Genomic DNA, 72,089 nt, shown 5'->3' with positions numbered 1-72,089 from the left:
AACAGTTAAGGGAACAAGCTGAAGCCTTGCAAGCCAAGAACGAACACCTGACAAAAATGCAGGAAGAAATGAGCCGAAAGGAAATGGCGGGAGCTCAAGAGCAGACAGCTGTAGAACAACTAATGGCTTCTATGCGAACAATTACCAATTATATTGAAAGGATTAATTCAAGGCTCATGAATTTAGAGACCTCGCAAAGAGAAGAAAGACATATTCCACGTGAAGAACGAACATTTTCTCAACCGACATCCCAACATTTTGACCTCGTGGATCAACCTTCTCCGATACGCCTTAAAGATGCTATCGACACAATACCTAAATTCGATGGTGTTACGTCCCCCCCCAGTTCCTCAGGACTGGTCTGGAATTCTTACTTTTCCAGTTGGACGCAATTAATCTCTCAATTTGTTTTTAGGGCAACCTGCTTGGCCGGCTATACCCTGGGACGTCGAGAGATTGAAGGTCTATTGTGCCTAGTAGAGAGGATTCAGGGCGGAAAGAGAATAAACATTTATATATATATATTTTGTACGAGTTTATTTATTTTATCCAGATAAATATATATATATATTCCTTTCTTTTTATAATAGAATACAGAAATGATTATAAATCGTCATTCACTCTTCTCGGGGATAGTCATACATATCAGGGAGGAAGTAAGAATACTCTATGTCTATCGTAGTGAAAGGTGCCTCTATAGGAACTTGGGGAATATTCAAGGTTTCGAAAGGATTTGAGTCTTCGTATACTACGGGAGAATAATTGGGTGGAGGGTAGACGTCGTCTTCCTCTGGGTAATAAATATATTGGGCGATGGTATCTGGATTTTGTGTTGTTCCCGAGTTTTGTTCCCAATTTGTTGAAGACCCTGGGATTGGTGAGTTGTTAGAAGTCAATGAAATAGTGGAGCAGTTACTCCAATCGTCTATGAGTCCTTCTACAAGTTCGGAAGTTGTATAATGGTTACTGGTGGAAGGTTGAGTTAAAGGGATGATGTTTTCGGTATCTTCCTGGAGGTCTATGATTTCCTGTTCAAGAATGATAAGGGGAATCTGGGGTTCTGGTGATTGGGATTCTAGATCAACTATTTCGGGGGTTGGTGAAATGATATCATTGTCTATGGTGATGATTGGATAGAAGGTGCGTCGTGATCGTCTATTCCGTCGTACTTGATGAAGAGTGGCTCGACGGGTATTTGAATTAGTGCGTCGCGCTCGGACCATCTATTGTTTAAATAATTAGGTGAGAATTTATTTAGTTTATTATTAAGATCCTGATGATTTGATGTTACTCACGTTGACGAATCCGAATAAAAACCCAACACCTGTTAAGTAGAAAGAAAAAAGGGGGTTCCGCGTGAATATTTGATCAGTAAGTGTTATCCCAAGAGTAGTAAGAGATAGTCAGATAGACATTCCCAAAGTTTAATAAAGTTATAGGCTGAGAAAAGTGAATAGTGTTAGTACTATAAATTATCGATCTATGGTAAACTTCGACTCCCGAAAATTACCGACCGTCGGTAATGTAGATTTGTGTTTTACCGACCGATGGTTAGTGTCACTTTCTGTTTTACCGACCGATGGTAAGTTATTTATTGATGGTAAGTTATCGACCGATGGTAAGTTTTGACTGAGAGTGCTCGGTAAGTCATCGACGGATGGTAAGTTAGCAATCTATGGTAAGTTAGTATTTGTAGAGATTGCAGGGTTTGTTAAATTGTTAGGTTTCAATTTTGAGTTTAGTTTTATTTATTTGGTTCTCTGAAAATCGAAAAGGGGTTCGAGGAGGAATAAGAAGATCGGATACGTTGACAAAGTATCCACCTATCGTACGTCTGGCTTGGCATTAACCTTGTAATGTTAGGTTATAATTAATTAATTGTATATACTAATAATAATTCAAGTTGTTATAAACTAAGCCAGTGTATCGTTTCTAAATTCTGGGATATATCTCGTATCTTGAAATCGAGGCTTGATTCAACCTGACGTTAACGTCAACCAGCTCCAAGATCAAAAGGTCAACTTCTATCATTGGAATAAATTCCTCAAGATAATTGCCTATTAACCGGGTCGAAATTGTATCTTCGCCTACTCAAACGTCGATTGACAGAAGGCCGCTAATTTTTTGTTTGCCTTACCAGCTCTAAGTTAAGAAACAACCTCTATCATTGGAATAAATTCCTCAAGATAATTGTTTTTTCACCGAGCCAGACTTGGGTTCGACCTGCCGCTGCAGTTTCGCACTCGCTCACTGTCTATCGCGTCGTCTTATCAAGGAGATAAGTCCCAAACAAATCTTCCAATTGGAAATAATATTTAATTAACTTAAGTACATGGATGAGGGAAAATGGATAGTCGAAGGTATAGTTTCCCGAATTAAAACTATTATGCGGTTTTAATTTAATTAGCATTAGTTGAAATAAAGTTGAATTGAAAGGTTAGAGGAATGACAAATTGGCCGTGTATTTACCAGTATCTGCTGTATCCTGATGTGTGAAGGTGGCTTCCCTTCACTAGGTTGATGAGTGGACGCTGCTTCCTTCCGCTGGATACCGTCTACCTCAGTGACAGTTCGGGATGGAGGTTGCAGTCCAGGAGTTCGATTGAGAAACTTAATGTTCAATAGTCACTGAATTTATTAACTGGATACGCGTACAAAATCTCGGAAATAAGTATTAACTTGAAGATCGGTGGGCCAGTTATTAACTGTTGAAAACGTTGTGCCAAATGCCAGTTGTTAACTGTAGTAGATCGTTGGGCAAAGTGCGAGGAGGACCGCTCTGCACGGGTTTATATAGTTGTCAGTCCCGATTTTGCACACGGGCCCAATGGTGGAGGATGCGCTTCGATGTGGAGGGAGTTGAGTTGTGATTGGTTCCCTCCTTTGCTTCTGGATGCGCGCGCCTCGAAAGATGCGCGCGCCTCGAGAGACGTGCCGCGTTGTCAATAGGTGATCGGTTCCCTCTGACGTGCCGGATGCGTGTCGAATTGTGATTGGCTCTCTCTGACGTGCCGGATGCGCGCGCCTCAGCGTGGGCGGTGCGGTTGCTTATTGGTTCCCTTCTCCGGGCTGGTTGCGCGCGCCGCTGGCACAAGCGTGGGGAAGATGCGCGCGCTGCTGGGCGTTGCCGCAGAAATTGGGCGTAGTTTAATTTGTAGATGGTGAGACTCTTCAGAATTGAAGTGGGGGTGACGGAGCGGTCAGTATAGAATCGGCTATACTGGTTACATTGTATTTTCACATATAAGTTTTATAATAATTATAAGACCATCAGAATTTCTTTGCAGTTTACATGCATATATTTTCTAATGTAGAATTTTAAGCTCTAGCTGTAGAAATGTCAACGGAGTTTCTAGCATACTCCGTTCAAAAGTTCATTTCTGTCTTTATGTATTATTATAGAAAATGCTTTTAAATATTGTTAATAAATTCTGACATCATAATTATTATAATTACAATTATTTTAACATATAAGTATTTATGATTACGTGGTGGAATATAGATATATAAAGACTATAAATTATTTCAATAAGTTGTGCAACAATCCTTATTCTTTGGATTTTAATACTGTTAGGTTTTTCATTAATAAATTAATAAAAATTATTGCATATGCTTAATACGAATATTTAACAATAAATTCGTTTGTCTCTTATTAGTAGTTAATTATTTCATCATGTTGCGCAATAATATTCGAGCGGAATATTCCATAGCTTTTGGAATGCGACGAGCTCGTTTCTAAGAATTGCAATCGACCGGCGTTTCTGAGAAATGCATTGGTTTAACCTTGAGTGCCTTATAGCGACTTATAATATTGCATACGTAAAATCATATTTAAAACTTTACTTATAAAATTAGTAATATTCAAGTTTTCATAATTATGCATATATGTATCAACTCAGCTTTTTATGCTCTTTAAGTAAAAATTATTAAGAGATTTATATCTATATTATTTTTTGAGTTAATAAGTAATCAAAGATTTTTGATATAGTCTATGCCTTAAAATAATGAGGTGTATGTATAGTCGGTGCTGAGACGTGTACAAATATATATATATATGTATATAAAAAGTCCTTTGGATTTTGGTTTGTAAAATTTTTTAATATCAGGATAATATATTAATAGAGGAGGTATACTCTTATGTGTCGGTAAGGTTAGCAACATCATTACCTCGGGTCGGTATTAACATCCGTCGGTAATGTGGGTACCAACATTATTCATCGTCGGTAAGGTAGGAAACATTGTTATCCTACATCGGTAATTACCATGTGTCGGTAATATAGGAAGTAACTTTATCGTCAGTCGGTAAAGTAGGAAGTGATTTATCTTCAATCGGTAATGTCGGTAACTGTGTTATCATGTGTCGGTAACTTTGCTCTGTCGGTAAGGTAGGAAACTATTTTACCATTTGTTGGTAACTTTTGTGCGGGTGACATTACCTACTGTCGGTAAAGTAGGAAATTACGTTACCATCCGTCGGTAACTTTTCTGTCGGTAACTTTTACTCTGTCGGTAAAGTAGGAATTTATTTTATCGATTGTCGGTAACTTTTGTGTGGGTGATTTTGCCCATTGTCGGTAAAGTAGGTAATTTTTATGCGGATGATACTATATGCGGGTAAATACTTAAAATTATTTCTATCATTCCTAAGTGAGGTTATGTTATGTATAGCTAGCTTCTTAACAAAGAAAGATTATTTTCGGAGATATTGACAATAGCATATCGCGCGGCGGAATGATATTGATGTACTATAAGTATTGGTGATAATAGATTGCGCGGTGAGATTTTATAATAAGAAATATTGGTGATAATAGATGGCGTGGTGGAATTTTAATTAACAATATTAATTATATTAACAATAATATTTTACGCGGTGGGATTAAGATTAATATGTTCGTCGGTGGAATTACAGTTTAAAGATTATAGAGACAATTTTTGCGTGTTTGAATAAGAATAAAAATTTTGTTGCGGGACGTAACAACTTAGAGTAGGATCACGGTGTCCTTTGATTTCTACACAACATGCAGTGCCAGTGTAAGGCATACCTTAAGGTATGGAAAGTCGATTGTATACGTTAAGTACTAAGGGGTACTTGAGTTCGTTGACTTCTGTCGAAGTACTTTCGAGGAGGCGCAATAACTCGGTGGCGGTTATAACGCACGAAATACAATTGTCTATGGGCTGTGTTTTTATCACTCCCGCACTGCAGTTGGCACAGGATTCGTCTCTGGCGACGTGACTGTTGATGAAAGGATGTCTTTTCATCAGTCGGTATTGTTCATGGACGATGTGCGTGCGGATTTTTGTGTAGCAGGTGTTGCACAAATTAGTATCGTCTGCTAGGCAGATGGCTCCTACTACATGCACGCAATGTGCAAATAAAAATGACTGCTTTATTTGCTGTATTAGTGATGAAGCAGGCCTAGGTCGAGTTGGCTCTTTGTGCCAAAGCATCTGTAACAGAAAATTCAAAGTTAGTATTAAATCCTGGCTGACAATGGGATAACTTTATTTTATCTATATGGACAATCCGGTTCAGATTTCCTATTTTAAGTTTAATATTACTGGGGGGTAATAATTCCACGACTTCGTGTGGTCCAGTGTATTGATCGGCGAGCTTTCCTTTTCGTGGCTCTTTTAATAAAAACACGTGCATTCCTATTTGAAGTTGCTGCGGATTTAAGTGGCGATCATAGTAGGTCTTGCTCCTTTCCTTAGCGCGTATGAGATTTTGCTGGGCTTGGGTTTGCAAGTCTCTTATTTTATTAAAGAGATTTGTGATATATTCGTGGTAGGTAGGTTCGATATTTGCTCCATATATACAAATGAATTCTTTGGTGAAAGCAATTGTTAAAGAAGTGGCTTCTTGTAAAGGTAAGGCAACAGAGTATTTCGTTAATAAGTCTTGCATGGTTAATATGTATTGAGGATTGTTCTCTGTGATGGGAAGAGGTCCCATAATATCCAACGAGACTTTGTCAAAAGCCATTCCTGGCGTATCGGTAATGACCATGGGTTGTTTGGTCTTTACTCTTGTTAATTTTTTTAATTGACATTCTCGACAAGTTCTAATGAAATCCTGAATGTCTTTCTTCATCGTTTTCCAGCAATAGCGTGTTCTGATCCGATTATAGGTCTTTGTTACGCCTTTATGTCCACCGTGGGCTGAGGCGTGATTTTCTAGGATTAGAGATTGACGCTTTTCGACTTCAGGTGTCTGAATCAAATTTAGGCATATGGTTATGTTATCCGGTAATTCTTGCAGGTGTCTTTTAATTTGGTTGGATATGTATGACCATGGTAAGTCGTCGAAGCGTTCGGTCTTGCTAAGACTTATCGAAGAAAGGTCGAGTTCGTTAATTACATCCACGAGCGAACGCAAACAATTTTTTAGAGTTTGCGCTTCAATGAGAGTACGATTGTTTTGTTTAATGGAAAGAGCGATCAGCGTGTTGGTTTTCACGGTGTATACTCTAGCTCTTTCGTAGGTTAATCCGTCGTATTTGGGAAGTAATTCAGCTTCCTGATATAGTTTTGCTCCGCTGTCATAAGGTGTTCCGTTTAGATAGACGAATATTACATGGTTGTCTTTTTGTTTCAGCAGGTTATCTCTGACTTCACGTATTTGAGCGCGACTCCATGGTGGAGGTTCAGGGGGTTGTTGTTGATAAGGTACTATATTAGAATCTAATATTTCTGTATAATCAGAATCTTCTTCGGAGTTCGAGACTTCCTCAATAGTAACTCCATTATCATTATTGTCTTCACGTTCGGTGGAATAATTTTCTAACTCCTGGTGTTCCACGGCAATTGAGGTTTCCGCACGTTCTTGATTATTTCTAATATTTTCCTGATTAGATCTTTTATTTTTGCTTTCAGGGTTTTCCCGAGGACCCTGAGGATATGAGAATATGGACTCGTCAGATGAGTAGTCTTCTTCGTCGATGACGAACAACGGAATTGTTACGTTGACGGGTGGATTTCTGGATAAAGCGTCAGCATTATGATTCAAGATTCCTTTTTTATGATGTATTTCATATTGATACTCTGATATTTTAGTTCTCCATTTCCATAGTCTTGATGAAGGGTCTTTGATAGAGTGCAACCATACTAATGGCTTATGATCAGTTACAATAATGAATGTTCTTCCGTATAAATATGGCCTGAAGTGATTTACGCAATAGACGATAGCTAAGCATTCTTTTTCTATTGTAGAATAATTTTGTTCCGCTGAGTTTAGAATGCGAGATGTGTAAGCTACAGGCAAATCTTTTCCTACTATTCCTTGACTAAGCACTCCTCCGACTGCATATCCAGACGCGTCGGTGGTTAATATAAAAGATTTAGTGAAATCGGGGTACTGTAAAATGGGCTCTGAGCACAGTGAATTTTTCAAAACATTAAAGGCTTACGTTTGTTTGTCTTGCCAATCGAATTTCTTATCTTTCTTTAAAAGATCAGTCAATGGTTTCGCGACTTTTGAGAAATTTGGAATAAATCTTCGGTAATATCCGGCTAATCCCAGAAATTATTTGATATTTTTCAGATTCTTGGGAGTAGGAAAATTCATTATAGCTTTTACTTTAGCGGGGTCGGGTTTGACTCCGTCGGATCCGATTATATGTCCCAGGTACATAACTTCGCGTCGCAAAAATTCGCATTTATCGGGTTGCAGTTTTAAATTTGCGGCTCTCAGTCTGCATTAATTTTTCAAATTTGATTTCGTGTTCTTTCAAAGATCGAGCATATATGACAATATCATCCATGTAGACAAATAATTCGTTTCCTTATAGTCCGGAAAGAACGTTATCCATTAGTCTTTGAAATGTTGCGGGAGCATTTTTTAATCCAAATGGCATTCTTTTGAATTGATAATGTCCATAAGGCGTAGAGAAAGCAGTTTTATGAGCATCTTTTGACGCCATTGGTATCTGATGGAAACCGGAGGCTAAGTCCAGTATGGAGAAGTATTTAGCGGATCCGAGTTGATCCAATATATCAGTTATATTCGGTAAGGGATAAGCATCTCCTATTGTTTTTTCGTTAAGGTTTCTGTAGTCGATAACCATTCGCCATCTCTTATTCCCTCGGGAATCAGGCTTTTTGGGAACTATCCATAATGGAAAGTTATAAGGGGAAGTAGAAGATTCGATTAAATCTGAAGACAGTAATTCATTTACTTGTCTATTAATTTCTTCCTTATGTACAGGAGGAAATCTGTATTGCTTCGTATGGACAGGCACTTCGTTAACTGTAGGAATAAAATGTTGAGCGGCGTTAGTTGCTTGAAGGTGTTCATCAGGAAGATGAAATCTATCGGAGTGTTTATACACTAGCAACCGAATGTTGTCTGACTCCTCGGAGTTCAGATGCTCGAGACGGAGAAGATTTATGACATCGACAGTTCTATCTGTTGGTGTCGACAATGCCTTAAAGTAAATAGGATTATCTATGGTTTTAACGAGTTCCCCTCGGGGTTCGTCTAATCCCACGAGATTATTTGAATTAATAGTTCGAATTAATCCTCTGGGAAGCCCTCGGGTACCGCTGGGATCATTACTTGTCTCGCAAGTATCGTATTCTTGTAATTCAACAGTCGGAATATTAAAGATTAATTCTTCCTCGGAAGTATTAAATACGGGCATATAAGCTTTTCCGTTACTGTTAACAACGATGGCTTCTCCGAAGTATATGCCTTCGGCAGGAGTGTGGCGATGTACGTATCCGATCTGCCTTTCCGGATTAGCGATGTAAAAAGAACAGGGAGTTACGGTCCTTCCTTTAAGACGTATCGCATTCGAATTCGTAAAAGGAATCTTCGTATTCTCGTACTGTATAAAATTGTCCTTGTAATTTACTATGACGGCCTGTTCCCTCAGGAACTTATTGCCTAAAATTCCATCTTGTGAGAATCCTATTGAATCGGATATGACATAGAACTCAGACAATTTTCCAAGTACAGATAAGGAAACAGATCCCAATGTGACGATTGTTTCGGAAGCTATTCCTTGTAGATGTAGTGGGTTAGTCTTATCGAGAGTGACGTGTGAATTCAAGCATTTCTGTTTAATAAGATTTAACCCAGATCCAGAATCAATTATAAATTTGCATTTCGTCGTTAAATCAGGAGAAGAGAGAGTTACTGTAGGTAACTCCATGGATTGTCGGTTATTATTTAGTTGGCAGATCCGGAGGCTTGTGCGGGTGCCTCCTGAGGAATTGTCAAGTTGGCTTGCTTCTGGATGTGGAAGGTCGGACGTCCTGGTTGCAGGTCGTTCCGACGGACGTCGTTTCTTATCGGAACGCCTTGTGCGTTTGCCGAATTTCCAGGTTGCTGGGTCCCTTCTTGAGCTCTTCTATAAGCTAATGTTACGTCCCGCAAAAAAATTTTTATTTCTTATTTAAACACGCAAAAATTGCCTCTATAATCTTTAAAATGTAATTCCACCGACGAACATATAAATCTTAATCCCACCGCGTAGCATATTATTGTTAATATAATTAATATTGTTAATTAAAATTCCACCGCGCCATCTATTATCACCAATATTTCTTATTATAAAATCCCACCGCGCAATGTATTATCACCAATACTTGTAGTACATCAATTTCATTCCGCCGCGCGATATACTATTGTCAATGTCTCCGAAAATAATCTTTCTTTATTAAGAAGCTAGCTATACATAACATAACCTCACTTAAGAATGATAGAAATAATTTTAAGTATTTACCCATGTATAATATCGTCCGTATAAAAATTACCGGTAATAATTTCCTACTTTACCGACAGTAGGTAAAGTCACCCGCACAAAAGTTACCGACGAAAGATAAAGTAATTTCCTACTTTACCGACAGTAGGTAAAGTCGCCCGCACAAAAGTTACCAACAGATGGTAAAGTAGTTTCCTACCTTACCGACAGAGTAAAAGTTACCGACACAAGGTAACACAGTTACCGACGTTACCGACTGAAGATAAAGTCATTTCCTACTTTACCGACTGAAGATAAAGTTACTTCCTACTTTACCGACTGAGGATAATAATGTTGCTAACCTTATCGACATATAAGAGTATACCTCTTTTATTGGTATATTATCCTGATACTAAAAAAGTTAAAAACTAAAATTCAAAGGATTTTTAATAAGTTATATATACATATATATATATATTTGTACACGTCTCAGCACCGACTATACATATATCTCATTATTTTAAGGCGTAGACTATATCAAAAATCTTTGATTCCTTATTAACTCAAAAAAATATAGATATAAATCTCGTTATAATTTTTACTTAAAGAGCACAAAAAGCTGAGTCGATACATATATGCATAATTATAAAAACTTCAATATTACTTATTTTATAAGTAAAGTTTTAAATATGATTTTACGTACGCAATATAAGTCGCTAAAAAGTGCTCAAGGCTAAATGCAACGCATTTCTCAGAAGCGCCGATCGATCGCAATTCTCAGAAATGCCTAGCTCTCCGCATTCCAAGCTCCGGAATATTCTAGAATATTCCGTTCGAATATTATTGCGCAACATGATGAAATAATTAATTATTATTAAGAGACAAACGAAATTATTGTTAAATGTTAATATTAAGCATATGCAATAATTTTTATTAATTTATTAATTCAAAAACCTAACGGTTATAATTATTAAAAGTAAAATCCAAAGAATATTCCGTTCGAATATTATTGCGCAACATAATGCAACATGATGAAATAGCTAATTGTTATTAAGAGACAAACGAATTTATTGTTAAATGTTAATATTAAGCATATGCAATAATTTTTATTAATTTATTAATTCAAAAACCTGACGGTTATAATTATTAAAAGTAAAATCCAAAGAATATTCCGTTCGAATATTATTGCGCAACATAATGCAACATGATGAAATAGCTAATTGTTATTAAGAGACAAACGAATTTATTGTTAAATATTAGTATTAAGCATATACAATAATTTTTATTAATTTATTAATTCAAAAACCTAACGGTTATAAATATTAAAAGTAAAATCAGAGAATAATAATTGTTGCATAACATGTTGAAATAGTTAATTAATAGTCTTTATTCCGCCGTAAATTAAAATTATGTTCACTTATATCCCACCGCGTGAAATAGCTGCAATAATTTATTAAAAACAATTAATTTACATTATTTTATTCCACCGTGAATTAATTATATGCATATATAAAATAGCCGCAATACTTTATTGCGCCATGAAATGAAATTAATTTATATTACTCTTTTAATTATATCCCACCGCGATATAAAATAAATTATTGCATGCTAAAACAAGAATTTGTTAGCAATAATTATATTCATATAGATATATTATATATATATACATATATCTATATCCCACTGCGTAATCATAAATATATATATATTTTCAATGTTAAAAGAATTGTAATTATAATAATTATGATATCAGAATTTATTAATAATATTTAAAAGCATTTTTATATAATAATACATAAAGGAAAAGAATGAACTTTTGAACGGAGCATGCTAGAAACTCCGTTGACATTTCTACAGTTAGAGCTTAAAATTCTACATTAGAAAATATATGCATGTGAACTGCAAAGAAATTCTGATAGTCAAATAACTATTATAAAAATTATATGTCAAAAGACAATGTAACCAGTATAGCCGATTCTATACTGACCGCTCCGTCGCCCCCACTCTAAATCAGAAGAGTCGCGCCATCTACAACTCAAGTTATGCCCACTCCCTGCGGCAACGCCCAGCAGCGCGCGCATCTTCCCCACGCTTGCACCAGCGGCGCGCGCAACCAGCCCGGAGAAGGGAACCAATGAGCGATCGCGCCGCCCACGCCTGAGGCGCACATCCTCCACCATCAGACCCCGGACGAAAAGTAGGGACCGACGCCTATATAAACCCGTGCAGAGCGGTCCTCCTCGCATTTGGCCTAACGATCTTCACAGTGTTAACTTGGCATTTGACTCGGCGCTCTCAAGAAGACATCTCCATACATCAGAGCCGTCAAATATTATTCTATTATATTCAAATATACTTTAAAATAAAGTGTCTTCGAGCTTATAATCTGGGTCTCCTGCCACTTATTCTCCAACGGCTCCAGACCTCTCTTCAGGGACCTCGCCGAGGCAGTCGGTCTCCAGCAGAGAGGAATCATCCTTACACACCGAGAGACTTCATTGCTTGACTGCAACCCTCTTCCTGAGCCATCAACGAGGTAGACGGCATCCAGTGGAAGGAAGCAGCATCCACACATTAGAATACAGCAGCTCTTGGTAAATACTTAGATGAATGTTATTCATCTAAATTCTTAATTCAATTTCATTTCAACTTACTACTAACATTAATTAAATTAAACTGCATGATAGTTTAATTCGGGAATCTATATCTTCGACTATCCATATTCCCTCATCCATACACTCAATTTATTTAAATATTACTTCAAATTGGAAGACTTTTACTGGGACTTATCTCCTTGATAAGACGACTCGATTGACAGTGAATAAAGCGAGGCTGCTTCGGCAGAACATTGCTCAAGGCGCGGCGCAGTGAAAAAGGCAATTATCTTCAGGGAAGTTTCCTTTTTTTCTTGGAGCTGTTGACCATTCCTGGAAAACGGAACTAGAGTGCCAATCGACGTTTGATTAGGCGAAGATACAATTTCGGCCCGGTTAATTGACAATTTTCGTGAGATTGTCTTTTAATTTTGGAGCTGGTTGACGCAACCGTCAGATTGAATCTTGCCTTGATTTCAAGACACGAGATACATCCCAGAAATTAGTGATGATACACTGGCTTAGCTTTCGATAATTTCAATTATTATTTTAGTACATTTCATTTATTATAACCTGACATTATAAGGTTAATACTAAGCCAGACGTTTGACAGGTGGATACATGGTTAAAGTATCTAATCTCCTTATTCCTCCTCAAGCCTCTTCGATTTTCAGTAAACCGACTTTAGATATTCAAATCGCAATTTTAAAAACGAAACTAACCTAATAATTTAACAAAATTATATAAATTACCGTAGGTCGATAAAGTTACCATCGGTCGGTAAAACCGAAATCTACATTACCGACGGTCGGTAAATTAAAAGTTACCATCGGTCGGCAAAACCGAAATCTACATTACCGACGGTCGGCAAAACTGAAGTTACCATCGGTCGGTAAACACGAAATTTACATTACCGACGGTCGGTAAACTAAAGTTACCATCAGTCGGTAAAACAGAAATCTACATTACCGACGGTCGATGAAACAGAAAATCTACATTACCGACGGTTGGCAAAACCGATGTTACTATCGGTCGGTAAAACAGAAATCTACATTACCGTCGGTCGGTAATTTTCGTGAGTCGATAATTACCCCGGGTCGGTAATTCATTATTATTATTATAATTTATTCTTCTCCGATTATATTCTAGCCGCGATCTAAACTCTTATGAAGCTTCAATAACTAGATCTTACTATTACTTTCTGTATTCTTGGGATAATAATTATTTATTACGGAACGAATAGTCACGTGAGACCCTTTCTTTTATTTAACAGGTGTTGGTCAACGTAAGTAACACCGAACCACTATACAATATTATTCCATTTTTACTTAATTAAATGAATTGTTACCAAACCATATAATTAATAGATGGTTCGCGTACGACGTGCAAGCCAAGGTACTCGACAAACGCCTTCCATTCGCGAAACCTCTCGTCGTATACGCCGAAATAGAAATACACGACGCTTACCCCATATTATTGTATCGCTGGATAACGAAATCATAGAGCCTACCCCATCTACGATAAGTCAGTCTTCCTCTTCTATCCCAAAGACCACAGCAATAAAAGCTTCAACGTCAAACGGTCTGTTTCCCCCTTCGATTCCTGAAACCGAAGAAAGTATAGAAATCCAGGAACCCCTCGACAATCAGATAAATACCTTCGCTTCAACGACACCACCTGCGGGAAATAATTACACCTCCTTAGAAACAACAGAGGAACTACCTGAAGAACTGAGCGACCTTATTTTGGAAGCAGAAGAGCGAAACGCTGAGATAGCGCCCAACGCAGTAATACCAGACCAACATAATTATTCGCCGGAAGAAGACGATTTCTATCCTCCTCCAAGCTATTCACCAGTAACCTACGAGGATCTAGACCCTTTCGCACCCTTGGAGATTCCCCAAATAGAAACCGCGATACCTATTGCAAATATCGATAGCGAATATTCATATATTCTCCCAGAAATATACGGTTACTCTTCGGAGGAATAAATCTACAGTTATTGAAGTTATAAAAGAAAAGAAACAAAAGGTGAAATAAATAAAGAAATCTAAAATCTATATAAACCATTTATTTATTCGCATTCCCTCCTGAATCCTCTCTCTACGAGCACAATAGACCTTCAATCTCTCGGCGTCCCAGGGTATAGCCGGCCTAGCAGATTGCCCTAAAACAAATTGAGAGATTAATTGCGTCCAACTGGGAAAGTAAGACTTCCAGACCAGTCCTGAGGAACTGGGGACGTAACACTAACTTCCGACATTCGTGTATGAGATGTCCTGGGGTTTTCCAATATCTACAGATTTTCGTCTGATAATTCAGTTGAGGCTGTCCAGGAGGTATTGGTTTAGTTGGTGTCGAAGGGAACGGCGGTTGCGAAGTTGTATTGCTGTTGCTGGGACGATAGCGATTACCAGCGTTGCTATTCACAGGGTTTTGACGTGATGGTTGAGTATGATTATTCGGAAGGTCGGCACGAGGTTGGAAGTTCGGGCGGAAAATATTTCGTTTACGTATATTTTCCGTTTCAATTGTTTTTGATAATTGAATAGCAGTGCTTATGCTCTCCTTGAAGGTATGCGGGTGTTCGAGTTTTACTCTAACTAGTAACTCTGAAGGAAGTCCATTGATAAAGCTGTTCAATGTAGTTGCTTCGATCGCATCTTTGGTCATGTCGTCTATATTTCCTGCGATATCAGATTCCCCATCGATGATTGCTGTATGTAAATCTTGCACTCTGCCTATGTAGTCGAAAATATTCTCGTTATGCTTCATAAATATGTTTGCCAATTCTCCTCTATATTGATCCACTGATTTGTTTGAGCCAAAAATTAATTTCAATCGCTTGGTTAATTCCAACACAGTGTGATATTCTGCTCCTTCTACGGCTGAATAGGCGTGTCCTTGTAATTTATTAATGATGAGTTGTACCAGGTAGTATTCATGATACTGTGGTATTAGCTCAAGGGCACGTTCGCAAATTTTACTAAAATGAAATACGGACATTTTATGACCGTCGAACTTCGGGATTGTATCGATAGCATTCTTAAGTCGTATAGAGGAAGGCTGATCCACCACATCATATTGTTGAGGAGGTTGATGTGAGAACTGTTGATCTTCGCACGGAATATATCTTTCCTCTCTCTGCGAGATCTCTAAATTCATGAGCCTTGAATTAATCCTCTCAATACAGTTGGTAATCGTTTGCATAGAAGCCATTAGTTGTTCTACAGCTGGTTGTTCTTGGGCTCCGGCCATTTCCTTTCGGCTCATCTCTTCCTGCAATTTTGTCAGGTGTTCGTTCTTGGCTTGCAAGGTCTCAGCTTGTTCCTTCAACTGTTTTTCCTTCTCGTTTATCTTTTGCATAAGAATTTCAGTTTCTTCTGCAGTATATTGTTTCCTAGTAGCTCCTGTGGCTACAGAGCTCGTCGAACTCGATCGAGTCTGCATAACGAATTTAGATATGTTATAAAAAATTTTATTCGTCGAACACTTAATTTCTCTCAGAAGCTTAAATCCCTTTTGGCAGATCCCACCGCTGCCACCAAAGATTTTTTTATCTATATGTTACGTCCTAACGCTTCTCACTCTCTGTTTTCTAGGAACAGATCTGCTGGACTTACCCTTGCAGGCGAGTGAGGTTAATCTCTCAATTTATCTTTTGAGGCAACCTGCTAGGCCGGCTATACCTCGGGACGCCGAGAGATTTTGGATCTGTGGATGCTTCTTTGAGAGGTTTTCGGATCGATGAATAAATATGAGTAAATTTTTGTAATTTATTCTTCTTTATTGTTGTTATTCAACCCTTTATTATACAGAGTTTTTTCGATTTATTATTATTATTTTATGTATGATACACGTCAACAATTTCGTCAAGGAACTCGTCGCTATCTAGATAGTCTAAAATGTCGTTAACGACTGCGTCTTCGAATCCCTCAGGACTGGGGGATGTCGGCAAGGGAGACAAGTCGAATGGTATCTCTCCCGGTTGTACGGGGGAATAGTTAGGGGTCGAGTATCTAGAAAATGCGTCTAACGTGGGAGATGGGACTTGTATTTCCCTATCGGTGGTCCTGCGGATTTCGGTGTTTCCTTCCCACGCAGCGAGTAGTCCAGGCGGAACGGTAACTGTCGGATTATTTAGGTCCACTTCTATCGTCGGACAGTTACTTATCCCAGACGTAGTACTTGATGATTCGTCGTTAAATTCTTCCCCGGCCTGTATGGCATCTATAGGGGCGTCGGTGCTCTCGTCGGTTGGTAAGGGTGCGAATGCTAGATTATAAGAGGTTTCCGGGCGCTCGTCGAGGGCCTGAGCAATATTCAAAGGTATCTCGTCGCGACCAATGAAGGACGTACGCGTGTTAATTAATCCGTCACGAAATAATCGTCGCCGTGACAGGGGGTTTCTATTAAAAGCGTCGCGTCTTCTAATGGGAAACTCGCGCCGGGTGATAATGTTCTGACGTCGGGCGCTAACCATCTATTAGTGAAATAATTTTATTTTATTATTCTCGTCTGAAATATTAAGATTTTATTCGCAATGTTTAACACTTACGGTGAAAATCTGTGACGGGTCACCTGTCAAAAAGAACGTATCGCGTAAGTCTAAAGTTCCACGAATGATTTTAAAGAAAGTGACAGGATAGATCCTCAAGTCTCTGTCTAATTCATTTATTTAATGAAGAGGTTATTAAATAATTATTCTCCATGCAATGGTGATAAAACGAGGATAAGGATGAGGAAAAGTAGAAGGATTAATACCGTATCTGCTGGTTTAGGTTTTATTAATTAATAATTTCATTCGATATATCACACTAAACCAGAGTTATTAATTTATGTTTCAGTCGGTCTTTAAAGAGCGCGTCCCGTGCTCTAACGACAAGTGTCGATGTGCAAGACGTCACGTCACAGCGGCACAGAGTCCGTAAAGGAGTTTTCTTGGAGAAAATTCTTCGCGAAAACGGCAGAGGAGTAGAATAGGCTACCCAATGCACATCGATTGACGAGTCGCAGGCGACTTTTCGCTCTTGTGGTCAAAGCCAAAGACAGATTGAACACTCGATGGTCAAATAAAATCAACGTATATGTATATTTAAGAGGAAGAAGTGTTGGGTTTTATTTCAGTTTGATTTAAGGAACATCCACACATTTAATCATTTCTAGTTGTAATAAAACATCTATTTGTTTAGCGTAAAATCACTTTCGAAACGATGAACGATAACAGGAGGCCGCTAATTTTTTATTTGCCTCACCAGTTCCAAGTCAAGAGGAAACCTCTATCATATGAATAAGTTCCTCAAGATAATTGCCTTTTCACTGGGCCGGGGTTCGGTTCGTCCTGCCGCTGCAGTTTCGCACTATTCACTGTTAATCGAGTCGTATCGAAAATAAAGAGATAAGTCCCATACAAGACTTTCAATTCGAAGTAAGATTTAAATAAATTAAGTGGATGCGAGAATATGGATGGTTGATGGTGTAATTAGAAGAGATAGAAAATGACAGTCAAGTAGCATGCGACTGTGTAGATTATTAATTATTAGAAAGTATTAGGAAGCAAAGAAAATTATTATTGAATTGTTTTAGTAAGTACTTACCTGTTGATGCTGTTCTTTTCTGATGTTTAATAGCGATGCCTGATCTCCGTAGAGGACTGTCAGCCTCGGCGATGTCCCTGCTGGAGAGTCAAGGGAGCCGGTGATGAATAACTGGCAGAAGACCCCGAGTTGTAAACTCAAATGCACTTTAATTAAAAGTAGACTCTTAATACAATATTTGACGGCTCTGAGACACTCGGTAAGTCGGTTGCTTCCTTCTTTCTAAAGAGTTGGTGATCTGGTGCCGGGTGATGTCCACTCGAGAGCGCTGGGTCAAATGCTGGCGATCGAGGGCTGGTGATGTTGTCTCAAGTGCGCTGGGTCAAATGCACAGAAGACTGATCTGCGCTCTTTGAGGTACTCTCTGGTCCCTACTCCGTTCCGGGCGTCCGTAATGGTAGGAGACTGCGCGCGCTCCCGGGCGTAGGCGGCTCGGCCGCTATTAGTTGCTATAGCTGCCCTTCTTCTCGAGCGCGTCGTGACGTTGTGGGCGTGCCCTCGTGTGGAGATAGTGGGGGCGACAGAGCTGTCAGTCGTGTTCATGCTTCAAGCTTATTAATTTATTTCACAAAGGTAAAATTTTATAATAGTTTTTAGCTACCAGAGTTCTTGCACGCATATGTTTTCCAATGCAGAATCTTAAGCTCTCTTAATAGAAATGTGAACGGTCTTTCTAGCATGCTCTGTTCGAAAGTAACATTTAATGGTTGTAATCTTTTATACTATCTAATATTATAACATTTGAAATTGTTTAAATAGACTCTGGTATCATTAACTATTATAATTACAATGATTTTATATTATAATATATTCGCTTCATGTATATATATATGTATGTGTGGATATATAGATGTATATGTGTAATACATATGTTCGTGTAATGTTAATTAAAATTGAAAATTTAATTGTGAAGATTAATGTAATTGCTTAACTAATAATTTTAATTCATTATAGTTCTTGGGATGAAGAATGTGGCTGTCGTGCCAGGCAGTCGCGCCAGGTTTTTATCTTATCGCCGCATGAGCTCATGGCTCGGAGTTTCGCTTGTCTCTTGGTGAGTGAATTTATTCTTATAAAGCTTTATAAGATGGCTTAATAGTTTCGCTTGTAACAATTTTTATTCATATAACTTTTGCTATTAACTCTATTATGTAGGATATATATATGTAGATATTACTTGATTTTAAATCTTTAAAGATTGCATAAATGTAGCTTGTTAATTTTTAATGCTGTTAAATTTATTTAATAATTATTTAATAGTTTGATATGCGTTAATAATTTCCTTCTGAAGAAATAAGAGGTTGATTGAAAATTATTACTGTTAACTTCTTAAATATTCATGCTTATTTGGCATACGTATATATCCTTTTAACAATTTATAATTTTACAATTATTACGCTCGCAATAAGAAGTGTTCCTTATAATATTCGTATGGAATAATATTCAAGCAGAATATTCTTCAGCCTTGAAGATTGAAATGCGTTAGGCTCGAGCGCTTCTGAGAAATGCAACTGCTCGGGCGCTTCTCGGAAACGATAAGGAAAATAGCGCGTCGCATTTAGCCTTGAGCGCTTATAAGAAGACTTAATATGTCGCGTGTATAAAATCATATGCTTATTAGCGTTATTAAATTTTATAATTTAGACTCGTTTCTATTATTGAATTTTTATTTATTGCTAGTCATTCTTATTTTTGCAATTGGCATTTCACTTTGAATTTTAGTTTTGGGTTTTGCTTTTAATTTTAATATGTATATATATATGTTCGTACTTATAATATACATATGGATATTCCTTGAGATTCGCGACTTATAATTTTAACAGAGCGTGATGCAAAATGTATTTTATTAATGACCATATATTCTAATGGTTAAAGCAAAAAGTCGGTCTGAATTTATGTCATGCCTTAGTCTTATAAGAATATTATTTTAGAGTCTCTTTTGTCTGAAGGCTAACGCATGATCGTCGCATGCATTAGGGGATAAGTTGGCCGCGTTCCAACAGATAACACAGCGCGCTGGCTTAACCTTGAGCGCTTAGACTGACTTATTAATTCACGCGTATAAAATCATGTACTTATTTTATTTGCATTATTAATTTTTATGCATACGTATATCGTTCTGAATTTGGCATTAATTATTATGGACTTTTATACTGTGATTTTGTTAGTAATTAATTTATTAAAATTTCTCTTTACTTTATTTAGGTTACTACAGTACATATATACAGGGCGATCCTGAAAAACGTTATGTTTTTAAAATGACGTATTCCTGACACCATTCTAAGACAATTTTTCCTTTACCAAAATTTGATTTGAAGCGTAGTTTTTGAATTATGAGCAAAAATAGTTAGTAAATCACGCGTCGGGTACAGAAGGCAGGCAGGAGCGGCGCGGCGTGCCGCGAGCGCGGGCGCAGCTGACCGCCCGACGGGTGATTATCACCGCATGAGTCGCTAACTATTTTATCTTATAACATAAAATTATGCTTTAAATAAAATTTTGGTAAAGAAGAAAATGTCTTAGAATTACGTCAGAAATACGTGTTCCTTAAAATAACGTTATTTTAATAATGAAAAGTTGTTCCGGATCGCCGGCCGTCCGACGTTGCAATCAGCTGATTGCTACACGCGATGTATGTATGGCGGAGTGTGTGCGTAAGAGAGAGAGAGAGAGAGAGAGAGAAAGAGAGAGAGAGAGGGAGGGTAGGAGGGACAGACATTCATACACACGCACGCACTTTTTTCTCGCTCTCTTTCTCTCTTTTACGCAACACTCATACACTCTCTCATTCAGTCTCTCACTCACACTCTCTCGGTCACTCACTCACTCACCTGCTTACTCACTTGCTCACTCACCTTGTAGCAGCGTAGCGAATCTTCATGCTATGTATTGTTGTTATCTGCTGCACGGTTATGATTGCTAGAGATGCGCGACACATCGAAATTTTTTCGATTATTAATCTCACACTCGATTGACACAATACAGATTACACGATAACGAGTTTACTGTTTATTCACTCACTATTGATTTATCGATACCAAAAATTACTTTCAAAGAAACGCGAATGCAAACAACACATGACTCGACGCGAAGCAACGGACCGCGGAGACTGCGCGACCACAAGAGTTATGTTGCCAGAAACGCGACACGCGACATCTAACAAACGACTTGCGCGTGGCGCGTGATTGACGCGAGATAAGACGAACGATCGGCTAAAACCTTCGCATTGCGAATGCGGTAGAAAACATGAAACGTATAATGACATACTTAAAAAATTAATTATTTATTATAAATAATAACTATTTCTAATTATAATTAGAAATAGTTATTATTTATAATAAATAATTAATTCTTTAAGTATGTCATTATACGTTTCATGTTTTCTACCGCATTCGCAATGCGAAGGTTTTAGCCGATCGTTCGTCTTATCTCGCGTCAATCACGCGCCACGCGCAAGTCGTTTGTTAAATGTCGCGTGTCGCGTTTCTGGCAACATAACTCTTGTGGTCGCGCAGTCTCCGCGGTCCGTCGCTTCGCGTCGAGTCATGTGTTGTTTGCATTCGCGTTTCTTTGAAAGTAATTTTTGGTATCGATAAATCAATAGTGAGTGAATAAGCAGTAAACTCGTTATCGTGTAATCTGTATTGTGTCAATCGAGTGTGAGATTAATAATCGAAAAAATTTCGATGTGTCGCGCATCTCTAGCAATCATAACCGTGCAGCAGATAACAACAATACATAGCATGAAGATTCGCTACGCTGCTACAAGGTGAGTGAGCAAGTGAGTAAGCAGGTGAGTGAGTGAGTGAGTGACCGAAAGAGTGTGAGTGAGAGACTGAATGAGAGAGTGTATGAGTGTTGCGTAAAAGAGAGAAAGAGAGCGAGAAAAAAGTGCGTGCGTGTGTATGAATGTCTGTCCCTCCTACCCTCCCTCTCTCTCTCTCTTTCTCTCTCTCTCTCTCTCTCTCTTACGCACACACTCCGCCATACACACATCGCGTGTAGCAATCAGCTGATTGCAACGTCGGACGGCCGGCGATCCGGAACAACTTTTCATTATTAAAATAACGTTATTTTAAGGAACACGTATTTCTGACGTAATTCTAAGACATTTTCTTCTTTACCAAAATTTTATTTAAAGCATAATTTTATGTTATAAGATAAAATAGTTAGCGACTCATGCGGTGATAATCACCCGTCGGGCGGTCAGCTGCGCCCGCGCTCGCGGCACGCCGCGCCGCTCCTGCCTGCCTTCTGTACCCGACGCGTGATTTACTAACTATTTTTGCTCATAATTCAAAAACTACGCTTCAAATCAAATTTTGGTAAAGGAAAAATTGTCTTAGAATGGTGTCAGGAATACGTCATTTTAAAGACATAACGTTTTTCAGGATCGCCCTGTATATAAAAATAATTGAGAGGATATAAGCCAATGGATATTTCATGGACAATATGCAGGCCTAAAGCATATGAGAGTATGCTTCATTCGAATAGACTTGAGGCTGCTGCATAAAGCATCTATAATACTACGCATGGAAGTTCATTTGGTACGTTCGTTAATTTTTATATTTAATTGTATACTGCATTTAACATTAATTTTGCATATATGTATATGTACCTTTCATTACTTTAATATATTGTGCCTCGAAACTTTTACTAATGAATATTCTTTTATTCACGGCGTAACATGTCCGTTGGATGATGCAAGCGTTGACGCATACCGGACGTAGGGGAGATAACGGAGCGAGCGAAGGTTAACCTTGGACGCTTATAAGAAGACTTATAATTCTGCATGCAGTAAAGAGTTATGTATAAGATTTTATTCATATTATTTTACCAGAGTCTCTATAAAAATTATTATTCATAAGTATTAATGCTTTAATTAATTTAATGCTTTTCATTGAATTTTTGGTCTTCTTATATTTTCATCATATGTATATATATGTAGACGTTTATAAAATATTAATTTAACGAATCTTCTCAATGATTTTAGCATTTATCAATATTCTATATTAATAATTTCTTTACATGAATTAGCTTCTAAAATATTGGTAGATTATATTTCTAGGACCAAACATTATTTAATTATTATTTTTCAGCTTTCAAGATCCGAAATTACTGCAGCTATTCATGGCAAGCTGACCATTTTATTATGAAGAGAATACATGCAGGATCATAAGATTGTCTATTAACAAGATTCAAGTATGTATTACCTTTATGAATATTCTACCTTATAACATTTTCAATATTTTCCACTTTACATTGCTATTATATTTTTCAGGTGTCGCTACATCAAGGTTTCGAGATGGCTGACGGACATAGACGACTTGATTTCTAACATTAAAGCGACAGCGAACATATACGTAGGTACGTCTCTTCTTATGGACTTATTTCAACTTCGAATATTGAATAGGAGTTACGCGGATTAATTTAGAATAAAATTATATCTGCACTTTCTGGGTGTAGAAGGTGCACAAAAGGTGTAAAAGAACAAGGTGCACTTAAGGTGCAGAAAGTACAAAAACTAATTATAGCGCCAGGAGGCGTAATTAAAGGCAAAAAACACAGTAATAATTATAAAAGATTGTTTTCAATGGTACCTGGGGAAAAGTGCACAAAGTGCACAAAAGTGCAGTTGTGTTCCATTATTATCGTTATTATTAATGTTCGAAATTATACATAGCAAGTATTTTACATTTAAAATTCATAATGAAAAGATATAATGAAGTCTTTACTGCAATAGTTATAAAGCCTCAAATAATTAATTTGAAGAATATATTAATTTTACTTGATTAACATATAAGACCAGCTATTCGGTTAGCACTGGTGGCTTGCTAATATTTTGGTAGTATGAAAGAACTAAATATAATGAATATCAAGTAAATGCGAATATATATATAGTCATATGGAGGATTATATAAAATAGAGAAATTTTATAGCGATTATATAAAGTAAAAAGTTTTTCGTTGCGGGACGTAACACCACATTGTTACATATTTTCCTCCAGCTTCTTTGTATGGCTTTAGATATCATATGTGTAATTTATTACTATCTCTCATAACTCCACTGTCGGACTGCAGGAGATGTTTTTTATATCATTTACAAGGAGAACAAGCTCAAGAATTTCAATTAAACAGAAATTGTTGATTAAACCATAATGAGCAACGTAAATGATTCATCTTGCAATCACGACATCCATAACCTGTTACCACACTTCCCAAATATCTGCAAAGCAGAATCTAAAAAAATAATATTCTATAGGAAATATACTAAGAAAAACCGTAACCCGGTTCGTATATGTTGTGTATGTTGTAAAATTCGTCAATTTCGAGTTAAACCTGACCTGATAGTATGCCACTGGGTAACCTCCGGTGAAATAATTTTCTCTAAATGTGAATATTGTCTAGCTCCTCTAGATACCACTCGCTCTATCTTTCAGTGTTCTGAATGCATATTTTCCTACTTTGAAAGGGCAATATATGAAAGGAACCATGGAAGAAACATAAATAACACAGCCACACAAAAAAAAAAAATTTTTTGGCCCAGGGGTCTGACTATGTTTACTGTATGTTTTCGGGGTCGCTGAATCCGAATCCAAGGTCAGATTTACCCCATCACGTCAGGATTTCGCCATAACCTCAAAAAATCCTATAATCAACGCTGTTAAGCCCTGTAACGTTGTTACTCAAGCTTTAAACTAAAAAACCAATCTGTTAATCCACATAAACCCATAAACCTATAACCCCATAATCCCATAACCACTAACCCTATAACCCCGTAACCCCATAACCCCATAACCATGTTACTAAAATCGTCATACTGAATCTCTCATAGCAAAACAACTATCGTGGCATGGATTCCACAAAACTAAAGCTGTTAAACCCTATAACCTCATAACCCGATAAATTCTAATTAAAAATACCATAACCCTAAAGTATCGGACTCAATTGTAAATCTATTTAATATTTGTAAAACTGTCAGCATCAATGTTATCCGATGTACACCGCGAGGAGGTTGCGTGAACGGATTTCGTACACCATATAGCTCTTATGAAGGCTGTTTTTGAGAAGAGCGAATAAACGTATATATAAATAACAATAAATAAATCTACAAATAAATAAATAACATTAATAAAGCTTATGGTAGTCCCTTTTTTTAACTGTTTTGAGTTTTTTTGCAAGGGCTGTTTTGAAAATGAGCGTATAAATATGTATGTATAAATAAAAATAAATAAATTGGTATATAAATAAAAATAAGTAAATATATAAATAAATCAACGAATAAATAAATAGTAATTAGGATTTAGTCAGTCTCTTTTTTTGAACTGTATCGAGTTCTTTTCTCGTCGAACGATCTGTGCAAGGGATTACGCTTTCGTTTCTTACTGTCCTGTGTTTCTCTCTGTAGCGTCCAGCAGTAATCTGCCATCATGTTGATGTCCCATCGGCCTTGATACCGATTTTCCATGACCATGATATCTTGGTGAAACCTTTCACCCTGCTCTTCGCTAAAGTCCCCAAGGTTCTTTGGAAATTCTGCAAGATGGGAGTCAAGGAAATGTAATTTTAAATTCATGAGACACCCTAGCTTTTTATAGTCGGAGATCATTTTAGCAGCGATTTCTTCATAGTGAGGGCTTTTTTTATTTCCCAGGAAATTTTGAGCGACAGCCTTGAAGCTTTGCCAGGCTTCTTTTTCCAACTCATTCATTGTTCCAATGAAGGCTTTGTCTCTAAACATTGTTCTTATTTGAGGACCGTCAAATACGCCTTCTTTTAATTTTGCCTCAGACAATTTCGGGAATTTTCCGACAAGGTATTGGAAACAGGCGTTAGATTTATCAAGACTTTTGACAAATTGCTTCATTAGTCCAAGTTTGATGTGTAGGGGAGGGATAAGAATTTTGCTTGGATCTACGAGCGATTCGTGGATGACATTATGTGAACCAGGAGCGAGTGATGTTCTAGCTGGCCACTTTTTTTTCACATAATGCTGTACTCGATCGCGACTGTCCCACAAACATAGATAACATGGATACTTTGTAAATCCTGACTGCTGACCAAGTAAAATTGTTATAATCTTTAAGTCTCCGCAAACTTGCCATTTATGAGTTTCGTAATTAATCTTTTTCAAGAGGACCTCAATGTTTTCGTATTTTTCCTGCATTATGGTGGAATGAGCTATTGGAACTGGAGCGTATACGTTTGTGTTATGAAGCAAAACTGCTTTTATGCTACGCTTAGATGAATCTATAAAAAGTCTCCAATCTTTGGCATCATAGCTATTCGGTTTCAATTCGTTTATGAGTCCTTCCACATCAATACAAAATACTAGTGATGAATTTTCATCTTTACAGAAATACTGGCGGAATTTAGTATCTCTGTTTCTGTAAAATGAAACTTTGGTTGTGGGTTCCAATAAATTTTTTCCTTTTAAAAAGGACGCTAAATATTCAGAACCATCTTTCGGTAATCCCAAATCACGCACAAGATCATTCAATTCCGACTGGGATATTAATGATGGGACTAATGTTTTATTAGTACTTGAAGCAAAATACTCGTCACTATCTTCTTCGTCATCGATCTCAGATGCAGATTCAACTTCCAATACTTGATCGATATCCATCATTTCATCCATCTCCTCGGGTAAATTTTCAGTGGCATCTCTTTTATCGCTGTTGTCCTTAGCAACTGTAACTGGCGCTACTACAGAGGTGACCATGTTATACAAAATTTTGTCTTTATTTTTAGTGTTGAAACCCTTGATTTTATTGCAGCAGAAAAAACAATCATTTGCACTTTGAGGACGTTTCCATATTGTGGGAATGGAAAACTTGATGTTATGCCTCCTTTGGTCCTGCTTCCAAGCGTTGAATATTTTTCGACAACAACTGCATATTATATTGGGAGCCCAGTTTTTAATGCCAACTTCATCTATTTTCAAACTGAAAATGTCTTCATACGTCTCGCGAATATCATCATCGATGACTTTTCGCAAAGAGCTCGTTTCAAATTTCAAGCACACGTAGCAAAAAATATTTCGATCAGATTCACATTTGTGAATTGGCACGTCGATTTTGTCCTTTTTTCTTGTAGCTTTGAACCCTACATTGGCCAAGTCACCAACCAATGTAGAGCTGCGGTCGTATGATGACGACGCCTGCGGGCCCGCTTTCCCACCCTGACCAGCCGCCGATACTGAGGATCCGACCCTCTGCATCGTAAAACGCTTGCGTGCGCCTGCCATGACGGCATGGAAGCCGTAATCCAGGGACTCAACCGGATAACGGGCTCACTCCGTTGCCCGCCGTGACCGCGAGGAGGTGCCCTGGATGCAGACACACGCAAGAAGAATATTTGGAATGAAGAAGTTCCATGAATTTCTTCAAAAGCTATATAAACTTGAGGAATTTTCAAACAGAATTTTTCAAGAAAACTGTATGATCAAGAAGGAAGAAAAATACTTCGCAAGGATCGGATAGTAAATTTGCCATTACATATCATGATTTAAGTTAAAGACGAAGCTGATTGATTCTCTCATGGGTAAACTATAATGATAGCCTGTTTCTTATACAAAACTACAAGTGGATGAATAGAGTAAAAAAGCGAACCTATAAAAGCTGTTATGGAGTTATTGGGGTTATGGGGTTATTTGGTTTAATGAAATGGGTTTACGGAATCTTCAACACCTGAGAAATTGCCATAATGCAGATTGCCTGTGATGATTTATTTATTTTTTTGGTTACAGGGTTATGGAGTTATGGGGTTACGGGGTTATGGGGTTACGGGGTTATAGGGTTAGTGGTTATGGGGTTATGGGGTTATAGGGTTATGGGTTTATTTGGATTAACTGATTGGTTTTTTAGTTTAAAGCTTGAGTAACAACGTTACAGGGCTTAACAGCGTTGATTATAGGGTTTTTTGAGGTTATGGCGAAATCCTGACGTAATGGGGTAAATCTGACCTTGGATTCGGATTCAGCGACCCCGAAAACATACAGTAAACATAGTCAGACCCCTGGGCAAAAAAAATTTTTTTTTTTGTGTGGCTGTGTAATCTAACTGCATTTGCTTTTTGCAGGACTCACTAACAAGGGGTATACGCTTAAAAATGTGTCCACCCTCAAAACCCAAAACACCCATCCATCCGCTTTTAAAGGATTCATTTTTCAATAGTTTTCGCGTAAACTGCGTCATTATATTAACTCACGATGTTCTAAGTGACTCAAGCTCTTATCTCATCTGTACAAATTGCTATAATCCCACAATTTATAACAAAGTTCTTACAAGATACTCTCATACATTCCAATATGGCTCAGTGCCCTTACAAAAATGTCGTAACTGCGACCAAAATTGTTATAAAAGCCGACCAATTATCAAATGTATGAAATGCGTTAAAGCTTATTACCAATTTACCTCATTTATAAAGAAAAAGGAAGAAAATACTTACAAACAGTTAGTCGGTATATCAGTAGACTCTTCCACATTAAAAATAGAATATGGAGTGGCCGAAATAAGGACTGATCCAAACGACCCAGAAGTCTTGGAAGATATAATTTCTTCTTAAATATCAATCCTTGTTTTGCTACCTAAAAAACATATAAAAATTATTATAATATAATCATTATATACTTATTCAGATGCCTCATTTATTGTATCTCTAGTTAACATAGGCATCCACAACTTATAACCATTAATTATAGTTACACACATATATATATACGTGCGTAGTAATAATAACAAATATATATATATATATATATGTATAAAAAACAAAAAAAATAATAGATATACATAAAATATAATATAATTACGAACAAAATATATATATATATATATATATATATATATATATATTAAACACAATGCTATAAAGATACCTACTATGTATTCAATTCTTAAATATAGAATTTTTTTTTGCATGGAAATATGATATACACTTATATATATATATGTATATCCATTTATACTATAATCATAATTACGCTAAGCGACAATTATTCACTATTAAATATCCATAAAATTGTATCGATCATTCATCAAGTAATCATATAACGTAATATATATATATATACGTTCACATATACTGAAATCGTCATTATTTCAGATCACCATGACACCTTTAGTCCTAATAATCTTATGTGAAACCACTGCTCTTATTGGATTCGATTGCGGAGGACAACACCTTAATATCACCGCTGTCTCTTTACTTGATGTTGGCGAATGTGACTTGAACATACGCAAACCCAATACCACCGATGTTCATATTCAACTATTGCAATTGTCCGACTACAGCTATACGGAAGTCATACAATGTAAAGTGGAAATATCCAGGAATATATACCATTGCGGCATGCATTCACATATCTCTGCTGTTCACAATGGAAGAGCCGATTATGTACACGAGACTGGATACACCCAATATTTGAGAATGTTTCAAGACGGAACCATCAAACTCGGAGACAACAATCTTGTCGCCGGCATAAAAGCAAATCAGACGACCTATCGAAGTATCACTCTTGTAGGTCGAATACAAGTCGATGGATACTGCAAAGGAGCACAATACAATGATCCATACAGAACCTGGGACGACGTAGTCGTCCAAGCAACTGTAAAAATATCATTAAGATCTTATGTTCCCATACAGTTAAACACCGGGAAGATCAAATTAAAATCTGGAACGGTGTGTGATCTCATTGACAGTTTTTGTCTAGACGCTGACGATGGACATACTTATTGGAAACCAATACCCACTACTACTTGCAACTTCCAACAATACGATGTTCTTTACGAAGGACCTGCAAATAAAATTTCCGAAGACCACTTTGATGCCAACGCCACAGTCATCTACAGCCTGGTAACTCAAGAAATACCTTCGCTAATCGAAGAATCATCCCAGTCAACAATCTTGACATCTTTACATACATGAACTCCAAATTCGTGTATATTGAAAAACATGTCAAACAGCAAATGACTTCTCTTTACAATAATGTCATCTTACAAAAATGTGAATTGGAAAGACAAGTGATTACCAATGCCTTGTCTTTCGCTACACTCCAACCAGATGAATTTGCCTATCGACTAATGAAAGGACCAGGATATATGGCTGTTACCACAGGAGAAGCTGTGCAAATAGTCAAATGTATCCCTGTTGAAGTAATGGTGAGAATAACGGAAGAATGTTATGCTGAACTTCCTGTCACGGTGCGCAATCATTCTCTTTCTCACACCCAAGTCAAGAATCATCACCAAAATTGGTAATGAAAGAGAATGCAGTATAGAACTTCCTACCCTGTATAGAATCGAAGATACATGGGTTCAACTCACTCCTAGTATTCAGGTTAGACAGCTACCGCCTCAACAGCTAAAACCTATGTCTGCTCTAACCTGGAGATACCTCACTCCAGGATCCTTAGCTACCAGCGGAATTTACTCCGAAACGGACATAGAAAAGCTAAGAAATCATATTATGTTCCCAGGCGAAAAGCCAGCTTTACTCAATGCCGTTGCTAGAGGACTAACTGGCCATTCCATGAACACTGAAGGAATCTCGGTATATAACTTGCTGGATGAAAATTCTCTAAATAAAATTGTCGAGAGCACAGCCTCACGGATCTGGAAAGGATTCATAAACTTTGGATCAGCCACAGCAGGACTCGTCGGAATCTTCATGATCATTCGCCTAATCAAGCTGGTTATCGACACAGTCATCCATGGATACGCTCTCCATACTGTATATGGTTGCAGCCTGCATTTAATCGGGGCCCTGTGGAGCTCCCTCGCAAACCTGCTACTTCATTTGGCACGAGAACCTTCTAAGAAATCCGGAGACGATAACCGAGACGATCAATCTCCTGGCAGGGGAACGAATCTTCAAACCTCCAACATCGATCCCACTGCGCCTCCGGAAGTAGTCGTTCAACAACCTCCTCCAGTCAAACCTCCAAGGACGATGAGACCTTGCCACGAGGAAACCGCCAAAAACGTAAATGTGCCTACATCATATACAAATTTAAGAGACCGCTTAAACACTCTAAACGAAGATATCTAATCTCCCTAGACCAAAATCCTCTGAAAACAATTGGATTTTGTTCTTATTAGGGGGGGGAGGTGTTACGTCCCGCAAAAAAAATTTAAAATATTGCTTTGTAGAATAGTATAAAGAATTTTTCATCTTATATAATTTTACGTGTAATTATATACAGGGTGACCCATTTTAACTTAGGCAGCCAAATAACTCGAAAAATAAGCAAGATAGAGAAAAATGTTTTAGACAAAAGTTGTATGGTTTCGAGGGGGCCATAAGATGGTATCATTGGTTTGACCTTGAAGAGTCATTTGAAGGTCACGTGAAGGTCACTTCAATTTTTTTAAATGGAACATCCTATATATTTTTGTACATTCTTGTAGCTCATCTCGAGAGCTTTCCAAAAAACTATAATTAAGTACCTTTTCGTTAAGTACTTTTTGAGTTATGAGGGTTGAAATAATTTCTTAATTTTACATAAACCGTAAAATATCTTGTAAAATATTCATTTTTCGATTACCTTACCTTAATAGTTTTATGTACAAAATAATGAGAGGAATCAATTGGTGTAAAGAAAACACATAGTTGTTTTTAAGAAAAAATATGGAATTGTTAATTGCAAATTACATATTTTTTCTTAAAAACAACTATGTGTTTTCTTTACACCAATTGATTCCTCTCATTATTTTGTACATAAAAGTATTAAGGTAAGATAATCGAAAAATGAATATTTTACAAGATATTTTACGGTTTATGTAAAATTAAGAAATTATTTCAAGCATCATAACTCAAAAAGTACTTAACGGAAAGGTACTTAATTATAGTGTTTTGGAAAGCTCTCGAAATAAGCTACAAGAATGTACAAAAATATATAGGGTATTCCATTTAAAAAAATTGAAGTGACCTTCACGTGACCTTCAAATGACTCTTCAAGGTCAAACCAATGATACCATCTTATGGCCCCCTCGAAACCATACAACTTTTGTCTAAAACATTTTTCTCTATCTTGCTTATTTTTCGAGTTATTTGGCTGCCTAAGTTAAAATGGGTCACCCTGTATATATATATATATATATATATCCACATATATATATATATATACATATATGTATATTATAAAATGATTGTAATTATAATAGTTTATGACACCAGAATTTACTAATTATAAAAATTATTATAAGCGGAATTTAAGGTAACTTTTGAACGGAGCATGCTAGAAGAACCGTTCGCATTTCTTTCGCATTTCTTTAAGGAGATTTAAGATTCTACATTAGAAAATGTGTGCAAATAACGGGAATTCTGGTAACTAAAAACTATTATAAAATTTTATAAATTAACAAACCAACGCACGGATAGCCCATCCCCTCCCACGCAAAAGCGCAACTACTACGTCACAACATGCGCCAAAAGGAAGGGCAGCTAGCGCAGCAAATAGCAGCCAAGCAACCTACGCTTAGAGCTCCCATTCCCCACCACTGACTCCTGGAACGAAGTAGGGATCAGAGGGTACCTCAGGGAGCGCAGCTCGGTCTTCCGTGCATTTGACCCAGCGCTCTCGAGTGGACATCACCTAGCATCTGACCACCAGCTCTCTAGAAGGAAGGAAGCATCTTAGAGCCGTCAAATATTGTACTCGAGTATACTTTAAAATAAAAGTGAATTCAAATTCAACTTCGGTCTTCTGCCAATTACTTCTCAACGGCTCCTGACCTCTCTTCAGGGACCTCGCCGAGGCAGTCGGTCTCCGACGGAGAGTAGTCATCCTTATACATCGAGAACTTCATCATCTGGTAAGTACATCTTAAACCAATTAAATTTCTTTGCTTCTTCATACTCATTAATAATTAATAATCTATACAGTCGCATGCTACTTGACTGACATTTTCTATATTTTTAATTCTTACCTTCAACTATTCATATTCCTACATCCATACACACAATTTATTTAAATCATACTTCGAATTGGAAGTCTTTCATGGGATCTATCTCTTTGATAAGACGACTCGATTGACAGTAATTAGTAAGAACCTGCTTCAGCAGGACGAATCTAATTTAGGCACAGTGAAAAGGCAATTATCTTGAGGAACATATTCCAATGATAGAGGTTTCCTTTTGACTTGGAGCTGGTGAGGCAAATAAAAAAATTAGCGGCCTCCTGTCATATCGACGTTTGATTAGGCAAAGATACAACTTAGGCCCGGTTAATTGACAATTATCCTGAAGCTGCGTCACTGATGATGGAAGTTGTCTTTTAATTTTGGAGCTGTCTGATGTAAACAACGTCAGGTTGAATCTAGCCTTGATTTCAAGATACGAGATCCATCCCAGAGATTAGTTACGATACACTGGCTGAGGTTTATATGAAAATTTTACAATATACTGAGCCAGCTGCATTGATAAACTGTCATTTCAATGACATATCCAGTAATCCTCTTCTTACTTGATGTCCATACACCCTATTTGAAATTTAAAAGCATGATTAATAACTAAAAATTATTTGATGATTTCAAATCATAATAAAATAAATTTATTTAATTATCTACTTTCTCTTCCACTGTGCATATGCGTGTGTGTGACGTATTATTCACACGGTACTTTCATTTTTGACAGGTGACCCCTTTTTTTTCTTGCGACATCGTAAGTAATAATAATTTTCGGGAAAATTAACTGAAATATTATATTATATTCGTATCAGAATTCGAACCTTTTCTCTCATTAATAGATGGTCAACACCCGACGTCCAGACCCCATAACCCGTCGCGAATTCCCTTTGCGAAACGCAGGCGTAGCTCGTCGAGAAATATATAGACAACGATTGCTCCGAGATCGTCCCTCCGTTGCACGACAATTATTTGTAGACAGGGATAATATCCCTCCTAATATTGTACACGCCGCCAACGATCGCGAAGATACCACCCTCTTCGATTTGTCCTTCGCCCCCCTGCCCCCTGAATTTAATCCAGAAATCAACGACAACGGCAACATCCCAGCGATACCAGCGGGCGCAGAGTCTGACGAAGAAGAACGTGAATCGGCTGGCTCTGACAACTCAGACAGCTCAAGCGACGCATCGACAATAATTGTCGACTTAAACAATCCTACGGACGGGATCCCGCTAGGACTGCTCCGCGCTTGGGAGCGCAACGGAGAAATCCCTGCGACAAGGGACCAACAAGTCCAGACTTCACCGCCGCCAAGCCCTCCACGAACTCCTGATTCATTCTCAGGCCCTTTTACCCCAAATTCTTCCCCGATTGCTTTTGGAGAAGCAGATTTGGAGCCCATAGATATCTCTCCGAGCGACGAGAGTTTTACAGATTTTGAGATAAATCAACTCCTCGACTATTTGAACAGCGAGGAATTCCTTGATACGATTGTAGACCTATAAGAATAATATAACATTAATATCAACAAAAAATTTATTATTATATCCTTCTATATTTAACATAAATTTGCATTTAATGTACATGGATAAGGGAATGAAATAAAAAGAAATAGAAAAGTATAATACAAATCCATTAATTTATTTGTCAACCTTAAATTATCTCTGAAAAGAAGCGTTAACAATATCCTGAATCACTCGGCGTCCCAGGGTATAGCCGGCCTAGCTGGTTGCCCTGAAAAAGAAATTGAGAGATACAACCTTGTTCGTCCATGCACGTGTTACGTCCCCAGTTCCTCAGGACTGGTCTGGAAGTCTTACTTTCCCAGTTGGACGCAATTAATCTCTCAATTTGTTTTAGGGCAACCTGCTAGGCCGGCTTACCCTGGGACGCCGAGAGATTGAAGGTCTATTGTGCTTGTAGAGAGGATTCAGGAGGGAGTGTGAATAAATATATGTATTTGTAAGCAAAACCTTTATTTATTTTCCTTCTTTATTTATTTCCTTTCTTATTTTCTTCTATCTTTTACAAGCTGGATAAATGGTGGTATTTATTAATTAATTAAATTGAGGTTATTCCAAGATCCTTCGAGTGAGGGGATCGTTGAAATCCAAAGAAGCGGTTGAAATTGCAGATAAAGTATAGTCTGAGAAGAATAAATTGTATTAGTACTATAAATTATCGATCTATGGTAAACTTCGACTCCTGAAAATTACCGACAGTCGGTAATGTAGATTTCTGTTTTATCGACTGATGGTAAGTTAGATTTCTGTTTTACCGACCGATGGTTAACGTCACTTTCTGTTTTACCGACCGATGGTAAGTTAGATTTCTGTTTTACCGGCCGATGGTTAGAGTCACTTTCTGTTTTACCGACTGATGGTAAGTTACCTGCCGTTGGTATGTTACCGACCGATGGTAAGTTTTAATTGAAGACTATTGGAAAAATTACCAACTGATGGTAAATTAGGATAATCGAGAATTTATTTGTTTGAAATGTTAATGTGTTATCTTGATTTCAAATAAATTCTTATTTTATTTTGATTCTCTGAAAATCGAAAGGAGATTCGAGGAAAAATTAGGAGTTTGGATACGCTGACAAGGTATCCACCTATCATACGGCTGGCTTAGTATTAACATCGTAAGGTTAGGTTATAATTGCAAGTAGTGATAATGATTCAAATTGTTATAAACTAAGCCAGTGTATTGTCTCTAAGTCCTGGGATGTATCTCGTATTTTGAAGTTAAGGCTAAATTCAATCCAAGATCAAAAGGTCAACTTCTATCATTGGGATAAATCCCTCAAGATAATTGCCTATTAATCGAAAACTGTATTTTCGCCTACTCAAACGTCGATTGACAGGAGGCCGCTTATTTTTTCTATTGCCTCACCAGCTCTAGGTTGAGAAACAACCTCTATCATGGGAATAAATTCCTCAAGATAATTATTTTTCCACCGAGCCAGACTTCGGTTCGACCTGCCGCTGCAGTTTCGCACTCGCTCACTGTCTATCGCGTCGTCTTATCAAAGAGATAAGTCCCAGATAAATTTTCCAATTGGAAATGATATTTACTAAGTTGAATAACTGGATTAAGGAATACGGGTAATCAAAGGTAAGGTTCCCGAATTGTCGCGCACTGTTTCACTGAATTTAGTTGTTAGTAGAAATTAAAGGTTAGATTAATGACAAGTGGCCGGATATTTACCAGTGTCTGAAATGTCCTAGTGTGTGAAGGCCGCTTCCCTTCACTAGGCTGATGAGTGGACGCTGCTTCCTTCCGCTGAATACCGTCTACCTCAGTGACAGTTCGGGATGGAGGTTGCAGTCCAGGAGTTCGATTGAGAAACTCAATGTTCAATAGTCACTGAATTTATTAACTGAATACGCGTACAAAATCTCGGAGATATAAGTATTAACTTGAAGATCGGTGGGCCAAATGCCAGTAGTTGTTAAGTGTTGAAAACGTTGGGCCAAATGCCCGTAGTTGTTAAGTGTTGAAAACGTTGGGCCAAATGCCAGTAGTTGTTAACTGTAGTAGATCGTTGGGCCAAATGTCAAGTTAACACGGTGAAGATCGTTGGGCCAAATGCGAGGAGGACCGCTCTGCACGGGTTTATATAGTCGTCAGTCCCAGTTTTGCACACGGTCCCAATAGTAGGAGATGCGCTTCTCCGTGGAGGGAGTCGAGCAGTGATTGGTTCCCTCCTCTGCTTCTGGCTGCGCGCGCCTCGAAAGATGCGTGCGCCTTGAGGGATGTGCCGCGTTGTCAACGGGTGATTGGTTTTCTCTGACGTGATTGTTGCGCAATGATTTGGGATTGGCTCCCGCTGACGTGACGGATGCGCGCGCCTCGGAAGATGCGCGCGCCTCGGCGTGGGCGGCGCGGTTGCTTATTGGCTCCCTTCTTCGGGCTGGTTGCGCGCGCCGCTGGCACAAGTGTGGGGAGGATGCGCGCGCAGTTGGGCGTTGCCGCGGAAATTGGGCGTAATTTAACTTGCAGATGGTGGGACTCTCCGAAATTGTAGTGGGGGTGACGGAGCGGTCAGTATAGAATCGGCTGGTTATATCGCATTTTGACATATGATTTTTATAATAATTATTAGACCATCAGGATTTCTTTGCAAATGGTATGCATATATTTTCTTATGTAGATTTTTAAGCTCTGGCTATAGAAATATCAACGGAGTTTTTAGCATGCTCCGTTCAAAAGTTTTATTTTATATGTAAAAATATTGTTAATGAATCCTGGTATTATAATTATTATAATTACAATTATATAAGTATTTATAATTTTGCGGTGGGATATAAGTATATAAAGACTATAAATTATTTCAGTAAATGGTGCAACAATTTTTATTCTTTGCTTTTATTTTATATCTATTAGGTTCTTGAATAAAAATTATTGCATGTACTTAATGTTAATATTTAACAATAAGTTAATTATTTCGTTATGTTGCGCAATGTTCTCTTGAACGGATTTTTTTTGTGGATTAATATATAAATGGAAGTTATTGCATACGCTTAATAACAATAAATTCATTTGTTACTTAATGATAATTAATTATTTCATCATGTTGCGTAATATTGTGCAATAGTATTCGAGCGGAATATTCCATAGTCTTAACTTGGGATGTGATGATGACTCATAATATCGCATACGGAAAATTATATTTAAAACTTCGTTTATAAAATTAGTAGTATTGGAGTTTTCATAATTATGCATGCATGTGTCGGTCTGACTTTTTATGCTTCTTAAGGGAAAATTGTTGTAAGATTTTTATTTATAGTATTTTTCGAGTTAATCTGGAATCAATGATTTTTGATATAATTTAGGCCCCAAAATAATTAGATATACGTGTAGTCGGTGCTGGGACGTGTTCAAAAATATATATATATGTATATAAAGTCTTTTGGTTTTTGATTTGCAAAATTTCTTTTGTATCAGGATTACATATTAATAAAGGAGGTATTCTCTTATATGTCGGTAAAGTTAGTATCATCGTTACCCCAGAGATGGCGTTGCCGTCTGTCGGTAATGTGGGTACGGACAGTCTTCACTGTCGGTAAGGTAGGAAATGACTTTGTCCTCAGTCGGTAACGTCGGTAACTGTGTTATCGTGGGTCGATAATTTTTCTGTCGGTAACTTTTGCTCGGTCGGTAAGGTAGAAAACTTTTTTATCGACCGTCGGTAATTTTTTAGTCGGTCACTTTTGCTCGGTCTGTAAGGTAGAAAACTTTTTTATCGACCGTCGGTAATTTTTCTGCCGGTAACCTTTACTCTGTCGGTAAAGTAGGAATCTACTTTATCGACAGTCGATAATTTTTCTGTGGGTGATTTTAACTATAGTTGATAATGTAGAAAATTATTGTCGGTAATTTGTAGTCGGTAACCCTCTATGTGGGTAAGTACTTAAAATTATTTCTATCGTCTCTAAGCGAGGTTATGTTATGTATAGCTAGCTTAAGTAGGAAATTACTTTACCTTCCGTCTGTAACTTTTCTGTCGGTAACTTTTACTCTGTCGGTAAAGTAGGAATTTATTTTATCGACTGTCGGTAACTTTTGTGTGGGTGATTTTGCCTATTGTCAGTAAAGTAGGTGATTTTTATGCGGACGATACTATATGTAGGTAAATCCTTAAAATTATTTCTATCATTCTTAAGTGAGGTTATGTTATGTATAGCTAGCTTCTTAACAACGAAAGATTATTTTCGGAGATATTGACAATAGTATATCGCGCGGCGGAATGATATTGATGTACTATAAGTATTGGTGATAATAGATCGCGCGGTGAGATTTTATAATAAGAAATATTAGTGATAATAGATGGCGTGGTGGAATTTTAATTAACAATATTAATTATATTAACAGTAATGTTACGCGGTGGGATTAAGATTTATATGTTCGTCGGTGGAACTACAGTTTAAAGATTATAGAGGCAAATTTTGCGTGTTTAAATAAAAATAAAAATTTTGTTGCGGGACGTAATGGATAACGTTCTATCTGGACTTCAGGGAAATGAACTATTTGTTTATATGGATGACATTGTCGTATATGCACGATCATTGTAAGAACACGAAAGCAAGTTCGAAAAATTAATGCAGAGATTGAGAGCTGCAAATTTAAAATTACAACCGATTACAACAGATTTACAACAGATAAATGCGAATTTTTACGACGTGAAGTTATGTATCTAGGACATATAATTGGATCCGATGGAGTCAAATGTTACGTCCCGTAACGAAAAAATTTAAAATCTTACTTATAAAAATATAATCCCTACCAATTCTCTCATCCTATATAACCTTTGCACGATACTATATAATCACTATATATTTGCGTCATATAATATTATATATAATCAATATATATATACGTCAATTTAATAATAATCAGTTCTCATATAGTCAAAATACTAGTAATCACCAGTACTAACCGAAAGCTGGACTTATACACATCTATCAATCAAGAAAAAGTAATAGGCTCTTTGAAACAGTCATTTATAATAATCGTAAAAGAATTTCAATATATATATAATTACAATTAATATATATATATATTATTATATATAATATAATATATTATTATATATAATTAATATATATATTATTATTTATGCAATTTAATAAGGCTGCAAAAGCCCACACAACCACCTTAAAATCGCTTATGAAACTTCATAAATCAATAGCAAAAATACTGAGTCTATATATATATATACATATATATATATATATATATATATTCATATCGCCATAATTTCATATTAACACAATACATTGATTGATATGGTATATAGCCAGAAAAATATTACAATGAATTAGCAGTACTGGTCGTATATAATGATATTTATCTTAATAATTAACTTTACTAAGAAAAGAAATTTATTCGAAATTTTATTATCAAGAAAAACTCTCAGCAAATCACTCTAAATAATGTAACCGTCAAAAACATTTGCAACAAGACTTCGTATGAATTGGTATACGAACAAATCCGTCGGTAACTGGCCTTATAGGCTCTTGTGCGTTCCTTTACATTCTTCTGGTAAATTTGGCATGGAAAAATTTCCATAGCCATAAATCCCGAAACCTGAAAATAATATAACTAATTAGTATTTAGATAAATAAAGACATAAATCAATAAACAATAAAAAACACACGTACATCAAATATAAGGTTTCTAAAAGTTAAATTGTCAAGTTAATACTCTACACTCCACACGCGTACGAAATATAAACCGATGAACAATAAATAAATACACAGTCAGTCAAAATTAATATCTATGAATAATAATTATTACCAAAATGACACATTAATTTCGCTTTAGAAGCCAGCAGTAATAATTAATAATAAAATAATTAACGATATATATATACATATTCGAGAGAAATAAAAATAACAAATTTTCCTTGACTGATTATAATAATAAGAATCTATATAGTACATTAACACCATCGAACACATATATATATATATATATATATATATATATATGAAGGTTTAACTATTATCAAATAACAAATATATTTACTTTGATTATTTAATTATAAAATTAAAATGTAAAAACAAATGACTCTGAATAACGCACTTTGATAAAAGCAGGTTGCGATAAATTTAAGTATAAGTTATTATATGAATATCACAAAAATTTTACCTAACAAAGTATAGTTAATCAATAATTAATCGGAATAGTAAAAATATATATATCTCAAAATACTATAGTAATGAAATTAAAATTTGTTAGAAATAGACTCATAACCTTATTAAAATTTTCTGAGATCAAGTAATTTACATCGTCAAAGCCACGATGCGCAACGAGGAGATACGTTATATAAGAATATATATATTTTATTATAAAGATCCATGAAATCCCCACAGCAACGAAACATGGAAACAGTCATGAACCAGCTAGGTCATCCAATAAAACATCATTCTCCACCTGAAAATTATAAAGTAATAATAGAAACAATATTACTATAAAAATCTATGCTATTACACATATTCTATATATGATAACCCCCAATTAATTAATAAAATAAATATAAAGCTTATAAGAAATAATACTATATTATACTAACAGTAATTGTACATTCAAAATAATTATATATTCTAAAGTAAAGGTAAATATACCTGTTATATAAAAAATTACTAAAGTTAACCCTTTCAGTTAATGGAAAGACAAAATTAAATTCGTGTTAGACATTGGCAAATTTAAATAATTTACAACATCAAGGCAATAATATAACCAAGAAAGGATATCTCTATGCGTATACGCGCTTACTACACAGGAAAGGGCATAAATCAAAATATTTTATCAAACGATACTCACCTAAATTCTATTAATAAATAATTTTGTGAGCCCATGCGTATCTTTTCAATAAATAGTATGGTCAGTTGTCATAAAAGAGATGCAGCGATTACAAATTTTGGAACCTGAAAATCATATAATTAATTAATATTTTGGGATAAATAACCCACAGTAAAAATGCTAACAAATGCTTCGAAAGTGAGCCACATAAAATATTAATACAAATAAAATATTAATACGAAAATTTACAAAGAATCATCAATAACAAAAGGAAAGTTATAAAGTTAATATTCTACGTACATATAAGAATATGAAACAATAAATAAATGTACCAAGTCAATCAAAAATTAATACCCATGAATAATAATTGTTATTAAAACAATACGCTCTAAAAATCAGTAATAATAATCAGTAATAAAATAATTAACAATATATATATATATATTTATATTCAAAAGAAACAAAATTAATTTTCCTTGACTAACTATTTTTCCAAGCGTTATAATAAATCTTTAATACCATTGGCCAAATATGTCTGTATAAAATTCTAATTATTATTGAATAACATTTAACTTTGACTATTTAATTACAAAATGTAAATGGCCAATAATAACTAAATAATAATCTTTTATAAAGTAACGAGCTTCTTTCAGAAATTAATGATTTAAACATTTCTTAATAAAATATAATTAATAAAATATATATAAAATATAATTAATGAATAAAATATAATTAATCAGGCAAGAACTTCCCTTAAAAATCCTAGATTATTTTAATTTTTGGTCCTCGTTGAGTTCCCGTAAATATATATATATATATGTTCACTATCAGGAAGTAATTTTCCTCAGAGTCTTGATACCTGAAAAATATAATAAATGTATAAGAAAATCTACTATAGAAATTATTAAATAAACCATTCAAAATATAATACATACTTGCACACTTTTTATGATCCTATACAGGGCGATCCTGAAAAACGATCCGTCTATAAAATGACATATTCCTGACACCATTCTAAGACAATTTTTCCTTTACCAAAATTTGATTTGAAGCGTAGTTTTTGAATTATGAGCAAAAATAGTTAGTAAATCACGCGTCGGGTACAGAAGGCAGGCAGGAGCGGCGCGGCGTGCCGCGAGCGCGGGCGCAGCTGACCGCCCGACGGGTGATTATCACCGCATGAGTCGCTAACTATTTTATCTTATAACATAAAATTATGCTTTAAATAAAATTTTGGTAAAGAAGAAAATGTCTTAGAATTACGTCAGAAATACGTGTTGCTTAAAATAACGTTATTTTAATAATGAAAAGTTGTTCCGGATCGCCGGCCGTCCGACGTTGCAATCAGCTGATTGCTACACGCGATGTGTGTATGGCGGAGTGTGTGCGTAAGAGAGAGAGAGAAAGAGAGAGAAAGAGGGAGAGAGGGAGGGTAGGAGGGACAGACATTCATACACACGCACGCACTTTTTTTCTCGCTCTCTTTCTCTCTTTTACGCAACACTCATACACTCTCTCATTCAGTCTCTCACTCACACTCTCTCGATCACTCACTCACTCACTCACCTGCTTACTCACTTACTCATTCACCTTATAGCAGCGTAGCGAATCTTCATGCTATGTATTGTTGTATCTGCTGCACGGTTATGATTGCTAGAGATGCGCGACACATTGAAATTTTTTCGATTATTAGTCTCACACTCGATTGACACAATACAGATTACGCGATAACGAGTTTACTGTTTATTCACTCACTATTGATTTATCGATACCAAAAATTACTTTCAAAGAAACGCGAATGCAAACAGCACATGACTCGACGCGAAGCGACGGACCGCGGAGACTGCGCGACCACAAGAGTTATGTTGCCAGAAACGCGACACGCGACATCTAACAAACGACTTGCGCGTGGCGCGTGATTGACGCGAGATAAGACGAACGATCGGCTAAAACCTTCGCATTGCGAATGCGGTAGAAAACATGAAACGTATAATGACATACTTAAAAAATTAATTATTTATAATAAATAATTAATTAATTATTTATAATAATTATTTATAATAAATAATTAATTTTTATAATAAATAATTAATTATTTATAATAATTATTTATAATAAATAATTAATTTTTTAAGTATGTCATTATACGTTTCATGTTTTCTACCGCATTCGCAATGCGAAGGTTTTAGCCGATCGTTCGTCTTATCTCGCGTCAATCACGCGCCACGCGCAAGTCGTTTGTTAGATGTCGCGTGTCGCGTTTCTGGCAACATAACTCTTGTGGTCGCGCAGTCTCCGCGGTCCGTCGCTTCGCGTCGAGTCATGTGCTGTTTGCATTCGCGTTTCTTTGAAAGTAATTTTTGGTATCGATAAATCAATAGTGAGTGAATAAACAGTAAACTCGTTATCGCGTAATCTGTATTGTGTCAATCGAGTGTGAGACTAATAATCGAAAAAATTTCAATGTGTCGCGCATCTCTAGCAATCATAACCGTGCAGCAGATACAACAATACATAGCATGAAGATTCGCTACGCTGCTACAAGGTGAATGAGCAAGTGAGTAAGCAGGTGAGTGAGTGAGTGAGTGATCGAGAGAGTGTGCGTGAGAGACTGAATGAGAGAGTGTATGAGTGTTGCGTAAAAGAGAGAAAGAGAGCGAGAAGAAAAGTGCGTGCGTGTGTATGAATGTCTGTCCCTCCTACCCTCCCTCTCTCCCTCTTTCTCTCTCTTTCTCTCTCTCTCTTACGCACACACTCCGCCATACACACATCGCGTGTAGCAATCAGCTGATTGCAACGTCGGACGGCCGGCGATCCGGAACAACTTTTCATTATTAAAATAACGTTATTTTAAGCAACACGTATTTCTGACGTAATTCTAAGACATTTTCTTCTTTACCAAAATTTTATTTAAAGCATAATTTTATGTTATAAGATAAAATAGTTAGCGACTCATGCGGTGATAATCACCCGTCGGGCGGTCAGCTGCGCCCGCGCTCGCGGCACGCCGCGCCGCTCCTGCCTGCCTTCTGTACCCGACGCGTGATTTACTAACTATTTTTGCTCATAATTCAAAAACTACGCTTCAAATCAAATTTTGGTAAAGGAAAAATTGTCTTAGAATGGTGTCAGGAATATGTCATTTTATAGACGGATCGTTTTTCAGGATCGCCCTGTATATATAATATTTATCCTCTTCCTAATAATGTAAGACAGCTTGTTATAAATAAGTAGCAAGAATTCCAAGAACCAGCAACTGAAAATAATAATCAAATAATATTTGACCGTATGAAAAATTAACCTAACAAAAATATACAAAAAAAAAATCAATCTATACAAAAATCTATTATCATTATAAAAGTTTGATTAATCAAAATTACTATATTAAAAAGGTTTAATATTTTACAAATGTATATAACTATATAGGAGTAAAGGAAATCAAATAGTAAAAGAAGTATAATAATAAATCAAATATTAATACACGTTAAATATTAATATATTAAATTTCAACAATAAATATATTAAATTAAATAATAACTACTAAATAATAACTAAATAATAAAGAAATGTCAAGAAATTAGTAGGAATAAAATTTTATACATAACTCTTTACTGCATGCAGAATAATACGTCACCCTATAAACATAGCCTTCACATGGTTGTCCACCGGGTGTCTCAATATTTCCATCACCTAACGAAAACGCTATACGGAAAAATAAAAATATATTAATAAAATTCCTTAGAAATATATTTCAATAACAAACTACAAATATGCCTCCTCAAATATATAATCAACAGACTACATCTATCGAAATTTATACACGAGACCTCAATAGGTAGTAGTACGTGAAAGTGAGAGAGACCGCACTATCGGGTGACTCGCGCGAGTGAGAGAGACAGCGCTATACGTAATACCATATGTAAAAATTAATAAGAATTAAATCGCGAAACAAGCTCGGACAGACTTGTCACCCTCGTAATTAGTATAAATACATATATAGTTATTAATAAAAATTTAAAAGATAATGAATTAAAATAATAAAGGTACATATATGAATATTATACATGAATATATATATCTTATATATATATATTTTATAAATATATGATACAACTAAATAAAACTTTTAATTAATAAACTTACCAAATAAACTTCCGAAATAATTCACACAGATTCCTCAAAATCCTTTCAATACTGCATATTCTTATATGGTTTAAGCCTGTCTGTCATCCGTGAATAATCCATTGATCCATATCCTTTCCAACATATATATATGTAAATGCAACCTAGACAAATAAGAAAAATTTAAATAATAACACATTTAAACTCTAAGCATAAGAACATAATAATTAATTACTATGTATCGGGAAATTAGTAATAATAATAAAATAATCAACGCTCGATACCATCAAAAAGAAACAAAAGTAATAACTTCTTTAAATTAATCAACTGAACCTTTTATGGAAAATTTCATTATAAGGCACTGTCAAATGTTATTATTATTAAACGCTATAAAAATCTCTTCATATACGTATATTCTATGTAATTATTCAAATAAAACTTCACTACATAATAATAAATTATATAAAATCTAATTTCTTATCCAGCCATTATTGTCAAATAATACATATATTTTTTCATTTTGATTATTTAATTGCAAAATTTTATATACAATTAAAATATAATAAGTAAGCAATGACAACCAAATAATAAACCATTTTCATTATGTGAAAAGCTCAACATTAATGTATAATAAATGACCGGAAGTTGTCAAGTCAAGCACATTCAAAATAATATATTATATAATAAAATATTTCAAAATATCCAAAACTTATCCGCAATTAGAGGTGCATAGAGTTAATAAGTCATGGCCAGATGATCATATGTGAGTATTTTGATCCGCTACGACAATAGTCTAATAAACGTTCTATATTGTCGATTAAAATACAGCCAAGCAGTAAACGATATGCACCCTCGAATATCTTCTGTATAGAATGTCGTTTTATAAAATATCTGAAAAATATAATAACTATATAAGATAAATATATAAGAAGGAAAATACTTATAATAATTAATTAATATTTCTAAAATACTTACCAGAATTCTGATAATAGATTGAATACATTCCCTCCATAGGCAACTTGTCGTAAACAATCAGTAAACTCCAAGTCTTGAAAGCTGAAAAATAAAATAACAAATAATATCTGATCAAATAGAAATTTAACCTAACATAAAATATGATAAATACCTTATAAAAATCAATTCAAGACATTATTATAAAATTTTAAAATCATTACAAAGAAAAGTAGTTTAATATTTTATAAATGCATATAAGTACATAAAATAAGGAAATCGAATAACGAAAGAAATGTATTAAATCCATATGATAAAATTTTGAAGACAAATATATTAAATTATTTAAATTATTAATAATTATAAATAATAAAGCTTCTGATTTAATAAAACCAATAATGCAAAATAAAGCTCATGCATAACTCTTTACTGCGTGCAGAATTATAAATCTATATAGCTACTAAATAAATTTTGTTATAACGAAACTTTACACATATTTAACACACATGAAATATAAAGTTTAAATAATAATAATACAAGGTAATAAATATACATATTAATAATAATAATGAATGTATGGTCTTATAAAATTCATTATGCATAATTTTATTATTGAGACGAATAATAAGTCTCCTTATAAGAGCACAAGGCTAAGTCCAGCGTACCGCGTTATCTCCCCTATTACTTTGTTATCTCCCCTAATGTTTTCGACGTCCGCGCCGAGTCTTAATGCGAAGGGGACTCGCGAATATATAATGTATGAATATTATAAAGAGCGCCTTCTTATTGCAAGAGTAATAAATCATTACGAAATTATAAATTATAAAAGAATATATATATATTATGTGTTAAATTAATTCATATCATTAACTAACAAGATCCAACAGTAATGCATTCTTTTTAACAAACTTTCAAGCCTTCAAAAGGGAAATAACAATATGTATAATACATATTTAATTAATAAATAATCACAAAATAAATTCAATAATGAAGTTAACATTTTTAACTACATTTATTAGCTTTTACAAACAATATGTATAAGTATATATATATATATATTCTATACAATTAACAAGTAAGGAATATATGAATAAATTATAACGAATGAAATTATTAAATCGATTTATAAAGCGTTATAAATTCACTCACCAAAAGATAAGCGACCCTCCGAGCTTCATCCGGTGCAGCTGCACATGAGCTCACTCAGCGATAAGATAAGGCCTGGCGCGACTGCCTGGCGCGACTGCCTGGTACGGCGAACACCTGCGTCCGGTGATAAAACAGCTCGCCACATCCTTTGTTCCAAGAGCTGAATAATAAAAAGAATAATTAATACACTTTTATATTATAATGTAACACAATTATTATTAACAACTATCTAGACCATGCACCTATATGCACATACATATATATATATATATCATATAATTATTATATAGCAAATTGTAATTATAATGGTTTATAACACCAGAATTTGTTTATAACATTGTTAACTAAAACTATATAATTAATATAAAGAAAGTTAAAAATCAATTCTAAACGGAACATGTTAGAACGATCATTCACACTTCTATTGAAAGAGGTTGAAATTCTACATTAAAAAATATATGCATGCAAATTATTAAAATTCTGGTGACTAAAAACCTATTGTAAAAGCCTTACCTTTTGTAAAATGAATTAACGAGCTCGATGCACGGACAATACTGACAGCTCCGTCGTCCCCACTATCCCCACGCAAGAGCGCGGTGTTACGTCCCGCAACAAAATTTTTATTTTTATTTAAACACGCAAAAATTGCCTCTATAATATTTAAACTGTAATTCCACCGACGAACATATAAATCTTAATCCCACCGAGTAACATATTATTGTTAATATAAATTAATATTGTTAATTAAAATTCCATCACGCCATCTATTGTCACCAATATTTCTTATTATAAAATCTCACCGCGCAATGTAATATCACCAATACTTATAGTACATCAATATCATTCCGCCGCACGATATACTATTGTCAATATCTCCGAAAATAATCTTTCTTTGTTAAGAAGCTAGCTATACATAACATAACCTCACTTAGGACTGATAGAAATAATTTTAAGTATTTGCCCACATATAGTATCATCCGCATAAAAATTACCTACTTTACCGACAATAGGCAAAATCACCCACACAAAAGTTACCGACAGTCGATAAAATAAATTCCTACTTTACCGACAGAGTAAAAGTTACCGACATAAAAGTTACCGACGGAAGGTAAAGTAAATTCCTACTTTACCGACAGAGTAAAAGTTACCGACAGAAAAATTACCGACGGTCGATAAGGAAGTTTTCTACCTTACCGACAGAGTAAAAGTTACCGACATAAAAGTTACCGACGGTCGATAAGGAAGTTTTCTACCTTACCGACCGAGCAAAAAGTTACCGACAGAAAAATTACCGACCCATGATAACACAGTTACCGACGTTACCGACTGAGGATAAAGTCATTTCCTACCTTACCGACAGTGAAGACTGTCCGTACCCACATTACCGACAGAGGGCAGCGCCATCTCTGGTGTAGCGATGATACTAACTTTACCGACATATAAGAGAATACCTCTTTCATTAATATGTAATCCTGATACACAAGAAATTTTACAAATCAAAAACCAAAAGACTTTATATACATATATATATATTTTTGAACATGTCTCGGCACCGACTACATGTATATCTAATTATTTCGGGGCCTAAATTATATCAAAAATCATTGATTCCAGATTAACCCGAAAAATACTATAAATAAAAATCTTATGACAATTTTCCCTTAAGGAGCATAAAAAGTCAGACCGACACATGTATACATAATTATGAAAACTCCAATACTACTAATTTTATAAACGAAGTTTTAAAATATAATTTTCCGTATGCGATATTATGAGTCATCATCACATTCCAAACTAAGACTATGGAATATTCCGCTCGAATACTATTGCACAACATTACGCAACATGATGAAATAATTAACTTATTGTTAAGTAACAAAAGAATTTATTATTATTAAGCGTATGCAATAACTTCCATTTATATATTAATCCACAAAAAATCCGTTCAAGAGAACATTGCGCAACATAACAAAATAATTAACTTATTGTTAAACATTAATATTAAGTACATGCAATAATTTTTATTCAAGAACCTAATAGATATAAATATTAAAAATAAAAGCAAAGAATAAAAATTGTTGCACCATTTACTGAAATAATTTATAGTCTTTATATACTTATATCCCACCGCATAAATACTTATGTTAAAATAATTGTAATTATAATAATTATGAAGTCAGAATTTATTAACAATATTTAAAAGCATTTTCCATAATAATACATAGAGACAAAAATGAACTTTCAAACGGAGCATGCTAGAAACTCCGTTGACATTTCTACAGCTAGAACTTAAAAAACTACATTATAAAATATATGCATATAAACTGCAAAGAAATTCTGATGGTCTAATAATTATTATAAAACTTATGTGTCAAAATACAATGCAACCAGTATAGCCGATTCTATACTGACCGCTCCGTCACCCCCACTCCAATTCTGAAGAGTCCCACCATCTACAAATTAAACTACGCCCAAACTACGCCCAATTCCTGCGGCAACGCCCAGCAGCGCGCGCATCTTCCCCACGCTCGTGCCAGCGGCGCGCGCAACCAGCCCGGAGAAGGGAACCAATGAGCGACCGCGCCGCCCACGCCGAGGCGCGCGCATCTTCCGAGGCGCGCGCATCCGTCACGTCAGCGGGAGCCAATCCCAAATCATTGCGCAACAATCACGTCAGAGAAAACCAATCACCCGTTGACAACGCGGCACATCCCTCGAGGCGGACGCATCTTTCGAGGCGCGCGCAGCCAGAAGCAGAGGAGGGAACCAATCACTACTCGACTCCCTCCACGGAGAAGCGCATCTCCTACTATTGGGACCGTGTGCAAAACTGGGACTGACGACTATATAAACCCGTGCAGAGCGGTCCTCCTCGCATTTGGCCCAACGATCTTCAACATTCAACTACCTCCGGCATTTGGCCCAACGATATTTACAGTGATAACTTGGCATTTGGCCCAACGTTTTCAACACTTAACAACTACTGGCATTTTGCCCAACGATATTCACAGTGTTAATACTTATATCTCTGAGATTTTGTACGTGTATTCAGTTAATAAATTCAGTGACTATTGAACATTGAGTTTCTCAATCAAACTCCTGGACTGCAACCTCCATCCCGAACTGTCACTGAGGTAGACGGTATCCAGCGGAAGGAAGCAGCATCCACTCATCAGCCTAGTGAAGGGAAGCAGCCTTCACACACTAGGACATTTCAGACACTGGTAAATATCCGGCCACTTGTCATTAATCTAACCTTTAATTTCTACTAACAACTAAATTCAGTGAAACAGTGCGCAACAATTCGGGAACCTTACCTTTGATTACCCGTATTCCTTAATCCAGTTATTCAACTTAGTAAATATCATTTCCAATTGGAAAATTTATCTGGGACTTATCTCTTTGATAAGACGACGCGATAGACAGTGAGCGAGTGCGAAACTGCAGCGGCAGGTCGAACCCAAGTCTGGCTCGGTGGAAAAATAATTATCTTGAGGAATTTATTCCCATGATAGAGGTTGTTTCTCAACCTAGAGCTGGTGAGGCAATAGAAAAAATAAGCGGCCTCCTGTCAATCGACGTTTGAGTAGGCGAAAATACAGTTTTCGATTAATAGGCAATTATCTTGAGGGATTTATCCCAATGATAGAAGTTGACCTTTTGATCTTGGATTGAATTTAGCCTTAACTTCAAAATACGAGATACATCCCAGGATTTAGAGACAATACACTGGCTTAGTTTATAACAATTTGAATCATTATCACTACTTGCAATTATAACCTAACCTTACGAGGTTAATACTAAGCCAGCCGTATGATAGGTGGATACCTTGTCAGCGTATCCAAACTCCTGATTTTTCCTCGAATCCTCTTTCGATTTTCAGAGAATCAAAATAAAATAAGAATCTTTTTGAAACCAAGATAACACATTAACATTTCAAACAAATAAATTCTCGATAATCCTAATTTACCATCAGTTGGTAATTTTTCCAATAGTCGTCAATCAAAACTTACCATCGGTCGATAACTTACCATCAGTCGATAACTTACCATCGGTCGATAACTTACCATCAGTCGATAACTTACCATCGGTCGGTAAAACAGAAAGTGACGCTAACCATCGGTCGGTAAAACAGAAATCTAACTTACCATCGGTCGGTAAAACAGAAAGTGCCGCTAACCATCGGTCGGTAAAACAGAAACCTAACTTACCATCGGTCGGTAAAACAGAAATCTACATTACCGACGGTCGGTAATTTTCGGGAGTCAACGTTACCAACAATAAAATTTTTTATACTAATCTTTCTATTTCTGCCGGTCTATCCTTCTATCAACTTTGGGGACATCTATCTGACTATACTCGGGATAACAATTATAAATTGAACATTCATATGGAATTCCCTTTTTCTTTTTTTTATTAACAGGTATCGGGTATTCTTAAATTCAACTTTACGCAAAAGTAAGTGACTTCAAAATCACCAAAGTCTTAAATATTAAATAGACAGGTTTATAATTGGTTAATTAAACGACAGATGGTCCGAGTGAGACAAGGTAACTTCAATACCCGTCGAAATATTCTACGCCGTGTGAGACGAAATAGGCAAACGCGACGTACCTTCTTCCCTATCATCACTCTTGAGAATGAAATCATTGCACCAGTTCCCGAGATCATCGACTTAGAACCTCAGTCACCTATCCCCATAATCACTATTGAGGAAGAAAGCCACGAAATTATCCCAGTCCCACATAATCAATATTCTCCCTCCAATCTAGTAGAAAGAATTACCGAAGATAGAAGCAACTGTTCAACCATCTCGTTAAACTCCGACCAGGCATCCATCCCTGGACCTACAGTGGATTGGAGTCAGAGTCCAGAGACTGCTTCCATCTCGGGGACATTCCAACATCTTGACACCGTACCCCTATACAACTACTATCCCGAGGAAAACAGCCTATATAGTCCTCCTAGCTATTCCCCCGTGGCATATGAAGACCCAGACCCCTTTGAGCCCTTAGAGATTTCCCTAGCTTCCCCAGAAAGACCCATCTCAACCATAAACATCGAATATTCTTACTTTCTACCAGAATTGTACGGTTACCCGAGGGAGGAATAAAAGGATATTCAAATTTGTAAAATAAAAATATATATATACTTTGAACAAAACAAAATAAACTTATAAAATTTTGTATGAATGTTTATTCACTCTCCACCTAGAATCCTCTCTAAGCACAATAGACCTTCAATCTCTCGGCGTCCCAGGGTATAGCCGGCCTAGCAGGTTGCCCTAAAACAAATTGAGAGATTAATTGCGTCCAACTGGGAAAGTAAGACTTCCAGACCGGTCCTGAGGAACTGGGGACGTAACACCGGATATTTACCAGTGTCTGAAATGTCCTAGTGTGTGAAGGCTGCTTCCCTTCACTAGGCTGATGAGTGGATGCTGCTTCCTTCCGCTGGATACCGTCTACCTCAGTGACAGTTCGGGATGGAGGTTGCAGTCCAGGAGTTTGATTGAGAAACTCAATGTTCAATAGTCACTGAATTTATTAACTGAATACACGTATAAAATCTCAGAGATATAAGTATTAACACTGTGAATATCGTTGGGCAAAATGCCAGTAGTTGTTAAGTGTTGAAAACGTTGGGCCAAATGCCAAGTTATCACTGTAAATATCGTTGGGCCAAATGCCGGAGGTAGTTGAATGTTGAAGATCGTTGGGCCAAATGCCGGAGGTAGTTAAATGTTGAAGATCGTTGGGCAAAATGCCAAGTTATCACTGTAAATATCGTTGGGCCAAATGCCGGAGGTAGTTAAATGTTGAAGATCGTTGGGCAAAATGCGAGGAGGACCGCTCTGCACGGGTTTATATAGTCGTCAGTCCCAGTTTTGCACACGGTCCCAATAGTAGGAGATGCGCTTCTCCGTGGAGGGAGTCGAGCAGTGATTGGTTCCCTCCTCTGCTTCTGGCTGCGCGCGCCTCGAAAGATGCGTCCGCCTCGAGGGATGTGCCGCGTTGTCAACGGGTGATTGGTTTTCTCTGACGTGATTGTTGCGCAATGATTTGGGATTGGCTCCCGCTGACGTGACGGATGCGCGCGCCTCGGAAGATGCGCGCGCCTCGGCGTGGGCGGCGCGGTCGCTCATTGGTTCCCTTCTCCGGGCTGGTTGCGCGCGCCGCTGGCACGAGCGTGGGGAAGATGCGCGCGCTGCTCGGCGTTGCCGCAGGAATTGGGCGTAGTTTGGGCGTAGTTTAATTTGTAGATGGTGGGACTCTTCAGAATTGGAGTGGGGGTGACGGAGCGGTCAGTATAGAATCGGCTATACTGGTTGCATTGTATTTTGACACATAAGTTTTATAATAATTTGCTTGGTATCGTACCAAGAAAATTTGTGCCCTGTGCACACAAATAAGTTTCAACGAAAAACTTATTTTCTCGTTGAACTTACGCACTATCATCCGCGTTTAGCTCTTATGGCCTTTAAATTTAAGTTTATGTTTTATACACAGAGCCTAATTTCTTATATAGTTATTTATAATAATTATTAGACCATCAGAATTTCTTTGCAGTTTATATGCATATATTTTATAATGTAGTTTTTTAAGTTCTAGCTGTAGAAATGTCAACGGAGTTTCTAGCATGCTCCGTTTGAAAGTTCATTTTTGTCTCTATGTATTATTATGGAAAATGCCTTTAAATATTGTTAATAAATTCTGACATCATAATTATTATAATTACAATTATTTTAACATATAAGTATTTATGATTATGCGGTGGAATATAAGTATATAAAGACTATAAATTATTTCAATAAATGGTGCAACAATTTTTATTCTTTGCTTTTATTTTTAATATTTATATCTATTATGTTCTTGAATAAAAATTATTGCATGTACTTAATATTAATGTTTAACAATAAGTTAATTATTTTGTTATGTTGCGCAATGTTCTCTTGAACGGATTTTTTGTGGATTAATATATAAATGGAAGTTATTGCATACGCTTAATAATAATAAATTCTTTTGTTACTTAACAATAAGTTAATTATTTCATCATGTTGCGTAATGTTGTGCAATAGTATTCGAGCGGAATATTCCATAGTCTTAGTTTGGAATGTGATGATGACTCATAATATCGCATACGGAAAATTAGATTTAAAACTTCGTTTATAAAATTAGTAGTATTGGAGTTTTCATAATTATGTATACATGTGTCGGTCTGACTTTTTATGCTCCTTAAGGGAAAATTTTCATAAGATTTTTATTTATAGTATTTTTCGAGTTAATCTGGAATCAATGATTTTTGATATAATTTAGGCCCCAAAATAATTAGATATACGTGTAGTCGGTGCCGAGACGTGTTCAAAAATATATATATATGTATATAAAGTCTTTTGGTTTTTGATTTGTAAAATTTCTTGTGTATCAGGATTACATATTAATGAAAGAGGTATTCTCTTATATGTCGGTAAAGTTAGTATCATCGCTACCCCAGAGATGGCGCTGTCCTCTGTCGGTAATGTGGGTACAGACAGTCTTCACTGTCGGTAAGGTAGGAAATGACTTTATCCTCAGTCGGTAACGTCGGTAACTGTGTTATCACAGGTCGGTAATTTTTCTGTCGGTAATTTTTGCTCTGTCGGTAAGGTAGAGAACTTCCTTATCGACCGTCGGTAATTTTTCTGTCGGTAACTTTTACTCTGTCGGTAAGGTAGAAAACTTCCTTATCACAGGTCGGTAATTTTTCTGTCGGTAACTTTTACTCTGTCGGTAAAGTAGGAATTTATTTTACCTTCCGTCGGTAATTTTTCTGTCGGTAACTTTTACTCTGTCGGTAAAGTAGGAATTTATTTTACCTTCCGTCGGTAATTTTTCTGTCGGTAACTTTTACTCTGTCGGTAAAGTAGGAATTTATTTTATCGACTGTCGGTAACTTTTGTGTGGGTGATTTTGCCTATTGTCGGTAAAGTAGGTAATTTTTATGCGGATGATACTATATGTGGGCAAATACTTAAAATTATTTCTATCATTCCTAAGTGAGGACTTAAAATTATTTCTATCATTCCTAAGTGAGGTTATGTTATGTATAGCTAGCTTCTTAACAAAGAAAGATTATTTTCGGAGATATTGACAATATTAGATCGCGCGGCGTAATGATATTGATGTACTATAAGTATTGGTGATATTACATTGCGCGGTGAGATTTTATAATAAGAAATATTGGTAACAATAGATGGCGTGATGGAATTTTAATTAACAATATTAATTTATATTAACAATAATATGTTACTCGGTGGGATTAAGATTTATATGTTCGTCGGTGGAATTACAGTTTAAATATTATAGAGGCAATTTTTGCGTGTTTAAATAAAAATAAAAATTTTGTTGCGGGACGTAACACCTCCCCCCTAATGAAGACAAAATCCGATAGTTTTCAGAGGATTTTGTTTGAGGGAGTTAGATATTCTCATCTATTGTGTTCAAGCGATTCTTTAGGTTAGTGTAAGGATTTTGAATATTCACCTCTTCGGCGTTTTCTGCGTTGCCAGCTTTTGATGTCCTCGGCGGTTTAACTGGTCGAGGTTGCTGTGTGATTATTTCTGGAGGTGCGTTTGCTTCCGTGGTGGGATTGATTGTGACATTACTTCCGTCGTTGTCCGATTGGTGTCCGTTAGTTTCCTTTGATCTCCGGGAAGGGGGTTCCTTCGCCAGATGGAGCAGCAGATTTGCGAGGGAGCTCCATACGGCTCCTAATAGATGTAGGCTACAACCATACACTGTATGCAAGGCATAACCATGGATTATAGTATCGATTAATAATTTGATTATACGAATGATCATGAATATTCCAACGAGTCCAGCGGTCGCAGATCCGAAGTTAACGAATCCTCTCCAGATTCGAGAGGCGGTGCTCTCGACTATTTTGTTTAAAGAATCTTCATTAAGTAAATTATACACTGATATTCCGTCAGTATTGACGCTGTGGCCCGTTAGTCCTCGAGCTACAGTGTTCAATAATGCTGGTTTTTCGGCAGGAAACATAATGTGGTCTCTTAATTTTTTTAGATCGACTTCAGAGTAGATTCCACTCACGGCTAGTGGTCCGGGAGTGAGATACTTCCATGTTAAAGAGGCCATAGGCTTAAATTGTTCAGGCGATACTTGTCGGACTTGAATCGTAGGTGTAAGCTGTATCCAGGTATCCTCTATACGGTATAAGGTGGGTAGTTCCATGCTGCACTCTCGTTCATTTCCGAGCTCCGTGATAATTCTAGATTTAGGTGTTAAGAAGAAAGTATTATTTCTTAAAGTAACAGGGAGTTCGGTATAGCATTTTTCAGTTCTTCTTGCCATTGCTTCCACAGGAATACATTTAACTATGTGAACGGCTTCTCCTGCAGTGACGGCCATGTATCCAGGGCCTTTCATCAGCCGGTAGGCGAATTCATCTGGTTGGAGAGCGGCGAAAGATAAAGCATTTGTTATTACTTGTCTTTCTAGTTCGCATTTTTGAGAAATGACGTTATTATATAGGGATGTCATTTGCTGTTTGACGTGTTTTTCGATGTATACGAATTTGGAATTCATATATGTAAAGATGTCTAAATTATTAACGGCGATGGTTTCTTGTTTCGCGAACGTATTTCCTGGCTTTACTTCTAGGATGAATAATTTCGGATGTTCCGTGCATAGCAGTGTGTATCCACACAGGGGAAGTTCCTTAGTCTTCATAAGAGCAAAGGTAATTTCTTGAGTTACTAGGCTGTATATTACTGGAGAATCGGAGTGAGAGCTGTCTTCGAAGATCTTGTTTGCTGGTCCTTCATAAAGGACATCGTATCGTTGAAAATTACATGTATCCGTAGGCACGGGTTTCCAATAAGTATATCCATCGTCGGCGTCTAGACAAGAACCGGCAGCAAGATTGCATACCGTTCCTGATCTTAATTTAATTTTTCCAGTATTTATTTGCACTGGTACGTAGGCTGATTTCAAAGTAATTTTTACAGCGGCTTGGACAACTACATTGTCCCAGGTTCCATATGGATCGGAATATTGCGCTCCTTTACAATATCCATCGACTTGCAATCGTCCCCTAAGGGTGACACTTCGGTACGTCGTTTGATTAACCTTGATCCCAAGGATTAAAACGTATTCGGCGAGTGTTATACTCCCGTCTTGAAACATACGCAAGCACTGGGAATGTCCGGTTTCATGGACATAGTCGGCTTTTCCGTTGTGAACGGCTGAGATGTGTGAGTGCATTCCGCAATGGAAAATAGTTCTTGAAATTTCGATCTTGCACTGAATAACTTCAGTATGACTGTAGTCAGATAGTTGTAACAATTGGATATGGACACTAGATGTATTTGGCTTTCGAATTTTTAAGTCACATTCTCCAACGTCAAGAAGAGAGACTGTAGTGACGTTGAGGTTTTGTCCTCCGCAATCGAATCCAATTAAAGCGGATGCTTCACTTAGGAAGATTATTAGGATAAGGGACGTCATTATGTCTGAAATAATGATCCCTAACGTAAGATATATATACATATGTATTTTTGTATTATATGATTACATGAATAATAACTAGTACTTATGATTACTGCTAGAGTATATGGAATATATATGTGTATTCATTTGCGGTGAGATTATTGTTTTAACATAATACACCGCTGCCACTAAAATTTTATTATTTTTCCTTAAGCGTTAGATTTCCCACTAAAGTTATTTAGTTTTATATGTATATATGTATTTGCGGTGGGATATATATATATTATTATTTTTTTTATCGTGGTGGGATTATTTCTTTAAATTAGCTGCCACCAAAATATTTTATTTGTATTAATATATATATATATATATATATATATATATATATTAATTTTTCATTACTATTATTCTATTATTTTTCCCGAGTCATACACGTATATACTCTAAATGGTTAATTATATTATTTTAAATATGTACGCTGCTACCAAAGTAATTAATATGTATTTGTTAAACAATTATATACGACTGATGCGTTTTTTCCTCTAAATATGGTATATATGAGTGTATATAATAAAGGCTTCTTCAAATGGAGGTAAGCATTATGCATGCGTTAATATTAATGTTAAGACTCTTATAGTGATTCTATGCGATTTACTAGATCGTCTCTAGTTTCTAAGTCAAGATTTGCTTCAGGAACGCTATATTCGATTCTCAAAGTTTGTGAATTTACGATTAGAGCTACTAATCGTTTACAATTTTCTTCCTCTCCAGATACGTGTTGGAGGAATTGGTAATATGCGCGTGTACAAGTTGAGCATTCTATAAGTGGTTTATTCTGATAGCATTTCCCTCCGCATATCCGACAGGCGATTTTTGGCACATTTCCAAAATGGAATGCATGTAGATATTGCGTTAAGACCTTATTATAAATTCGTGGCTTATAACATTTGGCGCAAATTATGTAAGGGTCTTCGGAACCCATGACATCGTGTGTTAAAGTTATGGTACATCTTATGTTTAAACTATTGAACAAAGTATTGTCGAGCAGTGGGTGGACTGGTGTCTTGGCCTTAATTGGTAGACACATCTTTGAATTCAGGAAATTTGACCCTGATTATGTGTTCTGCAATAGGCGAAGGCATTTATGTCATTTATGTTCCTCCCACGTTTTCTTTCAATTATGGCTCTTTCGAGATAAGTATAGACGCATTCGGAACAGTTAAAGATAGAGCGAGTAGTTTCAAGAGTAGTATTGCAGAATTCGCATGCAGCGAAGTTAAGATTGCCAGAGGTAATCCAATGGCAGACTGTTAAGGAGGCTTGGCCTCTGAGTCGGCTGAGCCTATGACAAGAACAGCACATGCGTATTACACGAGATTCTACAAGTCTTTTATAAAATATGATCTTTTTACATTTTGCCTCATGGATTTTAGGAAAATGAACTAGGAGGCCATGAATCAAATGATTACAAGTGGTGCTGCTTGGAGTTTCCATCGTGATGACAGAATTTTGGTTCTTGGATTTTAATTTTGTTCTCTATTTTCTTTGTCACTGTTTTCGCGTTCGCGTTCCTCCTGTATATAATTTAGAAAACACTGCTCAGTGCAGGTGGTAATAGGAGTTATACGGCATACTTTCGTCGTGCATATGCAACATTCGAATTCGCGAAAATCGTTCAAAGGGCAGAATTGAGATATACTGTGGTATTTGATTTGAACAAGACGATGGGTACAGATGTCGCGATCCTTGCACGTACGGCAAAAATATAAATTTTCTTTTTGACAGAGATATCCGTTCCATTCCTCATGTACTACATGAGCTAACGTGTCCGTGTTAATTTCGGATTGCATGTTCTTACGATTCGGGGGTTCTTTCTTCACTTATGGAAACGGTTGGAGGTTGTGTATCCCGGAATATTCTAGCTATATTTCTTATGCACGTGGGGCAAGTGGCTAAAGGCCTTATGATAGATATAGGCCTGTAACAATGAGCACAGAGTGTCTGTATTGCATGGGGTGCAATGGATATTATGTGGGAATTTATGGGTAGGTAGAATTGTTGGGTAATAGGAGTATAGAGTAAACAGTAGCAAGGACAACAATAATGGTTATGGTTATGGATGTGGAGATACCCGTGTAATTTTATACATGCGGCATTAGGTATTTGTCGAGACATCACAAATAGTGGAAAGGAAATATATAGATAGTATTTCAGTAAGATCTCTGATGCAAATAGAACATTGATGTATAGGGCTCAGAGTGGTTAGGTTTCGTAAGCAGTTGGCGCAACGGTATTCCACGTGGAATGGTCCAATGAAGAAATAGTGAACAAAGAATTGAGGAAGCTGAGTAATTAGTAGAGATAATTGTATCTCGATATAGCAGGGCTCACAGAAGTATGTATTGAAGTATGGATCTCGGTATCCTTGAGTTATCGCGCAACAAAAGACACCGGACATTCTTTCGATATGTCCTATAGCGCAGGAGTTCTGTCGTAGACATTTACGACTATGGGGTATGTATAATCGGTATGAGTCGAAGTCTCTTCTAGTGTTTGTAGTAATTTAGTAGCTGTTGCGACACAGGGAATGCAATTAATTATATCTTGAGTTTCTATTACCACTATACCGCAAGTTATGCAGTATTCTTCTTTAACTAGATGACTATTTACGAAAAAATGTCTATGAATTTTCTGGTAATTTGCCCGGATTATCGCGGTGTGAGTTTGATCGTAACACCGGTCACAAAAGTTAGTGTCATCCTCGAGGCAGATTGCCCCGTGGACATGAGTGCAATGAGCGAATAGGAATGAATCCCTGATTCGATGTACCTGCTGGATATTTGGCTGCGGCCGAATCGGCTGTCGGTGCCAAAGCATCTGAAATAAAAAGAGAAATTAATATTAATGGTTCATCCGGGTTTAGAATGTGCGAGCTTCACTTTGTCGACGTGGACAATTCGAGTTTGATTTCCGATTTTGAGTTTGACGTTGCTGGGAGGTAATAATTCAAGTACCTCATGGGGACCCGTATACTGGTCGGCGAATTTTCCTTTACGCGGTTCTTTTAATAAATAAACTAACGTTCCTTGTTCAAGAGCTCGAGGGTTTATATTTCGATCATAATATCTCTTGCTTCTCTCTTTAGCTTGTACTAGATTTAAATGAGCTTGAGCTTGCAGATCTCTTATTTTATTAAAGAGGTTCGTGATATATTCATGGTAAGTAGGTTCAGTATTTTCTTCGATGATAGGATGTGCAGAGGGTAGTCGAGCTATTCGCCCGAAAACCAATTCGTAGGGTGAATATCTAGTTCCTTCGTGTACGCTAGTGTTGTATGAAAACATTGCGAGTTTAATATATTCGTCCCAATTTACCTCTCTATTTATTTGTGTCTTTAGGTACTCTGTTAGTACATGATGTGAGCGTTCTAGTGATCCATTTGACTGAGGGTGATAAGCTGTGGTCTTAAAATGTTGTATGCCAAACTTCTTCGTTAATTGTCTCATTAGAGCTGATAAAAAGTTAGTTCCCTGGTCCGTTAATATGGCACGAGGGGCTCCGTATATGCAAATAAATTCCTTGGTAAAAGCGTCAGCTATTGTTAAAGATGTGGCTTCTTGTAGAGGTGATGCCACGGAATATTTCGTTAGTAAATCTTGCATAGTTAATATGTATTGATGATTGTTATCCGTGATGGGCAGAGGTCCCATAATATCTAATGAAACCTTGTCGAAAGCCATTCCAGGCGTATCAGTAATAACCATTGGTTGCTTTGTTTTAACTCTAGTTAATTTCTTTAATTGACATTCACGGCAAGTCCTTATGAAATCTTGAATATCTTTCTTCATTGTCTTCCAACAATATCGAGAACGGAGGCGGTTATATGTTTTTGTCACTCCTTTATGTCCGCCATGCGCAGAGGCATGGTTTTCTAAAATTAGGGAGAGTCGTTTCTCTATTTCAGGAGTCTGTATAAGATTTAGGCATATGGTAATTTTGACAGGTAATTCTTGGAGATGTTTTTTAAACTGGTTAATTATATAGGACCATGGCAAATCGTCGAAACGTTCAGTTTTGCTAAGACTGAAAGATGATAGATCGAGTTCAGTAATGACGTCTACTAAAGATTTCAAACAGTTTTTAAGATTTTGAGCTTCTATTAAAATACGATTGTTTAATTTTATAGGGAGAGCGATAAGCGTGTTGGATTCTACTGTACGAATTCTGGCTCTTTCGAATGTTAATTCTTCGTAATTAGGAAGCAAGTTGGCTTCTTGATATTGTTTAGCTCCATTATCGTAAGGAGTACCATCTTGGTAAAGAAATATTACATGATTATCTTTTTGCTTTAATAGGCTTTCTCGTACTTCTCGGACTTGAGCTCGGCTCCATGGCGGTGGCTCTGGAGGTTTCGGTTGATGAGGTATAATATTCGAATCTATTATTTCAGTATAATCGGACTCAGTACTTTCGTCGGAGTCTGTTATTTCTTCGATGATAACTTGACTGTCGTCGTGATCTTCAGAGTCGATATTGGAGTTTTCCAATTCTTGCTGCTGTATGGGGGTGGAGGTTCTTGTAGCTTGAATGATTCTTTTATTCGTTTGATTTAATTTTTGTTTTCTAGAGATGCCTGGAGGTTGAGGCGAGAAAATAGATTCATCGGAAGAATATTCGTCAATAATGAATAAAGGTACGGCTATGTTGACAGCAGGATTTCTAGATAAAGCGTCGGCGTTATTATTTAAAGTTCCTTTTTTATATTTTATTTCGTATTGGTATTCGGATAATTTCATCCGCCATTTCCATAATCTCGAAGAAGGGTCCTTAATGGAATGTAGCCACACTAAAGGCTTGTGATCCGTGATAATTGTAAAAGTTCTGCCATATAAATATGGTCGAAAGTGGTTTACACAGTAAATAATTGCAAGGCATTCTTTTTCAATCGTGGAATAATTTTGTTCTGCTGTATTCAAAACGCGTGAAGTATAAGCTATGGGTAAATCTTTTCCAATTTCTCCTTGACTAAGTACGCCCCCGACGGCATATCCAGAAGCGTCGGTGGTTAATATAAAAGGTTGATTAAAATCCGGATATTGCAATATAGGTTTGGAACATAATGAATGCTGTAATTTATTAAATGCTTCTGCTTGATTTTCTTTCCATTCAAATTTCTTATTCTTTTTCAAAAGATCTGTTAATGGCTTGGCGGTTTTGGAGAAATTCGGTATGAATCTTCGATAATATCCAGCTAATCCTAAGAACTGCTTAATGTTTTTGGGATTTCTTGGCGTAGGAAATTTCATAATGGCGTTTACTTTTGCAGGATCGGGTCTGACTCCGTCAGCTCCGATTATATGTCCTAAATACATGACTTCTTGTCGTAGGAATTCGCATTTATCAGGTTGCAGCTTTAAGTTTGCTGTTCTCAATCTTTCCATTAATCTTTCGAATTTGACTTCGTGTTCCTTTAGAGATCTTGCATATATAACGATGTCGTCCATGTAAACGAATAACTCGTTTCCTTGTAAGCCAGAGAGCACGTTATCCATCAGTCTTTGAAATGTTGCGGGTGCGTTTTTTAATCCAAACGGCATTCTTTTAAACTGATAGTGTCCATAAGGTGTGGAAAAAGCAGTCTTATGAGCATCTTTTGATGACATAGGAATCTGATGAAATCCTGACGCTAAGTCTAATACAGAGAAATATTTAGCGGACCCGAGTTGATCGAGTATATCTGTTATGTTCGGCAAAGGATAAGCGTCTCCTATGGTTTTTTCATTAAGATTACGGTAGTCGATGACCATTCGCCATCGTTTGTTTCCTAGAGAGTCTGGTTTTTTAGGAACAATCCAAAGTGGAGAGTTATAAGGTGAGGTTGATGCTTCGATTAAATCTGAAGATAATAATTCGGTTACTTGTTTATCGATCTCTTCTTTATGTACAGGGGGAAACCTGTATTGTTTTGTGTGAACTGGTACTTCATTAATAGTCGGAACATAGTGTTGCGCGGCATTAGTAGCTTGAAGATGTTCACCAGTAATATGAAATCTATCGGCGTGCTTGTATACTAGAGACTGTATGTTTGCTGACTCCTCGGAGTTCAGATGTTCTAGTCGAAGAAGGTTTATAACGTCAGTAGCTCTTTCAGTAGATTGGGGCAATGCTTGATTAAAATAAATAGGATTGTCGAAGGCATTAGAGAATTTCCCTCGGGTTTCTTCTAATCCAACGGAGTTAGCTGATACGTCTGGCTCACAGACGTCAAAATCTTGTAGTTGAATAACGGGGATATTGAAAATGAATTCTTCCTCGGAAGTGTTAAAGATAGGCATGTATGCCTTCCCGTTATTATTAGTAACGATTGCTTGCCCATAATAGATGCCTTCGGCTAGAGTATGACGTGGCACATAACCGACTTGTTGGTGACTTGAGATTGGAAAAGAGCAAGGGGTAACGCTCCTTCCTTTAAGAAGTATAGAATTAGAGTTTAGAAAAGGAATTCTTTCATCCTCTTGTTGAATAAAATTATTTTTGTAATCTATAGTAACGGCTCGTTCCCTCAGGAACTTGTTGCCTAAGATCCCATCCTGTGGGAATGCGATTGAGTCAGAGATTACATAGAATTCGGACGTTCTGCCGAGTATCGTCATAAAAATGACGCCTAAAGTAACGACGGTTTCAGAGGCAATCCCTTGCAAGCAGAGGGGATTGGTTGTATCAAGATTAACGTATGGTTTCAGGCATCCTTCCTTAATAAGGTTTAAACCGGATCCTGAATCAATCATAAATCTGCATTCTTTTGCCAAGTCTGGAGAAGCTAATGTAATCGTAGGTAAATCCGTAGGATGTTGATTGCTATTCAATTGGCAGATCCGGAGGCTTGCACTGTTGCTTCCGGGGGGACTGTGGCGCTTGGTTTTCCTTGTATGTGATAAGTCTGGCGCCCTTGTTGCTGATCGTTCCGACGGACGCCGGGATTTATCGGAACGCCTTGAGCGTTTCCCGAATTTACTGGTTGCTGTATTCTTTCTTGAGCTCGTCTCCAGGCTAGTTTTCGGCATTCTTGTATCAGGTGGCCTGGAGTTTTACAATAGCGGCAAATCTTTGTTTGATAATTCTGCGGAGATTGTTCAGTGGGTATTGCTGGTCTTGAGAATGTCGGAAGAGCTGGTGGTAATGTAGTTGTATTCCCATTACCCGGTTTAGATTGATTATTAGTGTTGTTAGCTACAGGAAATTGGCGAGAAGTGCTGTTGTAATTATTAGGTCGATCTGCACGTGGTTGGAAATTCGGACGGAACACGGTTCGTTTCCGTATGTTCTCTGCTTCTAAAGTTTTTGATAATTGGATGGCAGTGCTTATTCCATCTTTGAGAGTATGCGGATGTTCCAACTTGACTCTTACTAGCAGATCAGATGGAAGTCCGTTAATGAAACTGTGTAATGTAGTCATCTCGATTGCATCTTTTAATCTTTCATCTATATGTCCAGTATAGTCTGTTTCTCCATCGACGATTGCAGCACGTAATTCTTGTACTCTTCCAATATAATCGAAAATATCTTCGTTGTGCTTCATGTATACATTTGCCAATTCTCCTCTATATTGGTCTACCGATTTATTCGGTCCAAATATAAGCTTCAATCTTTGTGTTAATTCAAAAACAGTATGATATTCAGATCCTTCTACTGCAGAGTAAGCGTGTCCTTGTAGTTTATTCATTATTAATTGAACTAAGAAATATTCATGATACTGCGGTATTAATTCAAGAGCACGTTCGCAGATTTTACTAAAATGAAAAACGGATATTTTATGTCCATCGAATTTAGGAATCGTGTCGATAGCATCTTTTAATCGTATGGGGGATGGTTGATCCATCACATCAAATTTATGCGGAGATAGTTGCGGAGTCGTTTGTGTTTCAGGCCTATCATGCCTTGTGTCTTGAGTGGAATTTTCCAAGTTTGTAATCCTTGAATTAATTCTTTCAATTTGATCAGCTATCTTATGCATCGATGATATTAATTGTTCCATGCCTGTGGAGTCTTCGGTAAATTCTCTTTGTTCTAATTCTTCTTGAGCTCTTCTAAGACGCTCTTGTTTAACTTGTAGATCCTCTGACTGTTCTTTTAATAATTGTTCCTTCTCGTGCATCTTCTTCATTATGATTTCAATTTCTTCCGGGCTATATTGTTTTTTCGTAGCTCCTGTGGTGACGGAGCTTGCAGAACTTGAGCGGGTTTGCATGATTAAGTTGAAAATTGTTTATTCTTATCCACTGAATCTCTCAAAAGCACAGATCCTTCGGCAGATCCCACCGCTGCCACCAAAAATTAAAATGCTCTCTGTTACGTCCCCAGTTCCTCAGGACTGGTCTGGAAGTCTTACTTTCCCAGTTGGACGCAATTAATCTCTCAATTTGTTTTAGGGCAACCTGCTAGGCCGGCTATACCCTGGGACGCCGAGAGATTGAAGGTCTATTGTGCTTAGAGAGGATTCTAGGTGGAGAGTGAATAAACATTCATACTAAATTTTATAAGTTTATTTTGTTTTGTTCAAAGTATATATATATTTTTATTTTACAAATTTGAATATCCTTTTATTCCTCCCTCGGGTAACCGTACAATTCTGGTAGAAAGTAAGAATATTCGATGTTTATGGTTGAGATGGGTCTTTCTGGGGAAGCTAGGGAAATCTCTAAGGGCTCAAAGGGGTCTGGGTCTTCATATGCCACGGGGGAATAGCTAGGAGGACTATATAGGCTGTTTTCCTCGGGATAGTAGTTGTATAGGGGTACGGTGTCAAGATGTTGGAATGTCCCCGAGATGGAAGCAGTCTCTGGACTCTGACTCCAATCCACTGAAGGTCCAGGGATGGATGCCTGGTCGGAGTTTAACGAGATGGTTGAACAGTTGCTTCTATCTTCGGTAATTCTTTCTACTAGATTGGAGGGAGAATATTGATTATGTGGGACTGGGGTAATTTCGTGGCTTTCTTCCTCAATAGTGATTATGGGGATAGGTGACTGAGGTTCTAAGTCGATGATCTCGGGAACTGGTGCAATGATTTCATTCTCAAGAGTGATGATAGGGAAGAAGGTACGTCGCGTTTGCCTATTTCGTCTCACACGGCGTAGAATATTTCGACGGGTATTGAAGTTACCTTGTCTCACTCGGACCATCTGTCGTTTAATTAACCAATTATAAACCTGTCTATTTAGTATTTAAGACTTTGGTGATTTTGAAGTCACTTACTTTTGCGTAAAGTTGAATTTAAGAATACCCGATACCTGTTAATAAAAAAAAGAAAAAGGGAATTCCATATGAATGTTCAATTTATAATTGTTATCCCGAGTATAGTCAGATAGATGTCCCCAAAGTTGATAGAAGTATAGACCGGCAGAAATAGAAAGATTAGTATAAAAAATTTTATTGTTGGTAACGTTGACTCCCGAAAATTACCGACCGTCGGTAATGTAGATTTCTGTTTTACCGACCGATGGTAAGTTAGGTTTCTGTTTTACCGACCGATGGTTAGCGGCACTTTCTGTTTTACCGACCGATGGTAAGTTAGATTTCTGTTTTACCGACCGATGGTTAGCGTCACTTTCTGTTTTACCGACCGATGATAAGTTATCGACTGATGGTAAGTTATCGACCGATGGTAAGTTATCGACTGATGGTAAGTTATCGACCGATGGTAAGTTTTGATTGACGACTATTGGAAAAATTACGAACTGATGGTAAATTAGGATTATCGAGAATTTATTTGTTTGAAATGTTAATGTGTTATCTTGGTTTCAAAAAGATTCTTATTTTATTTTGATTCTCTGAAAAACGAAAGAGGATTCGAGGAAAAATCAGGAGTTTGGATACGCTGACAAGGTATCCACCTATCATACGGCTGGCTTAGTATTAACCTCGTAAGGTTAGGTTATAATTGCAAGTAGTGATAATGATTCAAATTGTTATAAACTAAGTCAGTGTATTGTCTCTAAATCCTGGGATGTATCTCGTATTTTGAAGTTAAGGCTAAATTCAATCCAAGATCAAAAGGTCAACTTCTATCATTGGGATAAATCCCTCAAGATAATTGCCTATTAATCGAAAACTGTATTTTCGCCTACTCAAACGTCGATTGACAGGAGGCCGCTTATTTTTTCTATTGCCTCACCAGCTCTAGGTTGAGAAACAACCTCTATCATGGGAATAAATTCCTCAAGATAATTATTTTTCCACCGAGCCAGACTTGGGTTCGACCTGCCGCTGCAGTTTCGCACTCGCTCACTGTCTATCGCGTCGTCTTATCAAAGAGATAAGTCCCAGATAAATTTTCCAATTGGAAATGATATTTACTAAGTTGAATAACTGGATTAAGGAATACGGGTAATCAAAGGTAAGGTTCCCGAATTGTCGCGCACTGTTTCACTGAATTTAGTTGTTAGTAGAAATTAAAGGTTAGATTAATGACAAGTGGCCGGATATTTACCAGTGTCTGAAATGTCCTAGTGTGTGAAGGCTGCTTCCCTTCACTAGGCTGATGAGTGGATGCTGCTTCCTTCCGCTGGATACCGTCTACCTCAGTGACAGTTCGGGATGGAGGTTGCAGTCCAGGAGTTTGATTGAGAAACTCAATGTTCAATAGTCACTGAATTTATTAACTGAATACACGTATAAAATCTCAGAGATATAAGTATTAACACTGTGAATATCGTTGGGCAAAATGCCAGTAGTTGTTAAGTGTTGAAAACGTTGGGCCAAATGCCAAGTTATCACTGTAAATATCGTTGGGCCAAATGCCGGAGGTAGTTGAATGTTGAAGATCGTTGGGCCAAATGCCGGAGGTAGTTAAATGTTGAAGATCGTTGGGCAAAATGCCAAGTTATCACTGTAAATATCGTTGGGCCAAATGCCGGAGGTAGTTAAATGTTGAAGATCGTTGGGCAAAATGCGAGGAGGACCGCTCTGCACGGGTTTATATAGTCGTCAGTCCCAGTTTTGCACACGGTCCCAATAGTAGGAGATGCGCTTCTCCGTGGAGGGAGTCGAGCAGTGATTGGTTCCCTCCTCTGCTTCTGGCTGCGCGCGCCTCGAAAGATGCGTCCGCCTCGAGGGATGTGCCGCGTTGTCAACGGGTGATTGGTTTTCTCTGACGTGATTGTTGCGCAATGATTTGGGATTGGCTCCCGCTGACGTGACGGATGCGCGCGCCTCGGAAGATGCGCGCGCCTCGGCGTGGGCGGCGCGGTCGCTCATTGGTTCCCTTCTCCGGGCTGGTTGCGCGCGCCGCTGGCACGAGCGTGGGGAAGATGCGCGCGCTGCTCGGCGTTGCCGCAGGAATTGGGCGTAGTTTGGGCGTAGTTTAATTTGTAGATGGTGGGACTCTTCAGAATTGGAGTGGGGGTGACGGAGCGGTCAGTATAGAATCGGCTATACTGGTTGCATTGTATTTTGACACATAAGTTTTATAATAATTTGCTTGGTATCGTACCAAGAAAATTTGTGCCCTGTGCACACAAATAAGTTTCAACGAAAAACTTATTTTCTCGTTGAACTTACGCACTATCATCCGCGTTTAGCTCTTATGGCCTTTAAATTTAAGTTTATGTTTTATACACAGAGCCTAATTTCTTATATAGTTATTTATAATAATTATTAGACCATCAGAATTTCTTTGCAGTTTATATGCATATATTTTATAATGTAGTTGTTTAAGTTCTAGCTGTAGAAATGTCAACGGAGTTTCTAGCATGCTCCGTTTGAAAGTTCATTTTTGTCTCTATGTATTATTATGGAAAATGCCTTTAAATATTGTTAATAAATTCTGACATCATAATTATTATAATTACAATTATTTTAACATATAAGTATTTATGATTATGCGGTGGAATATAAGTATATAAAGACTATAAATTATTTCAATAAATGGTGCAACAATTTTTATTCTTTGCTTTTATTTTTAATATTTATATCTATTATGTTCTTGAATAAAAATTATTGCATGTACTTAATATTAATGTTTAACAATAAGTTAATTATTTTGTTATGTTGCGCAATGTTCTCTTGAACGGATTTTTTGTGGATTAATATATAAATGGAAGTTATTGCATACGCTTAATAATAATAAATTCTTTTGTTACTTAACAATAAGTTAATTATTTCATCATGTTGCGTAATGTTGTGCAATAGTATTCGAGCGGAATATTCCATAGTCTTAGTTTGGAATGTGATGATGACTCATAATATCGCATACGGAAAATTAGATTTAAAACTTCGTTTATAAAATTAGTAGTATTGGAGTTTTCATAATTATGTATACATGTGTCGGTCTGACTTTTTATGCTCCTTAAGGGAAAATTTTCATAAGATTTTTATTTATAGTATTTTTCGAGTTAATCTGGAATCAATGATTTTTGATATAATTTAGGCCCCAAAATAATTAGATATACGTGTAGTCGGTGCCGAGACGTGTTCAAAAATATATATATATGTATATAAAGTCTTTTGGTTTTTGATTTGTAAAATTTCTTGTGTATCAGGATTACATATTAATGAAAGAGGTATTCTCTTATATGTCGGTAAAGTTAGTATCATCGCTACCCCAGAGATGGCGCTGTCCTCTGTCGGTAATGTGGGTACAGACAGTCTTCACTGTCGGTAAGGTAGGAAATGACTTTATCCTCAGTCGGTAACGTCGGTAACTGTGTTATCACAGGTCGGTAATTTTTCTGTCGGTAATTTTTGCTCTGTCGGTAAGGTAGAGAACTTCCTTATCGACCGTCGGTAATTTTTCTGTCGGTAACTTTTACTCTGTCGGTAAGGTAGAAAACTTCCTTATCACAGGTCGGTAATTTTTCTGTCGGTAACTTTTACTCTGTCGGTAAAGTAGGAATTTATTTTACCTTCCGTCGGTAATTTTTCTGTCGGTAACTTTTACTCTGTCGGTAAAGTAGGAATTTATTTTACCTTCCGTCGGTAATTTTTCTGTCGGTAACTTTTACTCTGTCGGTAAAGTAGGAATTTATTTTATCGACTGTCGGTAACTTTTGTGTGGGTGATTTTGCCTATTGTCGGTAAAGTAGGTAATTTTTATGCGGATGATACTATATGTGGGCAAATACTTAAAATTATTTCTATCATTCCTAAGTGAGGACTTAAAATTATTTCTATCATTCCTAAGTGAGGTTATGTTATGTATAGCTAGCTTCTTAACAAAGAAAGATTATTTTCGGAGATATTGACAATATTAGATCGCGCGGCGTAATGATATTGATGTACTATAAGTATTGGTGATATTACATTGCGCGGTGAGATTTTATAATAAGAAATATTGGTAACAATAGATGGCGTGATGGAATTTTAATTAACAATATTAATTTATATTAACAATAATATGTTACTCGGTGGGATTAAGATTTATATGTTCGTCGGTGGAATTACAGTTTAAATATTATAGAGGCAATTTTTGCGTGTTTAAATAAAAATAAAAATTTTGTTGCGGGACGTAACACCTCCCCCCTAATGAAGACAAAATCCGATAGTTTTCAGAGGATTTTGTTTGAGGGAGTTAGATATTCTCATCTATTGTGTTCAAGCGATTCTTTAGGTTAGTGTAAGGATTTTGAATATTCACCTCTTCGGCGTTTTCTGCGTTGCCAGCTTTTGATGTCCTCGGCGGTTTAACTGGTCGAGGTTGCTGTGTGATTATTTCTGGAGGTGCGTTTGCTTCCGTGGTGGGATTGATTGTGACATTACTTCCGTCGTTGTCCGATTGGTGTCCGTTAGTTTCCTTTGATCTCCGGGAAGGGGGTTCCTTCGCCAGATGGAGCAGCAGATTTGCGAGGGAGCTCCATACGGCTCCTAATAGATGTAGGCTACAACCATACACTGTATGCAAGGCATAACCATGGATTATAGTATCGATTAATAATTTGATTATACGAATGATCATGAATATTCCAACGAGTCCAGCGGTCGCAGATCCGAAGTTAACGAATCCTCTCCAGATTCGAGAGGCGGTGCTCTCGACTATTTTGTTTAAAGAATCTTCATTAAGTAAATTATACACTGATATTCCGTCAGTATTGACGCTGTGGCCCGTTAGTCCTCGAGCTACAGTGTTCAATAATGCTGGTTTTTCGGCAGGAAACATAATGTGGTCTCTTAATTTTTTTAGATCGACTTCAGAGTAGATTCCACTCACGGCTAGTGGTCCGGGAGTGAGATACTTCCATGTTAAAGAGGCCATAGGCTTAAATTGTTCAGGCGATACTTGTCGGACTTGA

The 72,089-nt window shown here is 36.7% G+C and overlaps 1 pseudogene; it reads left to right on the top strand.

Annotated features, from left to right (window-relative positions):
- The first annotated feature begins 29,800 nt into the window (after positions 1-29,800).
- On the top strand, positions 29,801-30,926 carry LOC145974154 (uncharacterized; annotated as a pseudogene).
- Positions 30,927-72,089: the final 41,163 nt, after the last annotated feature.

This window comes from Camponotus vicinus, unplaced genomic scaffold (genome assembly GCF_025532165.1).
Source record: "Camponotus vicinus isolate PSW18456_S1 unplaced genomic scaffold, iyCamVici1.0 SCAF_7, whole genome shotgun sequence".
Lineage (NCBI taxonomy): Eukaryota > Metazoa > Arthropoda > Insecta > Hymenoptera > Formicidae > Camponotus > Camponotus vicinus.
The sequence above is the reverse complement of the archived record's forward strand: the minus strand, read 5'-3'. Positions and strand labels throughout refer to the sequence as shown.